The sequence below is a fragment of the Coptis chinensis genome, chromosome 1 (genome assembly GCF_015680905.1).
Source record: "Coptis chinensis isolate HL-2020 chromosome 1, ASM1568090v1, whole genome shotgun sequence".
Lineage (NCBI taxonomy): Eukaryota > Viridiplantae > Streptophyta > Magnoliopsida > Ranunculales > Ranunculaceae > Coptis > Coptis chinensis.
This window is the reverse complement of record NC_141456.1, coordinates 52,221,663-52,293,751: the sequence shown is the minus strand read 5'-3', so window position 1 is coordinate 52,293,751 and position 72,089 is coordinate 52,221,663. Positions and strand designations below refer to the sequence as shown.

General features: G+C 38.9%; 3 protein-coding genes across 3 annotated transcripts in view; 1 reads left to right on the top strand and 2 right to left on the bottom strand.

The window, feature by feature from the left end:
- The window catches only part of LOC147524498 (uncharacterized), a 2,037-nt gene extending 1,128 nt beyond the window's left edge, over window positions 1-909 (top strand). Inside the window, exons 2-4 of the mRNA XM_086575125.1 lie at window positions 1-36; window positions 166-647; window positions 814-909. The exon at window positions 1-36 is cut by the window's left edge and continues 155 nt beyond it. Coding sequence (XP_086431251.1) covers window positions 1-36; window positions 166-647; window positions 814-909 — 614 coding nt within the window. The remainder of the gene's footprint in view (window positions 37-165; window positions 648-813) is intronic.
- A 13,642-nt stretch (window positions 910-14,551) lies between these two features.
- Window positions 14,552-46,040, bottom strand: LOC147524497 (putative carboxylesterase 18). Its single transcript, XM_086575117.1, is given in 5 exon segments — window positions 14,552-14,647; window positions 24,169-24,251; window positions 24,254-24,676; window positions 45,014-45,110; window positions 45,738-46,040. Coding segments are annotated over 5 exon segments (1,002 nt in total).
- Window positions 46,041-56,122: 10,082 nt separating this feature from the next.
- On the bottom strand, window positions 56,123-59,931 carry LOC147524496 (uncharacterized). Its single transcript, XM_086575102.1, has 6 exons — window positions 59,634-59,931; window positions 58,999-59,337; window positions 58,034-58,329; window positions 57,436-57,945; window positions 56,961-57,259; window positions 56,123-56,819 (listed from the first exon to the last, which is right to left on the bottom strand). Exons 1-6 carry the CDS (start codon window positions 59,929-59,931, stop codon window positions 56,123-56,125), a joined length of 2,439 nt encoding a protein of 812 aa, XP_086431228.1.
- Window positions 59,932-72,089: the final 12,158 nt, after the last annotated feature.

Below are 72,089 nucleotides of genomic sequence, written 5' to 3'. Positions count from 1 at the left end.
GGGCTCTAAATGACTGTACTAGTACTAGAAGGGAAGGTCATGGAGATGTCTATGAAGCTTTTCTTTAATACTATAAAACATTATTGGGATAAGATTCCTTAGCTAGTTGTGATCCTAAATTTCTTGAAAGTCTTCACTTTCCTAGGTTCCTGTCTATAACTGAAGCAAAGAATATACTGCAAAATTTTACAGAGGCAGAGATCAAACAAGCTTTGTTTGAGATGGAGGATAATAGGGCCCCAGGGCCTGATGGGTTCAATGCCTTTTTCTTCAAGAAGCACTGGCAATGGGTGAAAGATGAGTTTGTCCAAGCTATTCTCTCTATCTTCTCTCTACACACAGTGCATAAAGGAGTTAACTCAACACACATGTTCGTCATTCTGAAATGTGCAACACCTCAAAGAGTGGAAGAGTTCAGACCTATATCATGCTGCAATGTAATCTGTAAGTGTGTTTCCAAAATGCTCACTAATAAAATGAAGCCTTTCATGCCAGAAATCATCTCCATGCAGCAATCAACTTTCATTCCTAGCAGATCCATTCAGGATAATCTTTTACTAGCACATGAGCTAGTGAGAGGCTACACAAGGACTCATGGGACTAAGAGGTGTTCAATCAAGATAGACATTACCAAAGCATATGATACGGTAAGTTGGAAAACTATTGAGATGGTAATGGAAAGATTCAGGTTCCTAGAAAAGTTCATTGAGTGGACAAAAATGTGTTATTCCTCACATTTCTTCTCTATTCTAGTAAATGGCACAACTTTTTCATGTACCTGATAATGCCATTGTGAGTGATCTCATTTCTGAGGGGAGATGGAATAAGATTATTAACAGTTTGCCTGATAGTGAGCTGAAGAAGAAAATAAAAAGTACTGAGTTGAACCCTCTGCTTACACAAGACTAAGTCATTTGGACTCTAACAGTATCTGGTAGATTCACTGTCCAATCAACATATTATGCTCTTAAATAGATCCGAAATAAGGTAAAGTGGTACAGGTTGATATGGGGCACCATAATTCTTTCAAAACATTCCTTTACAGGGTGGTAGCTCTTTGCAAATCGCTTACCTACCCAGGATAGGTTGGTCAAGAGGAAGGTTCTATCTCAATCGTCTTGTAGCTTCTGTAACTCTTCAAGAGAGCACTCAAAGCATTTATTTTTCGATTGGCACTTTACCAAAGGAGTTTGGGCAAAAGTGAAAAGGTGGATGGGTTTGAACAGCCAGGTTCAAGCATCAACATCAGAATGGTACAACCTTTTGAGGCTATGTCGATCCTCTTCAATGGAATCCGAAATTATAAAGGTAATAGTTTGTGCTACTGTATATGCCATATGGATAGAAAGGAGCTCGAGGAGATTCCAGCATAAACAACACACTGAGGATCAAGTTTATAACAAAGTCAAGAAGGAGATGAAGCTCTACTTGCAAACTGTGCTGACGGAAATTCCTGAGTCGGTGGTAGCGAGAGTGTTGATTGACATGATTGGTATACAAGTGTCCTTCACATACAAGGATCCTAGCTGGTGTTCTTGGCTCATGCCTAAACGAGGTGAGCTTATGGTTAACACTGATGGCTCTGTCACTGAGGAATCAAATGGTTTTGGAGGGGCTATTAGGGATGAAACAGGAGCAGTAAAGTTAGCTTTCACGGGAAGTTTAACAAAGAAGTCAGTGATGACACAAGAGCTCTCAGCCATTGAAGTGGGTATGCAGGGTGTGCTAAGTATTGAAGTTAAGAAGGTAACCATTGCATTTGACTCTATGTGTGATGTTCGGGCTATCAATGGAATGGAGAAGCCCCCTTTGTATTGCCTTAATATTGTGGCTGCCATAAACTCCTTGAAAGCTCAGTTTGAACTTGTTGAGTTCAAACATGTGTATAGGGAAACCAACCGAGTAACTGATTACTTGTCAAAACTATGTAATGCACTGCATGACTCTATTCTGTATTTTCTTCTTCTAGTTGATGTGGGCTTTGATAAGCTTGTAAACGAGGACGCACAAGGGAAAATGTTTCTAAGATTATAATTAATACAGGTTGAGGTCTGCCTAACCTCTAGCTTCTTCAAAAAAAAAGAAGTCAGGTGATTTATGAAACTTTTATGAGAAAACTAGAGAAAGAGATAAAGGTAGAGGATTAATCCTACTCATGCAAAGTCTAACTACATATCTTTTAGAAAAATGATCACTACCATCTCTAATCCGTTTTTGGTTCATAGACAAACCCGAAAACGGACTTGAGTATCGATCCCTAGCAAGATGTACTCATCTCTGAGTCCATCTTACCAGCATAAGGAGTTGAACTGATATTTCATCTCTGAAATATCCTTTCATCTCTTGGTTTCATCCTACATCAACTTTGTCAAAATCGGTCGAATTCACGGGGACTCACGCGTCGCGACTTGATGTCACCTAGGTCGCAAGACGCTGAAGCTTATCTCGAGCTCCAGGCTCCGAACTTGGTTGGACACTACCATTTTGGGGTATGATGTCAAATGATTCCTAAGTTCCTAAGTAGTGATTCTGGACTCCAAAAATATGTAGCCTGATCCTCACATGAGCATCATTAATGCTCCCCTTGGGATGGTTTTAGCTCATGTTCATGGGATTGAAATGATTATGCAAATTTGGCTATGCTATGTTAATAAAACAATAGAATAAGAGGAATGAAAGACCTGATTTTTACTTGAAGAACAAAAACTTTTATTTGAAGAACAAAGCTTACTCCATTAACACTATTACAAGAAAACTTTAAGATTTTTTTCTAAAATTGAAAACACATGCATGAATATGGAATGAATTCTCCTAATTCCAAAAGCAATACATATGAGAGCATTCTCTCATTTCCCATGTGAAATCACCTCCCACCAATTACTCATATTTATTACAATCTTATCTTCAAATCTAATCATGCCAAAATTAGCACTATTTTGGCACAAAAAGTCTAGTCAAGGTAATTAATACATGCAAGGTGTCAATTTGTGCCAATAATTTGGCACTTTTATCTTGACTTGCTCCATAATTGATGACTCGTCTCTTCTCGTGGGCTCGCAGAGTGGGTCCACGTGCTGTGTCCAGTGGCGGGTTTGCCAGTCATTTTCTGCAAAATCTGACCTGAGATAGAGCTTGTCGCACTGATCGTTCTGATGGTTTGCTTGCTAAAATTGGAGTCCAGGTTCAAGAAATATAAGCTTTGGAAGTTTGATGCTTTTTTGCACGTAATCCCGTTCTGACCTAATTCCATCCTATTTGAGTCCCCGACTTTAGTCTGGCTTTGTTGAGCTTCACACGGGCTGAATAGGAAGACTTCAGATATATACACTATTCCCATGCTTTAATGCAGGTTTTACCATTATTTTGACATGAACTGCAACAACCTGCAAAAGTACGAAAACATAATTATTTTATGATTATTAAACAGATAATTAATCAAATTGCTATGTCTCTACGGGGTTTAATATTACAGTTTTGGGTGCTTATCACACCACCCCCAAACAACACTTTGCTTGTCCTCAAGCAAAGAAGAGACATTTAACAGATAAATGGCCAAAAATGTGTAGTTCTAAGCTAATTCTCGTTTTGCAGAGTGCGGTTACATTGACCGTATGCAACAAGGCCTTAAACTACTAGGAATTCCTTAGTGGATGAGTTATAGCCTAGTGAGAGTTTTCCAAGGAAGATACTCACAAACTTCATCTATACTACAACAACTCAATAACAAAGGCTTGTTCCCTTAATTAATCTTATACATCTATACATCTCCCTAACGAGGAACGAAGATTAATTCTTTTGAAACTCAACTTAATATGCATACAATAATTAAAATATCTATATATGAACATGCATACAGTGAACTTTACATTGAAATGTACAAGCATGGCCGTTTTTGGATCCGTTTGAGAGCATCCCTATATAGGTTCTCACAGGTATATGTCGAAACACAAATTCGCTCATAATTTTTCCACTCAAATTTTGCTAACTATAGTGTGCAGTGACACACTTTTCCTCACATCTCAATGAGAAACAGAGGAGCCGAGGTCGATCAATCATGTCTACTACTTATTATCACACCATTTTACTCCTAATTGAGCTAGAGGTCTTTATTATGTATTATGGGGCTTAGGTGGTGGTGTAGAAGAAAATTGGAATGGCAAATAAAAAATGACAAGTATGAGGGAATAAGGTCTTCAACATATTTACACTAGAGAAATCCTTATTTTATTTTCCTGCTTCTACATGAGTTTCCATACTTTGCTCTTTTAAGCTTTCGGACTCCTTTTGATTAATTTTGGTTTTTGAGGAGTTCTAACTTTGATTTTTCTTTTGATTTTTGGAAACATATTTTTATTTTTCTTTCCTTTTCTTTCTAAACCAAGTAACTGATTTTTATTTTGGGACAAATCTTCATCTTTGTTTTTCCATATTTCACCCTATTTCTCATACTCATCATTTAGGTGGGTTTATTTTATTTGGGTTTAATAGATGGGTAATAATTATTGGTGAAAGTGAAAGGTCTGATGAAATATTTAGTGGGGCGACTAGCGGTAAAATTTGTAACATGTATGAATTTTTGGCTATACATATGTCTGTAATAATGCGAAACTTTCTCAAGGACATTTCGGTAATATCGACATTGCATGTAATTTATATGGTGAAATTATTAGTATTTACTTGTTTAATTTATTTGGTTAGTTATACAAATATTTTAGGCTATATTACTGTTTGAGTTATGTATCACCTGTTACATTAGTAGGCCTATTCAATTGCATTGGGCCTGTTCTTTGTATTAGGCTTGTTATACTATTTTGGGCCTATTATTTATTTTGGGGATTGTTGGGTATGTTAGTTGTTTTGGGCATGTTTAATTAATACTTGCTGGACCACTTGATTGTAACTAGGCAAAGTGCTTTATTTTGGGTTTTGGATTCAACCGTATAAATGCCTTTTGAGAGGGATAGATTGGTTTTCACTTTTCATTTGATGTGCAGGAGGTGTGCGACTCATAGCTTGGTTTATCATGCATGCATCTTAGGTAAGATGCTAGGTGTTGTGACCTAATTTATAAAGCAAACGAAATAAACTCAAAAGGGTATAAACTTTAAAAAAGTGAAGATAAGAAAGTTCTGATTACATTTATGTATGCTGAAGATGCAAGAAAATGTACGACATAATTCGTATTAACAAATGACAGAAGTGTATTAACAAGCTTAATTCGAGTCGATAATTTTATTGGAGCATTGGAATTCAATTTCCAAATTTCGAGAAGCTCCAAAATTCCTAAACACAATATTAAATTCCTATACACACACTGAAAGTTCAGTTAAAATTCGTTAATTTTTTTTCCAGAACCTAAAACTTACAATACAACAAACAACTGACAAAATGCAATTGAATTATAAATCGACCGATACTTTTGTAACCATTACTAGTCATTTCCACCATAACATTAATGTTTTCTAATAAGGAGACAACACATTTCAAGTCATTTCAAGCTTTATTTCATATCGTCACATCACAAAAAAGCTAAAAACAATCAATAATAAGCTAAAAACATATCCAAAATAAACATTTAACATTTATACAAAAATTTAGGGCTATGAAAGCAAGGTTTGTTTACTTTATCGATGATATTAAAACAATAATCAAACAATTTGAAAGTGAACAATCTGTAATGATTAAAAAGTGATCGAAATCAATCAAAACATCAATTGAAGTGATCGAAATTAAAACTGAAATCGTTTATTTGGGATCGAAATCAAAAGATCAATTTAAGTGATTGAAATTACTTGAAGAGAGATGGTATGAATTTGAGAAGAGAGTGATTTGAGAGCGAGGGTTTTCTTATTTTTGTGAAGAGAACGAATGAGTGAAAAGTGATTTTTTCTTTTTCTTTTTGTTCTCTCCTGTTTTTTATCTATGGGTTCTGATCCGACGCCTCATCGGGGACTTCAACAACACACGTGGTGCGTGCTCATAACAGACTAAAGAAGGGCGTCGGTAGTCTTGTCTTTTTTTCGAATATCTGGTGTAGTGATAGTTATAAATATGATCACTATATGTCCACATACCTTGCTACTACACCGCACACCCGTGAAGCATTTGATTAGTCATGTCCGCAGCATTATCTTACTTGATATGTTTCTTCTAACAGTGTTATTTATACATGTAGTTTACTAGTAAACAGTAGATCCAGAAGGTATTCGCTCTCTTTAATCCTGATCCGTGAACTCCGAACCTCTGTGATACTATCTTCCTGGAACTCATGCATGTTCTTGTATGTTCCTCCTCCTATCTTTTGTGTCACCAATATAGGACTATTTTTCTTTTCGTATGATTTTGGACGCTCTTCACATAGCCCGCGCACGAAACCACTATATGAGTGATAACGCAAAATGGGATTTTTCAAGTGCACTGAGGTAGACTTCAGAGTTCTAATTTCAGCCCGAGCATCGTTCAACTGACCACTGACTGTCTCGTACTTGGAGCGAAAACCTGATCGAGTTTCATTCAGACCCTTGGAGTTCAAGTTTTAGTGATTGTTAAGGTGGAAATTAACAAGCTAGCTCCAAGTTCAATACCAACTTGAGTCCAATGAGTATGCGGACATGCATATTCGCAAGGAGCGAACCCAATAGAAGAAGAAATCGATCTCTTCTGGATCTGTTTCCGAATATTTTAGAATCATAACAGTTAATATATCATGACCAGACCAATGAAAGTAAGAGTGCGCGGTCCTAGGAGGTCATTTAAAGACACTGCCAAGAGCAATAATACCGCGCACTCGAACACCACGGCCCGATAATAAGGCTTACGCTTCTCTTGAAGAATGATTGGACGTGTTTTGCGTTGTCTTATTTATCTTTAAAACTTGCTACTTGAGATTGCTTTCCTGTTTTGTACTGATTTCTTGTGGATTTATTGGTACTCCAGCCATGTCTCCCCTTTTGATTTATTTGTCATTCAGTTTGGACTTCGGTTATATCTACCCCGTCGCCCCCTAGTTTTGTTGTGGTTACAATATAAATGAAGCCACTGCAAACTATCAAAACCAAAAACACTGAAGAATTACTAAACGTCCAATCCGCTATACGAAGTCCGCAGTCTAACACACCCCGTAGAAATGTATTTTTAAGAATAATAAATCTGGAATAAGTGTCTGCATGAATAACGCGGCAACTGTGTGAATTGAGACTGATATATTAGATTTCTTTGGTAAATTTCAGGAATCCAGTTAAGTCATTAAGGGATGTTGCATTGTTCTCTGTATACTCGTCACCATGATCATTAAGTGTGGGACCAAAAATTACATCATGTCGACTATTGAGTGCTTCAATCTTTGTCCCTTTTCTTTAACTTTTTGCAAGTTAACACTACCTAATCATCCTTGAAATCGTCACAAAGAATATTAAGTGAACAATGTTTTTGTAAAAAGTTTTCATCTTCTTTCGTTATTAAGATCTGAGTGTACTTGAGAAAAGAAGGATACCAAGAGACGTTAAAAGCAGCATGTTGTTTTTAGAAATATTTCATTTCATAGCACTAAGCCAAGTAAAGCAAACATTATAAGCGAACCTTAACTTTAATTGCTCTCTCTTTCATATGGCTGGGTCCAAAAATGCCCTGTACATTACTACCGTATGTTTTCTTGCTCCCCTTTTGTCCATCGGCAGAATTTATAATTAAAACTGAAGTGAGAAGGTTCGAGTAACCATTGAAGCCTATAGAAGGTATACCGCGGACCTAAATTATGCACCGGCCAATCGCGAACCCACTCATTCGTATTGATTGCATTAACATGCATAGGAGATAAGTATCAGTTTACAAGAATTGGAGCCAAGGTTGAGCATGATGCGAATTGATATCATCGTGGAGGAGGTACTCGAAGGAATTATTATTCCTTTGAAAACTTGCAGTATATAGCGTACTCACATTTGGACTGTCCATACCTAGTCCAGGAACAACTAATATTTGCTCCCGAGTCTTTGATTCGGACCGGTGTACCAAGCCAAGTCCAAGGACAACTAATATATGTCCCCCAAGTATTGCAACAATTTTGTGTTAAGAAAATTGCGGCATACTACAACCAAATTGTTGTGATTGTCATTCTCTTGTTTGTGCACATATCGTTTCTTAACTAGTACTGGTTTAAAATTACTCACTAGGCTTTTATCATACTTTTCTTTTTGAATCAATTTGTCTTGACAATATACTTGAGCTATCTTTTACTGTAAACCTCTTCACTGCGAATTGTTTGTAATTGTATCTCTTTTTGCATCAATTGGGGCAATTACTATTTGACTATAGTTATGTTTTCAATCGGCTTGGGCAGTGTCTTATTTACGAACTAATATTCGCTCTTCAGTGTTGATTCAGACTGGCATACCATGCCTAGTCTGGGAACAACTAATATCTGCCCCCAGTTTTGATTCGGACTGGCGCACCATGCCGAGTCTGGGGACAACTATTATATGCCCCTAGTTTTGATTTGGACTAGCGCACCATGCCGAGTCCGGGGACAACTATTATATGCCCCCAAGTCTTTGATTCGGACTGGCGTACCATGCCACGTCCAGGGACCTCCGCCCTATATCTTTGATTTGGACTAGCGCACTATGCCAAGTCCGGGGACAACTATTATCTACCCCCGAGTCTTTGATTTGGACTGGCGTACCATGCCACATCCAGGGACCTCTACCCCTATATCTTTGATTTGGACTGGTGCACCATGCCAAGTCCGGGGACAACTATTATCTGCCCCCGAGTCTTTGATTTGGACTGGCGTACCATGCCACGTCCAGGGACCTCCGCCCTTATATCTTTGATTCAGATTGGCGCACGATGCCAAGTTCGGGGACAACTATTATCTGCCCCCTTTTATGTTGGAGAACAAGTAAAAAGATTTATGCTATGGAAAAGAAAATATCATTTTCATTACATATCATTTACAAGACACTATATCAATTGTATTATTTGATTTGGATCATTTTACCAGTTTCTTCTTTCATGATTCTGCTAACAATGTTCCTACATCAGTGAGTTTCACTTGATTATATCATCGCTCAAATTGGCGATTTGTACTTCCTCCGTGTTTAGCTAGACTAGGCCTGTGGATGAGGCTTATCTGCGGACATCTATATCTGTAATTGATATGCTTTCTCTTGGGGCTTAGAGCTTTCTGCCTCACCATTTCTCTTCACCATATATTTCACCGCACCGTAGCGAAATAACTTGGTTGTGCTGCAGATTGGTCTCCCTTGATTTCATAAGTCTCTACTGTAATAGGGAATCTAACCACATATTTGGTAATAATAGGTAGATGGGACATCCTTCATTGCATATATCCATTTGTGTCCCAAAATTATATTGTACTGCGACATGGAATCTACCACAACAAATGTAGTCATAACGGTAACCGGACCTGCAGATACTGGCAAATCTATCTCCTTAACTGATTCAGTTATGCTTCTATTGAAGCCAAACAAATTATTTTTACCTTCACCACTTGTCTCAATACCACAAAGTCTATATGCAATTCATCTAAAGCAATGCAAAATATTAAATCAACAGAACTACCACAATCAATTAAAATTCTTTTGGTGAGATAGTTACCTAGCTACTAGTAGCATTACTACTAGTGCGTCATCATGTGGAAGACTTACCCTTTCTCTGTCCCCCTCTGTGAAAGTGATATTATTGTATCATGTGACACTCTACAATATTGCCCTGGGTAAAAAACTCACTTCGGACACTTGCTACATCTGCATAGTCCGCCTCATCTTATCTCTTTGTTTGTTCCGCGTTGGAATTTCACCACTGAACATGACATTTATGGTTCCCAGAATGAGACTATCCTCCGGTATCCTTACCTCTTCTCTACTGTCTTTGATATAACAAAAGACACAACAAAAGATTATAAACTCTCTTAAATTCCCTTCATCTATCATTTTTTCCACCTTTACCTTTCCTTTCGTTTTCCTTTTCCACTGCACTAACTCCTTTTCCCCCTCTTTTGCTGGTCTACGGTATATAATCTTCACATCTGATGTATTTTTCCAGTTTCGGATACAACTTCGCCAGGCTTGATATTTTTTTCTCATTTCTAACGATGGACATGTGCACCTCGCTCCCTTGGCGGACTCCATTTCTGAACGCTATCACCACGGTCTTCTAATCCAGATTCTCAACCTTCATAGCCTCTACATTGAATCTAGAGACAAATTCTCGTAATGTCTCCGCCTTTCCTTGCTTCACATAGAATAGCGCGGATACATCCACAGCCTTTTTCTTTTGGTGGATATAGTGAGTGACAAATGCCTTATCCATATCACTGAATTTGTTTATACTTCCCGTCGGTAGTCAGTAAAACCAATCGGAAGCTCCTTCTTTCAAACTCGCTGGAAAAAGCATACACCATAAGCCATCGAACTTATCTTCTTGCCATAACGCCAACTGTTGGCGAAAGTGTTGAACATGATGCACTGGATCCCCTTTTCCATCAAATCGAGGCGGTGTAAATTGCCTTAGGACCTCCGTTGCTTTTATCGCCGGTGCTAGTGGATTATGACTCAGTCCTGCTACTATCTGGTTCGCCACTCCTCTGTTCTCCTTCTGTGTTGGTCGGATGGTCTCTCTCTCCTTTTCTAACATGTTTTGAACTTGCTGCAAAGTAACACTATCTTTTATTCAGCTACCTTCCCTTTGTGGATCTGGCTCTCCGTCTAACGGTTGCAAATGTTCTCCCATTGAATCTTCTTCATCTGACTCTCCTTCCTTTTCATTTTCTTTTATTCTCACCTCCACCATTCTCTTCTCTCAGCTTATCCATCTCTATATCCATTTCTCTCATTCTCTCTACCGCCGCCATATCTGCTTCTCTTCCTACCACCTCTGTTTGATTGACCACTTCTCTACTGTTTGCTTCCATGACTTCCATTTCTATATCTTCTCTTGTTTTTCTTTTCGGTGGTGCCATCTCTTCTCTTAGCACTGTGGCTTTTAACCGGCGTAGTCGTGGGTTCAGTCCACTCGGATGGCGCCAATGTTATGACCTAATTTTTTGTCCTCTCTGTTATCAGTCCTCTCTCTCTAAACCCACCTCCCTTTCTATTAGGTTTTCTCTTCTCTCTTATACTCGGTCCTCTGCTCTCTATGCCTAACCCTTGATCTTGCTTTCATCCATCTCTTTTGCTTTCTCCCACGTGTCCTCTACTACGTGGCCTATCTGTCCACCGTCTAGCTAATTATTCGATATCCTCCGCTCTATGGTTTATGTGTGACTCCTCCTCTTTGCACTTTATCCTAACAGCCCATTCATTTCATTCCTCTTGACCTATGAAGCACATTCAAACTAGACCGTCATAATAGCCCATTCATTCCTCCGGACCTATGAAGCCCATGAGGCTCAAACTAGACCGTAACACTAGGTGTCACACAAGGGTTGTAAGGCTAACACCTCATATTTATGGGATGGGTGCAGGTACAAAGGCTTGGCAACTAAAATAAAAGGGGGACGAACAGGAAAGGGGAGGGGGGATTCTGACTTTTCAACAAACCTTTTCTCCTTTTTAATGGATAATATATTTGCCATATGATAAGCTAGCTTTGGGGGAAAAGGAAGAAAACCAAATCATGTCACCGTACTTGCAAACCAGGTAAGTCAAAGAGAAAATAAATAAACAAAAATGGCATTTTCAGTGTTGGTTTGAATAAGTGGCTGAAGTGAGTATTGCTGTTGGTTAAGTTCCAGTAGTGATTGGGCTTTGGAAGATTTCTAATGGAGCTTACGTCAAGCTCACACCAAGATATGTTATCAGTACTAAACTTTGTCGAACAAAATGAGAACAAAATTATACAAGGGAAAGGTAAGTTTTTCCTGATACGCGAAAGCTGGTAAGTTTGATTGTTAGCTTTCTTTTAAGTTGAATATAATACTTTTTCAATTGGTTAAGTGTCTAATGTTGATCGTCGAAGTGTAAACAGTAGGGACGAACATGTTTCCCCAACTAAATGGACTGAAACTGGTATATAAACAACCATTTCGTACTATTGGGAATGGAGTTTAAACGGGAGGAATAGGTCCTTTCCCCATATCGAACTGGCTAAGGAGTAATTCTTTCAAAAGAATTAAGATTATTACATTTTATATTACTTGACTTTAATTTTATTTTGAATATATGATAGAGCCTAAAACTGTAGTTTTACCCCCTTAACAATAATACTTTTAGACCAATTATGCGAGTAATAAATAAGAGTTAATGTTGATTACGTGTTTTTATGTATTTCAGGCACTGGAGTCAATTATGTGCAGAAATGTGTCACTTTGGCGAGATAAAAGAGCAAGGGTTGGTTGCTAAAAAGTTCTGTGATTAAAGGCCAAGATTCAAGGAGAAAAAGCCTTTTTAATGCCCGGTCAAAGCTGAAAAGTCAAAGTCAACCTTGCGTAAACAAAGACACAAAAGTCGATTAGAACTTAGAAGACCGTATCTTTAGACTCAGACCTCGGAATTGGGCCTACCTTTTGTAAAAACGACTGGCTCAGAAAGAGATTTCCAATGGTCTAAGACTTGACACAATCAGGGAAGCAGAAGTGGATGAAAAGTCTGTTGAAGAGAAATCTAACTGAAAAGGGCTTTGTGGACTGAAGAAATTGGGTTTTGGGCTCGATTTTTCGGCCCAAAACATGGTTCCTCAGCCCATGCACGAAAATGTTGATCTGGTCTCCTCCATTGGAAAAAATAAGACTTAACTCTTAAGAAAGTAGTTTTTGGTAGGTAGCCATTAGAGCATAGAATTCTAGATCTAGTTTTACATTCCATAAATTAGTTTTCAATTATTGTTTTAGATCTAGTTTTTACTTTGCAATAGATTAGTTAGAACAAGTAGATTATTATTTTTAGAATCAAATATTAGTTTCATAATAAATTATTCATTTTCATCTTAATTTAGTTTATTAATTAAATTCTTATTTAGTTTTGGTATTGTTAAATTCGTAACTTAGTTGTTAATCATTTCTTAGTGTTAATTTAGTTTTGAATTCTTGATTAGTTCAAATTAGTAAAGTTAGAATCTTTATATTATGTCTTGTTTGAATTCAATTGGAAGTGATAGTTTAATGACTCTAGGCTAAACCTCCATTAGAGGGGTTTGAGGAAGCCTTGATGAAAGCTTGATTGTTGTTAGCGTAGAATAGTCGTAATTTTCCATTCCAATCTAGAAAACAATTAGTTCACCATGAGAATGGGTTTGATTGTTTCACATGCTAGATGTTAGCTTGTAGAGATTACCATGAACAACTAGGAATTAGGAAGAACCAATTGTTGTGCGAAAGCAGTTCAATTCGGATTACGACGATTCTTTGTTAGTAAATTTAGTCGAGTTAAGGTGGAATCAAATTCCCCTAATTATTTATCTAGATTTAAACTTTAGTATTTCATAGTTGAATTATCATATCTTGTTAGTATAATTTGCATCGTAGTATAATTTTGTAAAACTCTCATTAACTTTCGATAGATTGATAATCTTAGGAAACACGAATTCTAAAGAACTAGGAGTGGAACGAATATTCTATTCCCACTATATTGCGATAGAATCGAGAGTAAAAGATAACTTTGATAACATCACACGTAAACTTTAGTTTTAGTTTTACTTGTGTTTAGTTTAATCGCTTATTCGTAGGTAAAACTATTCATTTTACGATTTATCAAATGGCGCCGCTACCGTCTTAACCCTTTAGAATTGTTTTCGTTAGTATAATTAGTCTTTCCAAAGTCCCATTAAACCCACCCACCCTTGTTTGATTCTAATTATGGTTGGCCATTTCAGAACTGAAATTTTCCTCGCAAGATTACACGTAGCGCGACCGCGCTCTTGGTAGGCAAACTTGGAGCGCCACCCGTGCCCAAATCACTGGACATCAGTGAAGGCCAGAGCACACCCCGCGCCCTTGGTAGGCAAACTTGGAGTGCCACCCGCGCCAAAATCACTGGACCTCGATCTGGACCTGAGCACGACCCGCAGCCTCCTAAGGCTTAACTAGAGCGCGCCCCGCGCCCTCTTATGAAATGCCCGTTTTCCGCAGGTTAATTCAAACTTCCATTTCTTCAAGTTATTTAGTGTTTCTAACTTGTTATATACACTGAGCACACGTATACAAGACGCTATTCATAAGCGAAGCAAGGAGGCATTCATGTACTTCTTTCTTCCACACCTCGCATTTCTTGTTAGAGGTTTATACTAGCATATCAGGATTGTTTTGAGTGTTGTCGTGTTTAGTTAAGTTTGTTCTTCGCCTTGCATGAGATTAAGGTGAGGCAGAAGAAAAACACCTAACGTAATCAATTGGCAACATCAACAAAAACGCCTTTCTAGTATACCACTCACTACACCTTTAGCTAATATACCACACACTACAACTAAAATAATGGCTGAAGAAAGAGAGTCTTCTCTCTCTGACTTTTACAAAGCCTTAAACGATAGCCCAAAATTTTGCATCGTCCTATCAGACCCAGTGTGGGATTTCCGAATCCCCTCAAATATATTTAATTTGTTACCCGTTCATGAAAAACCTTATCAGCACATGCGTAGGATTAACCAAGTTCTTACTACATTCCACCATCCTACGGTTGGTGCTGAACAAATTAAACTGATGGTGTTTCCTTTCACCTTAGTCGATAAGGTGACGTTTTGGTTAACTGCCCAAGCGCCTAATTCTGTGGACCCATGGGCCAAACTTGTTAAACTATTTATGGAACATTTTTACCCACCAATGAAGACAGATGAAATGCTTTCCAAGATTCATTTCTTTCGACAGAATCCTCATGAATCATTTTCAGAGGCTTGGAATTGTTTCACCGATCTTCTTATAGAGTGTCCACATCATAACCCCGTGAAAGACACGTTAGTTCGTGCCTTTTTCAAGGGACTGTTACACCACCACAAAGAGGTGCTTGACATAATGAATGGGGGTAGTTTCCTAAGTAAAGGAGCCTCAGAGGCTTATAAATTTTTAGAAGATCAAACAAAGCGTAATAATAACTGGGGGGTAGTGACAATATCTCCCGTTCCGCTAGTTCTTCTTCAACAGTTAAGGCTACCAGTATGTTTGAGATGAAACCCGATCCTAAACTAAGAAATTTAATCGAATCTCTCACTAAAAAGGTAGAGGCTATTTCTGTTCAACAAAAGCCTACCCCTGTCATGAATATTAACTCTATTCCCTGTAATCTCTGTTTGAGTCCTTGGCATCCCGACTCCTATTGTCCTCTAGTCTATGAACATATCCATCCGCACAACCGGACAATGTTTATTCCATTAATAGCGAACCTAACGCACCTTGGAGACAAAACCCCAATTTTGGTTGGCGAAATAATCAACAAGTTACACCTCCAGGGTATAATAATCAGAATGTTATGCCAGCACCCAATTACAACCAAGCTCCCCAGAGATAAGGACAAGGACAAGGTAATTATAATAATTATAACAATTATAATTATAATGCTAATAGAGGTATCATTCCGGTTAATAATAACTACCTGTTAATAATCAACGTGAGATAGTTCCAGTCACACCACCTGTGACCACTACACCTACACAACCGGATCGTCTTGACGCCTTCATACAGGTTAGCCAACAAAATTTCCAATCCATGGCTCAATCTAACCAACAAGTTTTACAATCCATTAATCATTTAACCCAATAGTTAGCCTAAGAGAAAGCCCAACCGAAAGGCGTGTTTCAAAGGTCAAGCGTTACCTAATCCTAAAACACCAAACACAGCCTTTGAGGTAATCGGTAATACTAGTAATGAAAATGGAAACATAGGTGAGTTAAATGCTATCACCACTCTCCGTTCTGGAAGAGTGGTTGATAACGCCATAAGTATGTCTATGGTTACCCCACCAGTGGTCCCTACACCTGATATTCTACTAGATACCAAACTGGAAACTGAAGATCCTACCCTTGTAGAGGTACCAGTTAAACCACAACCTAAGAAACAAAAAGACAAGGTTAAACATCATGTTGATCCTTACGCTAAATATAGAGAGAAACCACCGTTTCCCCAGAGATTAGCAATGTTAACTAAGGATACGAATTTCGATGAGATTAGGGAAGTTTTCAAAAATCTAATGATAAACCTTCCTTTTCTTGAAGCGATAAAAAAGTTACCTCACCATGCTAAGTTTCTTAAAGAGTTGTGCACTACTAGGCGTAAGACAAATATTTCTAAAGACACCTTTTTAACTGAACAATTCCCAACTTTATCTGAAAATAATAGAATCGTTAAGTACAAGGACCCTGGTTGTCCTAATGTACAATGCACTTTGGGGGATAATCACACAACAACTGCTCTATTAGACCTGGGGGCGAGTGTTAACTTACTCCCTTATTATTTATATAAACAAATCGGTCTACAAGAGATGCAACCAACGAAAATGGCGTTCCAATTAGCGGATCATTCTATTAAGTATCCTAAGGGTGTGGTTGAAAACGTGCTAGTTAAAGTTCAAAATTTTTACTACCCAGCCGACTTCGTTATCCTCGACACAGAACTCGCTAACGACTCTGTTCCTATCATTTTAGGTCGTCCCTTCTTGGCTATTGCCAACACGCTCCTAAACTACCGCGATTGTTCGATGTCCTTATCCTTTGTCCATCTTTTTGTTGAGGTAAATTTTTTTAAGACTATTCAACATTACCCAGATACGACTATCGATGGAGAGGTTAGCATGATCGAGAGCTTCGCTCGAGATTATTTTGACAACACATTTCCTGATAATCAGATGCCCAAATTTCTTTCCTTTGGAAGTTCAGACTCCGACATTTTCGTCCCTACACTAGTCGATACCCATCTTATGGATGAGGACGAGATTGATGACTTTATCAAAGATACAGAGGAATACCATAGTAATGTGGATGTGACCAAGTTGGATGAGGAATTCAATGAGTTTCTTAGAGCAGGTAATGATTCACCCTATCAAGAACTACCTTGCGCACCATCCACCTCGATTCCCCCGCTTCCACCCTTTCAAAGGAACTTAGAGTTTGCACTTGGTCCTCTTGTTTCTCCTGTGCTTCATGATTTTCTAAACTCTCCTGTTAAGAAAATACTACCTAAAGAGCCACCTGACACTTTCATTTTCAGTTGTGTGATAATACCAACCCATGCCACAAATGAGTTTTATGCTAAACCCACATTCTCATTTTTTCAATTTCTTACTTCTAAAATTCATCCATATCCACCATATCTTCCACAACCATCCACTTTTTCACACTCATTTACTTGGCCACCTTTTCGTTGGAGGAAAAAGAAGGTGCATGCTTGGTTACGTTCTAGATCTATCAGACTTCGCTTTCATTTCACTAAGTTGCGTCGTCAAAAATCTTGGTGCTTGATTCTGTTTGGGGGTGCGTTCCATGTTATTTATTTATGGAAAGACCCACAACTCTTTAGGTTATTGATATATGGTAAACTACATGTTCATTATATACATATGGGTTAGATAAAGTCTTGAGTATCTGACTCTAAAAGACTCATTTTATTCTTCGGTGTACTTTCTTTCACTTCCATATATTGGTAAGTGCACCATTCAGGTAACCGGGCCCTCCTTATGGAGTGTGTGGCTGTAAGTATCGGATTGTAAGTCCACGGTTAACATAATTCACGTTTTCCACTCTTGCATGTTTTCTCGAGTTTTGAGTCATGTTTCTCTATGGTGTGAATTATGTCCTTATTGTTTTTTGTTTTTCCTTATATTAATCCGTATTCATAACAAGTAAAAAAATATTAAAACCATAAAAATAGTAATCTAGGAAGTCTCGGGAATCTGAGTTTAAAAGACCCGCGTTTAAAACAAATTTTCTAAACTTTGTTCTATAAAATTTGTTTGGGGGTGGGGTGTTAGTATTTCCATCCTTGATTGCCCAACCATCTTCATCTCATGTTCCATCTTCAAACAGTAGTGGGTGGTTTAGAGAATTTATGTGTTGATGTCGTTTTTATTGTTTTTAGTAGTCCGGATGTTAATTTTTGAATTCAGTAGTTAAATTTGAATTGGATAGTTAAATGTTGTTTGAATTTCAATTTTAATATAATGTGGTTCTTTTCAAATTATGCGTTGTTTTTATTGTTAATCCCACCTTCCCGAATTGTTAGGGGTGGTATTATTTATTCTGGCATAATTTTTATATGAACCTCAATTTTAGAAGTTGTTTTAGAGTGATTGTTGGGAATATTGCCAATATTGGCAGGCTATGAGTAGATATGGTGGTAGGATGAAATCTAAAAGAGTTTTAGAAGTTACTATTCTAATTTCAACCTAAAAAATATTAGGTTTGTTTTGGAATAAAGAATATGGGTTGTTTTCGTTTCCGATTTTGAAAATTTTTTGTTTCCAGCAATTGCCTTAATACTTTTTGGCAACTTTCCGATTCGGTATGGAAACTCAAAACCTATATAAACTTCATTCATTCCCCACACAAAACTCACATCTCTCATTTTCATCTCTCACCTTTCACTCCCAAGTTTTCCTTCTTTTCCTTCTTCACTTTAGCACTCAGCAGCTCGGAGTGCGCCTGCGCCTCAGTTGAGCGCCACCCATGCCCAAAACACTGTCAATCCATTTGCTCTTGAGCGCGACCCGCACCCAAAACAATGTAATTCCGATTGCTCCTGAGCGCGACCCGCGCCCATACAAGGCTTAGGTTGAGCGCACCCCGCGCCCTGACCTCCGTAGACACAAAAAATTTCGATTTTTCGTGGGTTATTCCAGGACCGTTGCAGCTGTGCTAGAAAGTAGTTTTGTGATGACATCCCCTCGTATCATACCAGAATAGTCTTTTGAAGACTGGTTCCAAAGTGACGCTTATGGTGCTTGGTTTCGCGAGGTGGTCATACACGTAGGTTGGGAACCGCTAATGGTAAGAGCTGATGAAGTTTATTCTCCCGCACTTACATCTTATTTTTATGATAATTGTAAGTTCTTTGATAGACCAGATGGAGAACAAGTGTTCTCTATAATCGTTGGGGATGAACCAATGGAAATTTCTAGGTTCTTGCTAACATTTGTTCTTGGATTTGCTATGTCCACTGAAATACAAGACTCATGAGCCTATTTGGTAGATAATATGTACATGTATAACTATGAGGATTTGCATGAGCATTACGGGGCAGGAATCTTTAGGATAGAGGACCAAGGGGAATATAACGTCGCCCTTGGTAGCCTGTCTACGAACGTGGGCACTGTTATGTTTTGGATCATGCTAAACATTAGAGGAGAATGACGTTATTCTTCTGTGAATGACGAAACTTGTGATATTTTCCTTACTTTAGCTGGGGGACGTACACTCTATGATATTCTCCAGACCCTCATGTCTAGTTTAGCTCGAGCCCATAGCATGAGGCATGCATAAGTACCTTCTTATACATGTTTTAGTTTGCCGTATTATGCTATGTTTCTTCCTTGTTTTTTGTGCCTGCTTCACGAATTGGGTTGGGGTCAATATTTTGAGACCTACCAATTGTATTATTCGATCTTTCCGTGCAATGACTTGGCCAGGGTGGAGGATACAACCTCATCAGGTTGCTCCTTACACCCCATCCAACCAAGTGGCGCTTGATAGGTTAGCTATAGTAGATGATAAATGGCGTGAAGCCTGGCAAATCATCATGGCGTGGCAGGATGCGAAGGAACCTCATTTCTTTATAGAAGAGGAGGATAACTTTTAAAAGCGGGAGATAAGGTAAGTTTTAGTTTCAGTTAGTGTCTGCTTATGTCCCAAGCAATTTAATTCTTGTTAACCTCGTAACGGGTGGAACTCCTATAGAGTTGCGTCAGTTTTTATTTTCTATATTATTATGTTTTAACCTTGTTTTGTAGATGTTCCAGAATTTCACGCGTTTCCATGGTATTTTTCTACCTATTTTATTTAAATACTTTGAGGACAAAGCATGCTTCTTGTTTGGGGGTGGCATAGAAACACATGTAATTCAGACATCTGTTAGGATATAGATATGTATAATATGCACATGTTTTCTACTTACAATTTAAAAAATTCAAAAAATATAAATAAAAAGTTTATGCTATACACTTAGGAATATTGGTATTGTTTTCCTTCTCTATGCTCTTAATAATCTAGAAGTCTCACGTAGCTTTTGCATTAGAATAGTTTTTAGAAACTTAGGTTAATATGTAGGTAATAATCTTTGCATCTATCTATAACTATATTACATGAGTATCTATGATTGTTTGGAAGTAAGTTTATGAAATCTAGGTTAGAATACTTATTCTACAAATCCTGTGAGAATATAGCCTAAAGTCTTATATGAGTGAAATATTTGAGAAATGACATAAGGGAGAAGTGAAATCCGGATAGAGAAATCACACGTCCACTTGCTTGATCACTATACCATATCATAAGCGAGAATTTAGGCCCTCTTTGGATCGATATAGCCAGAAATTCAAACCTATGAATTATTTTCCGCTAGTCGCCCCTCTGAGGCTTTCTTTAGCATTTCATAAACCACAAATCCTTTACCCTGTTACAAAAAAACAAAACAAAAAAAAAAAAAAAAAAAAAAAAAAAATCAGCCTACCCATTCTTTGAATGAGTCCGAGAATAGAGATGAAGAATAGAAAAGAGAAAGACCTTTGAAATCAAGAATTTGTTAGTCGCTTCAGATAAGAAAAAAAAGTTTCCATCCAAATAAAAAATAAATAAATAAATAAATAAAAGAAAATAAAGAGTTAGAACTCAAAAAAAATAGAATCAAAGGAGTCAAAAGCCAAAGAAAAAGAAAAAGAAAATATGGCTAAGGATGGAAACAAAGTGTAGAAGTAAAAGTAAAGAACAAGATTTTCTCTAGTTACATAATATGAAGACTCTATTATCTCAGACTTGTCCGTTTTGAATATCTATTTCCTTCCTTCTTAAACCATCTCCTAATCCCCGCAACACCTAATAAAGACCTCTAGATCAATTAGGAATAGGTTAGTGTGATAGTAAGTGGCAGATATGTTTGATTGACTCCAGCTTCCTTGGTGTCATTAAGATTATAAGGTAAAGTGTGCCCACTGCGCACTGGAGTAGCGAAACTTGAGAGGAAAAATTTGAGTGGTTTTTGTCTTGACATTTATGTGAGGACCTACTTAAGGACGCTATTTCGAGTTTTCAGAAACGGACCTGGTAGTGTATTTCATAGTATTACTCATTGTATATATGTTTATTCGTAGATGATTGATTATTATGCATATATTAGCTTAGGTTTAAACTTGATTATTCTGTATTCATTGCTAAGTGAGATGTATAGATAATTATGGTATAAATAAGGAAACAATAGTTTTATTTCTTAGTCGTTGTAGTATAGATGAAGTTTACTTTCACTAGAAAACTCTCATGAGGCTATAACTCATCCACTAGGGAATTCCTAGTGGTTTAAGGCCTTGTTGCATACGGTCAATGCAATCGTACTCGGCGAAACAAGAGTAGTTAGAACTCCATTTTTGGTCACTTATTCTAATTTCTCATATTTGCTTGAGGATAAGCAAAATGCTATTTGGGGGTGGTTTGATAAGAGCCCAAAACTGTAGTTTTAACCCCTTAACAATAATACTTTTAGACCAATTATGCGAGTAATAAATAAGAGTTAATGCTGATTACGTGTTTTTATGTATTTCAGACATTAGAGTCAATTATTTGCAGAAATGTGTCACTTTGGGGAGATAAAGGAGCAAGGGTTAGTTGCTAAGAAGTTCTGTGATTAAAGGCCAAGATTCAAGGAGAAAAACCCTTTTTAAAGCCCGGTCAAAGCTAAAAAGTCAAAGTCAACGCAGGCAGAAACAGTGCACAAAAGTCAGCAAAACTTCCGAATACCGTATCTTTGTACTCAGACCTCATAATTGGGCCTACCTTATGTCAAAACGACCGTTTCTGAAAGAGCTTTCTAATGATCTAAGCTTTGACCCAATCAGAGGAGCATAAGTGGATGAAAGGTCTGTTGAGGCAAAATCCAGCTGAAAAGGGCTCTGTGGACTGAAGAAATTGGGTTTTGGGCTCGATTTTTCAGCCCAAAACATGGCTCCTCGGCCCATGTACGAAAATGTGGATCTAGTCTCCTCCATTGGAAAAAAACAAGACTAAACTCTTAAGAAAGTAGTTTTTGGTAGGATTAGAGCATATAATTCTAGATATAGTTTTACATTCCATAAATTAGTTTTCAATTATTGTTTTAGATCTAGTTTTTACTTTGCAATAGATTAGTTAGAACAAGTAGATTATTATTTTTAGAATCAAATATTAGTTTCATAATAAAATATTCATTTTCATCTCAATTTAGTTTATTAATTAAATTCTTATTTAGTTTTAGTATTGTTAAATTCGTAACTTAGTTGTTAATCATTTCTTAGTGTTAATTTAGTTTTGAGTTCTTGATTAGTTCAAATTAGTAAAGTTAGAATATTTATATTATGTCTTGTTTGAATTCAATTGGAAATGATAGTTTAATGACTCTAGGCTAAACCTCCATTAGAGGGGTTTGAGGAAGCCTTGATTGTTGTTAGCGTAGAATAGTCATAAGTTTCCATTCCAATCTAGAAAACAATTAGTTCACCATGAGAATGGGTTTGATTGTTTCACATGCTAGATGTTAGTTGGTAGAGATTACCATGAATAACTAGGGATTAGGAAGAACCAATTGTTATGCCAAACCAATTCAATTCGGATTATGACGATTCTTCGTTACTAAATTAGTCGAGTTAAGGTGGAATCAAATTCCCCTAATTCTTTATCTAGAATCAAACTTTAGCATTTCGTAGTTGAATTATCATATCTTGTTAGTATAATTTGCATCGTAGAATAATTTCGTAAAAGTCTCATTAACTTTGGATAGATTGATAATCTTAGGAAACGCGAATTCTAAAGAATTAGGAGTGGAACGAATCTTTTATTCCCACTATATTGCGATAGAATCGAGAGAAAAAGATAACTTTGATAACATCACACGTAAACTTTAGTTTTACTTGCGTTTTGTTTAATCGCTTATTCGTAGGTAAAAATATTCATTTTATGATTTATGAATATACTATACAACTGCTTAAAAAATTTATTTGTGATGTCATGGAGTGACGTGCAAGTGTGAAATACCGGTCCAGGGTAAGAGATCGATCGGTTAGCGGGTGTTACAGAATTTGTTTTTGACAGGGTTGTATATATTTGGTTCACATTGTAAATAGATATGTTTTGGTTTTCAAACTATGTAAAGTTATATATAACTTGGAAAGGTTGATATATGAATATTAGGTTATGTTGATATTCAGGTTATAATAGGTTTTAGGTATATGAAATGTTGAAAATACAAAGGAAATTCTGTCGGATTTTTTTTTGTAGAAAAAATAAATATGATGGTTTATTGTTAATTTTAAATTATTATATTGAACGTAGTCTTATCAACGTCTCGAAATCTTTGTTTGATTTTGGGCATTATAATATCGATCCAAATAATTTTTGCCTAAGATTCGGATGGTGATCAAGTAAGTAGACGCGTGATTTTCTCTATTCGAAAAAACTACTTCTCTGTGTCATTACTCATAATTCACACATATCGAGGCTTTTTGCTTAGATTCTAACAGGATTGATAATTTAAGTAGACTAACCGTGGGTTCTAAGAACTTACTGCTATGTACAATCGATGATACTCAGTGCATGAATGCTCATGAAAAGATGTAAAAACTATTGCGTACGTATTATCTTAAGTTTCTTAAGAACAAATCTTAATTCGAATGCTAATGTAAGATTTCTAGACAATTTTCATCATAGAAAAAGAAACAAGACTTTGTCACAAAGTACATTCACTAAAAAGAAAATAGAAAGGGATATTTAGGTCTTGGTCCTAATAACAGTTGGTTTATTAGAGTTTGGTCCAGAAAAGTTTGAATATTAGGGTTTATTCCTACTTCTTGTTCTTGACTACAAGTCAACTCAGTTGATTGTGGTCAATCTGCTTGTATTTTTGAAATGACAATAATATCCCTCGCGTGCAACATCATATGTGAATATATAAGATAGACTTTGATACAAGAAATAAGGTCATCTTCTAGGACTTGGTCCTTACTCTTATTTGACAAATTAGAGTTTAGTCCTATTTGTCAACCATTAGAATTTCCTTCTAACTGCTTCGTGATCCCGATTCGCTCCTTCAAGAAGAAACACCTTCCAATTCCAATATGCTCTTTCAACCGAAACTAATGGAGCTCCTTTAGTCGAATCTCTAACTAAGTTCTCTCTTCTCCACCAAAGAAGGGTTGAATCACTATCAATCCGATTACTTTGAGCTCATTAAACTCACCTGCTCCAGCTTTTGCGAACCTGCGTGCGACAAAATGCGCCAAGTTCCCACCAGCATTGTCTCCAGCTATGAAACACCTTGATAAATCAACATTTTCTGGGAAACCTTCAAAAAATTTATGATCCATAAACTTGAGTGTATCGAAGCCGTCATCATATGCATCTAGAAATCGATATTCAGCCGTGAGACGGTAGTTCACAGAGACAAAAATTGCAAGAGTTTTCCTAGCAAACCGAGGACAGACAGCGTTGTAAGCCTTTGAATCAGGAGATAGGAAAGAAAAGCCACCACCATGAAAGAAGAAAACCACTGGAAGCTTTGTGTCAGCAGGAACTTCAATAAGGACATAGAGACGAAATCACAAGTTTTGATTTGGATCTATCTTTATATCAGAGACCTTAATGTCGTTACTTATTTGAGCAAAAGCTTTGGTTGTGGTATCGAAGAATCCGAGGAGACGGCGGTTAATGATACTACCAAAGCGACATGAGAAGTCGGTAACGCTACTAAGGAGAGCAAGTCCAATCTTTATCTTCCATGGCAGAACAGTGGATGTGGAATTCAACTTCTCAGTAATCTCTTTCTAAATAAAGACCAACTTGTTTTCTTTTTTGGGTTTTGTGAAGAAGGAAATTCTAATGGTTGACAAGTAGGACTAAACTCTAATTTGTCAAAAAATAGTAGGGACCAAGTCCTAGAAGAGGACCTTATTTCTTGTATCAAAGTCTAACTTATATATTCACGTGATGTTGCACGCGAGGGGTATTATTGTTATTTTAAAAATATAAGCAGATTGACCACAATCAACTGAGTTGACATGCAGTCAAGAACCAGAAGTAGGACTAAGCCCTAATATTCAACCTTTTCTGGACCAAACCCTAATAAACAAACTATTATTAGGACCAAGACCTAAAAAACCCAAATAGAAACTATATACAACCTACAAGTGGCATAATTTTTGCTACAGGTTTAAAGCACCCCCAAACAGAATAATGCTTAGTCCTCGAAGTATCAAGAGATAAAGAAAGAAATTATCTAAGAACTGTGAGCAAAATTAGGGCTGAATAGCTGCAACAGAAAGTTTTTCTAACATAATATATTATACAAAAATAAAAAAAAATGATAGTACACCAAACACAACTATATATAGAATGACCTACTTAAATTTACCAACCACTAGAAACTGCCATTCTCTCATCATCTCGAGTGAAATGCATTTCCTCATCATCACGTCAATAGATAATGGTTTGCCAAATGGTGCTCCATTGTGGTGCTCCTGATTCGTTCAAATGTGCCAACATATCTTCGTTGTCAGGGAAGCAGCAAACGTTCTACAGGTACGGTGAAGACCGTCCACGCCATGCCCTAAACCTCAATGTTTAATGACCTTAACCCAGTCGTTAAACATGGCCGTAAACTGTGGGAACTGTGTTCTCATAATTCAGCATGTGGTTACCAGTAAAAGTAAATAATTATGTTCAAAATTGCGAGCTCTTTTCAAATGTGAGATAACACAGTGTGTGATATCAAAGAGTGCATGACTTTGAGCAAGGGCATTGAAGATTACACATGCAGTGTCATTGGCAGTAGAAAAATGCCAATTTCCCATGATGTTTAGAAGTACAAACAACATCGCATTTCCTACGTTCATGGTCATGATTGCTAAGGGAATGGTGGTCTCTGGCCATCTGCCAGGTGCAACTCCTTCGTCTGTTCGTGCTAAACCATCACCATATGTCCAGCAAAAATGAGGCCACGAAAATGAACGATATGAATTTTGGGTGATGTATGACTATGTTGTCGCTGGCTCGTGATAAGGAAGATCCAAAGTTAGTGCAATCGTTGGCTCAGAGAAAATATGTTGTGTGTCCCCAACTATGATAGTGAACTCATATAGGAAGAAACCTTGTGCATGGTTGAATATTTGTGTGTCTTTCATATTGGCATAAAAGTATGCAGCCAAACTTAGAGAATAAGTTTGGTCCGGTTGAAGAACTAGGGAAGACCACCCAATATCGGTGATGTAGCCACGGAAGTGAAGGCCATAAGTAGGGGAGTCCATCATAGCCTGGAATGATTGCTCAGGAATGATTTTTGGAGTTGCCACTACTACAGAAAGACACATATACCACGGTATGTATGAATTTATATACCACAGTTTTTGTAATAACAGTGGCTAATATTTGTATACCACGGTAGAAATTGATCCGATTTTTTGGATCTTAGTTTGTACAACTAATTTACAAAAACTGTGGCAACTTGTTAGTTTATACCACGACACATTCATTTTCCACTAATCAATTATGGAGTATCCCACGGTTTTCTAGCGAACAGTGGTTTATATTTCGGCAAATTATAATTCCGTGGGGATAGAAGTTATATCAATTATCAAATCTAAAAAAAAAAAAAGTTCCACACGCTCTAAACCATCGGTGCTCAAGCTATAATTTTCTTCATGCAAATTTACTTCTGTAGCTTTCGTTAACTCTAGGGCATAATTATCAAACCCGAACTTCACAAGATCGTGCTGCCTTTTTTTTTTTTTTTAATTTTTTTTTGTCATTTGGTAAGAATTTCTCGATTAGACTTTGAAATTGAAAGTGTGTTTCCTTTATTAGTTAGAATTTATAATTTCCACTTTAAAATTTCCAGTATTTAAGCTCTGTTTGTCGTCAATTTAATCAGTTTCTTCAAACATTTCCAGTAATGGATATTTGACAATGGTGTTTTATTTGATTTTGGGAAGTTCGGTTTTTTATTTCAGAGAAGTGTGACATGTTTAATGGGAAATGGATATTTGACAATGCTTCATATCCACTCTATAATGAATCGGATTGCCCATATATTTCTGTTCAGTTAGCATGCTGGAAGCATGGGACGATAGATTTAGAGTACTAGAATTTGAGATGGCAACCTCATGATTACAATCTCAAGAGGTATTAGTTACATTTGTTTAAACGTCTTATGGTAAATACCAGAAAATTGTTTTCTCGCTTTTTGCTTGTGTTCTTTGGCCGCATGTAATATTACCTACCTGGATACCTAATAGGTGCTATAAAATGAGATTCAAGTTTAATATTTCTTGTGTAATTTAGGTGTAATGCAACTGAGATGTTAGGAGAAATTGAGAGGCAAGAGTCTGATGTTTGTGGGGGATTTACTTAACAGAGGTCAGTGGATATCAATGGTTTGTTTGTTACAGCTAGTAGTTTCTGCTAACTAGATATCCATGTCGCCTAATTACCCACTAACCATTTTCAGGGAAAAGGTAAGCTGATAAGAGCCCAAAACTGTAGTTTTAACCCCTTAATAATACTACTTTTAGACCAATTATGCGAATAATAAATAAGAGTTAATGCTAATTTTGTGCTTTTATGTATTTCAGGCATGGAACTCAATTATGTACAGAAATGTGCCACTTTGGCGATATAAAGGAGCAAAGGGTTGGTTGCTAAGAAGTTCTGTGATAAAGGCCAAGATTCAAGGAGACAAAGCCTTTATAAAGCCCGGTCAAAAGCTAAAATGTCAACACGGGCAGAAACAGTACACAAGTTAGCAGAACTTTCAAAGACCATATCTTTGGACTCAGGCCTTGGATTTGGTCCTACCTTATGTCAAAACGACCGGCTCGGAAAGAGCTTTCCAATGGTCTAAGACTTGACCTAATTAGAGGAGCAAAAGTGGACAAAAAGTCTACTGAAGTCAAAGCCAGCTGAAACGGGCTCTGTGGACTGAAGAAATTGGGTTTTGGACTCGATTTTCCGGCGCTAAACATGGCTCCTCAGCCCATGCACGAAATTGTGGATCTGGTCTCCTCCTTTACATAAAAAAAGACTTTGCTCTTAAGAAGGATAGTTAGAAAGCTTAGAATAGAAAGTAGCCATTAAAATAGCTTGTAGATCTAGTTTTTGAATTCAATTAGTTAAATTAATTAGTTTCATTCCTTGTTTTAGATTAATTCTTTGAATCATTGTTCTTCATTGATTGGATAAATAAAATAGTTTATTCTTGTTCATTTCGAATTTGTCATTTAAATTTGTAGATCTAATTTCAATTCTTGTTGTTATTCAATTCTTAGTTATTAATTAGATTTGAAGTATTGTTTAATCAAAATTAGTAAAGTTTAAATCTTTATATTATGTCTAGTGTTAATTCAATGGGAAATGATAGCTTGATGAATCAAGGCTAAACCTCCATTAGAGGGATTGAAGAAGCCTTGATGAAACTTGATCTTTGTTAATTTAGAAATCATCGTGAGAGTTTATTCCACTCTAGAAGGTCGTTGATTCGCCATGAGAATGGGTGGACGACCTCACATGCTAGTTATTAATTGGTAGAGATGCCATGTATAATTAGGGATTAGAAGTACCATTTTGATATGCAAAGCATTGCAATTTGGATCACGACGAGTCTTTATTAGTTGATTAAGTAGAGTTAAGGTGGATTCAATTCCCTTTAATTCTTTATCTAGATTCAAACCCTTAGCATCCTGTCATTTCATTATTCGTATCTTGTTATTTGAATTCACATCGTAGTATAAATTCCCTTGTAAATCTCTCATTGACTTTGGATAGACCATCAATTGTAGAAAACTTGAATGCTAAAGGACTAGGAGTGGAACGAATCTTCTATTCCAACTTAACGTCAATAGATTCGAGAGTAGAAAACAAATATCTTTGATAAGTCTAGTAACAATTTAGTTTATAGTTTTACTTTCGTTTAGAGTTTCATCGCTTTATTTGTGAGTAAGATTATCTTTTTATGATTATCATAAGCCAAACTTTCCTTTTTAAGTTTTTGTGGTAAGTTTCATGTAGATGGAGCACGATAGTAACAATCAGTAGTATTACTTGGCATTAAAAAACTTTTACGGATTAAATTCAAGAGGGTTAGATACTTTGCAATTTAGGTTCTCTATGTGTTATTTCTTTGTGATGATTCAATGTAGTTGGTTGGTTGGTTGTTCTCTAAATAGCCGCTTGTCTTGCTCTTAATGTGTCCAATAGAATAAATGTATGGGTTCGCTGGTGTGGTCTTGAAGCAGGAAACAACGACCAAGTAGCACCCCTTTGGATTCAGTTTATTGTCCATCGATAGAGTGTTTTACAACAACTCACACTAATGTGGAACAAAATAATGGTTTTCTTATCCATTTTTGTTATGTCCCCTATTTGATGTTGCATTTTAAGTTGTCTTTCTTTTTCTTTTTTTTTGCTTTCTTTTGGTTTTCCTTTAGCTTATGGTTTGCATTTTTAAGCATTGAAGTTAGCACTTTTTCTATTTCAGGGTAATAGAAAGCATTTGTTCATTTATACCCAGGCAAAAGGGAGTGAGCAATGCAAGCACAATTCTTGAGTAGGTTTAACACATGGAGAGAGCCTCATAAATTCTATTAGTGAGAATTTGAGAACATTGTGTTGTAGTGCCTGCCTAGGGAAGCAGCACTGGAATGCTTTCCAGTTGTGTTTTGACAAGGTTAGAGTCACATTTAGCTTCAATGACCTCTACCGAATAGTTAGTGCCCTATGTCTATTTTATAATGAATCTTGTTTTGCTGCATTTGGATATCAGAGTCAAGAGTTATGCTCTACAGAAAGTGGGCTGTTCAAACTGAATTTTGTACTTAATATCTTTTTACTTCAATTGATGATGAATTATGTTGTACACGAAGATGCCACATTGATTATGAAATACATTTTCATTTTCTTTGTGTTTCCTCTCTGTTGACATTATAACCTTTATAGGGCACGTAAGGAAGAGTATTGGAATACGAAGGGTTTGATGCTTGTAAACTATTTGTGCTAAATTTGAAAGGGTCAAACACTTTGAATGGTCCTCTTTCTTTTCTACCTTGTTAGTTTGGGAAAATATTTTCTAGTTGTACAAGTTTGAAAATTGGATTGCACTCTCTATAGGTAGCTTGTCTTGTTCCTAACTTCCTAATTTGCTTAACTGAATTAATGTGTTGTTGCTGACAATTGTTGTTGTATAAATGTCTTCATTTGATTGCATTGCATTGTTCAATAGAGATTGTAAGTGATAGAGAGATGGAACAAGAGTTTCGGTTTCTTATTAAAAAGTGCTAAAATTGAATCTATTATTTGTTTGTGTTTCTCATTATATTCTTTGGTTTCAGGTTAAAAGGCCAATTAAGGGATCCTCAATCAGGTTTGTTTCATTTTATATTTCTATAATCTTTTGTATACTTAGTTAATTTATGTTTGAGAACATAATTTTTCAGTAGCACTCAAATCTAAAACACCTATGGAAGATGATGAAGGTAATTAGTCAAGAGTGTTAATTGTGTTGAAGGTAATTAGTAAAGAGATTTAATTGTGAACCACATACACGTGAAAGAAAATGTTCATATACACTTGAATTGTGCGCTCTAGGATTCGGAAAAGGATTAATTTCTTGAAATTTGCATTTTGGCATCTTCCTGCCCAAGGTGATGTAAATAACTCCAATCTATCAAATGATTTGTTTGAGGCAGTAGAGAGGCTCTTTAGTGCACTTTTTATTGCATACATGGCATTTTTTGTGGATGGGTTGGCCTAGCTTGTTTATGTACCGAAGCTCTAGTTCTTTGTATATAGTCATCTAAGCACCATCCTTGGAGCATGTGACTGTTTCATGTAGGTTTGGAGTTTATTCTCGTGCCAACATTGATACCATATAGGTAGTTAACCCTTATTTTAGTGGTAAAGGGTTTTTGTTTTTGTTTAATGTTTTTCATTGTTTCTATTTCATATTCATTTATTTTTCACTTAACAAGATGCTTCTTCACGAGTATGCAACAATGACGATCTTGACATATTTTACGTCACAAACAACTAATCATACTTCAAGAATCTTAAGGAATCAATTATTTAACAAGATGTCATAAGTGGTTAGTTATACAATTTCTAAACTATTTTACATGTACTTTTCTTCATTGTTTAGTCACAACTATTTTTTTCGTAGGGTGATCATACTTTGCTTATTCTTGGCTGAATGTTCTTGGGACAAGAATGCCAATGCATAATAGAATGTTCTTGGTGAAGTTACAGAGATTTACATTTTATTTTTCTTTTGTGCTCATTGTTCTTTCATTGTAACACAATTTGGAATATTGAACAAGATAGAATAAGTTAGTTTGCAGGTTCTTTATATATAATATATTTTTATTTATTATAATTTGGATTTTCGATTGGGAGTGGATTACTTTCGGATGATGTTTAAAATTAGTCATGTGGACCATGGTGTTTTGAATTTGTGATGAAGTGGAATGTGATATGCATAATTATTTTATGAAGTTATTATGTGATTGGAATATTTAAATACAAGAAATTGGGCCTAACACCCAATTTTGGAGAAAATGAAGTCTAGAGGACACGGTTTTTGGTGAGTAACTCACAAGGACAAATTCTAGCAATTAGTAACTCACGAACCCACGGTTTCAAATTTTGTAACCCTCAAGGACAAAATAAGCTGGCCCGACCATTTTACTTTTTTTAAATGCCAGTTATACCCTTTCGTGAAAATAACTCTCAAGGACAAATGACCCGGATTTAAAATAAATATTTTTCAATTTTACCCTTTCTGTCATTTTACTATGAACAATGAGTGTTCATACCTTTTGCTGGTGTATGAACAATGATTGTTCATATCCAAATAGGTGAATGTACCTTATACAATATATTGATGTATGAACATTGAATGTTCATACCAAAAGGACTATGAACATTCAATGTTCATACCCAATCAATGTTCATTCCCAAAGACTATGAACATTGAATGTTCATACCCAAAGGACCAAGGACTATGAACATCGAATGTTCATACTCAAAGGATTATGAACATTGAATGTTCATACCCAAGGACTATGAACATTGAATGTTCATATCCAAGGACTATGAACATCGAATGTTCATACCTAAAAGACTATGAACATTGAATGTTCATACCCAATCAATATTCATACCCAAGGACTGTGAACATTGAATGTTCATATCCAAAGACTATGAACATCGAATATTCATACCCAAAGGACTATGAACATTGAATGTTCATACCCAATCAATATTCATACCCAAGGACTGTGAACATTGAATGTTCATACCCAAAGGACTATGAACATTGAATGTTCATACCCAAAGACTATGAACGTTCAATGTTCATACTAAATATACCAGGTCGTTTCGTCTGGGCCGGGCCGTTAATTATTTCACATCAGGGGTATACTTGACATTTCATCTACCCGATCCGTTTTTTATTTCACGTCAAGAGTACTTGAACTTTCATCTACCCAGTCCTTGAGAGTTACAGAAATGAAAAGGTGTCCTTGAGAGTTACTTTTTCGGCATTTTTGTCCTTGAGAGTCACTCCCTGATTTAAATAATCAGGGATTTCTATTATTATTTTAAAATAAAAAAACTTATATACCACGGTTCTCGAAGAACTGTGGCAAATATGGTGACTTTATACCAAGGTTTCTCAAGAAATCAGTACTTCGTAATATTCAGATACCATGGTTTTTAAAAACTTATTACCACGATTCTAGGATAAACCGTGGTTAATAGGTACAAGTTTATACCACGGTTTAGAAACGGTGGCAAAAGGCATTTTACCACTCTAAAAAACAGTGGTATATGACCATTTTCTGTAGTAGTATGTCATGCTTGATGGAGTAGAGAAAGTCGTGACTTATAGCAGGGAATCTTAATAGCCTATGAATCAGCATGGTGAGAAGTCCAAAAATAAGTAGGGATGTTGCGTGAAGCAACGAGAAGGTCCCACCGCAAGGGAATCAAATATGTTTTCCACGCCTGATGATAAAGTGGAAGAAAGTCTGTCGCGATGGATGGAAGAGAATGGAAGAAGATAAGGCCTTCCTACAAACAAATTTATAACAGTAGTTTAAAATTTGTCTTGAAACGATGGTTTATTGATAACAACAAGAATTATTACAATCTAATGGGCATACTATCTTTAACCACTGCGTAACAAGAGAAAACATAAAAAAGCAAAAGAGGTTGATTAAGAGATAAATAAACACCTAATTTTTACAGGGGAACAACATCTAGGGCTTTTTTTAATGGCGAGGATGGCTAATTGGAAGCATATCATTTACAAGACGGTTGAGTTGATCAATTTGCTGGATGAGCTGCTGCTGAATTTCACCTTGGTGTGTGGAAAAATTGCTTTAGTTCTTCATTATGATAGCGTGATTTTCCAAAAACTATGAGTGGTTTTGCAAGAATTCTTCTTGTGCCACTTCATGCATTGCCTGACCTTCCTGTAATTCCAATACACGTGTAAATAAGATTTCTTAACTGGCGTGCAATGCTCGCAGGCCTTGGTAAAGAAATTGAATGCCTTCCATAGGATTAAAGATGTTATACATGGCATTTTCGTCAAAGAAATGTTCAGAGGATGGGTTGTGGTCTTCTTGTTCCTCTGTCAGGTTCATTGGAGTATCTAGAGTCCAAAAACCAGTGATGCACTCTGCATGAATCGGAGTAAGGCGAGCTACTTGAAGAGGTATTTCTGGATAAACAGCTTGATAACCCCAATGCAACATAATTCGCGTGACTAGGGTAGGCAAAGGGGCTAACTGTTTTTTGGTCCTGGTGATCGAGTTATAGAGAAATTGGATTATGAAAAAGTCATCCCTTTGAGTCTGCATCACCCAGAGTATGTGGAGAAGAGGTATGGTCACTTCAAATGTTTTTGATGTTCCAGCCACATTGTGTCCTAACCAGTGGAGAACGGTTCATTGATTATGTTGCAAAAAGTGTTGAAGAACAACATGGTTTCTATTTCCGGCGAGTTTGCCATGAGATACAGTGGCCTGCATTAGTTGCTTGATGGTATAAAATTATGACTCCTGAATATGCACCTCAGGGTTCGTCATTGGAATTTGAAAAATTTCGGAGATGATTTATGGAGTCAATTCAAAACGTTGTCCAGGGGCATGGAAATAGAATTTACCATGGTCAAGTTGGCTAAATTGGTAGAACATCATAACCAATTCTTTGGAATAGGTAGCTGCCGAATGATATAGAAGAGGCATCTATCTTTGACATACAATTTCACTATGAAAATATGGGGAAAACAAGCCTTCATGAAAACTCGGGCACGATTTGTCTTTGTTGAGCCATTTCAAATTATAAGTGAGGGAAAATTAGTGAAAAATGAGTGAAATGAAGATGGCTGAAAGAAAGAGATTTATAGCCAATATATGAACATTTACGGATCAGGAAGGCAAGTGCAGTTAGATCCGGAATAAATATATGGGGAAAAACACATATAGAACTAACATATGCTCTTGACATATCACATTTATGTGGCAGGACGTAGCGAGTATGGATATCCAAGGTGGGTCTTTTAACATCAGATTCTCAAGACGATTAAGAGGTGTTCACAAATATTAGATAATACGGAGGAAGGTTTCACATGGCAGTTAGACCAACACTTATTTTCTATCTTGAGTTGTCAAATAGGGCATTTAAAGTTACGTCCCTAAGACTGTTATTGAGGCATGCAAAGAGATAGAACGTATAGAAGAAGGGGCCACATGGTAGTTAGACCTACACGTAAATTTTGAATTGATGTAGCAAATCTCAATAATAGAAGCTAGTTAGAGCTTACAGAGTTGCGTATGCGACATTGCTTAAGCGTACCTACGTAGCGTGCATGATTTGATTTGAACACAATGATTCGAGCTTGATTTATTTTTGTGAGTTTTTTATTTTTTTTATTTTTGATGGGTTTTCTATTTTTTTCTTTCTGTTTATGATTGAAAAGAAAATACAATTAATACACACAAATATAACATAGTGAATTTCTCCATTTATTTAACACAGTACGCTAATGTACAAAAACATTAAGCAAAGTAAAGATGTACGTTATATAGATCTAGATATTCTGGATGACTAGATGCATAACCAATAGTATAACAACGATAAACACTGTCAGTATGAAGACCTTGAATGCATCATCACGTTGTTGCTTTTCAAAATTTTCAATAAGATCCATTATGCAAGAAAAGAGTAGAGTGTAGAAGAAGTAATTTGTGGAGAGGTAGAGAATAAGATGAGTGAAGTAGTGTGAGGGGGGTTGATATTTATAGGGAAAAACTTGACCGTTAGGGGGAAAACGTGCAGGATAGAGCTGTTGGGCCTAGTGGTGGATCAGACTGTTGGCATAGCCGTTGGGCATAATTATGGATCAGTCTGTTGGACTTGATCATTAGGCCCAATCCTTAATGCCTGTCATGTCGTGGATTTCTCAAAATGCTTAAAACGCAGATTCCCGATTCATTTCAACTCCAAATTTGACAAATGAGCTACCAAAATGATCAGCATGAAAAATGACATCCAATGGCATATGACATGCTCAATTTCAAATTTTTTTATTTTATTTTATTTTTTTATTTATTTTTAAAAAAATTTAAATTATTATTATTCATATATATATAAATGTATAAGGGAAAATTAATGTGTTAGCAACACTAGGCGGCCAGAAGACTCTCCACATAAAATCTAGGCAACTGTCATGTCAACTCTGGAGCTAACCCAATCTAGCTAGACTGTGGCTTAACCTTTATGTTTTGGGGGCCTAGGGTGCAGGATGGTACCATCCTTGACTGTGCAAGGGGTGCAACAGTCTAATAATATTACCCTTATTACATATGGTATAGCCTCAAACCGCCCCGAAACGAAATCAAATAGCGTGCAGCTAGGGGTTGGCCTGGTTAAATCCATGACCAATGTCTCGAGTAGGCAACATCCAATGTTGAACACAAATCTCATTGTGCACAGTGCTAGTGCAAAGGGAAAATGGAAAAGACATGAGTATATACATGTTGAGTCTTTTAACGTCAAATCCTCAAGACAATTTTAAGTCTTTTAACGTTAGATCCTCAAGACGAGTCCCATCCTGTGGGAGCAACGATGCGGCGGCGAAGTTTGTCCTGCTCAACTGGTGTTAGACATGTGTATACCTTATACCGACAAGTATCGGCTAGTGATTGAAGACCTGGACAGAAAGGTGTTTGACAACACATACATCACCCTATCCTTCGTGCACGTTGTTTACGAGCAAAAGTACTATGACCATTTTCGTGATGAGTGAGATTTATACCAAATGATTAACTGAATTTCTCTAGGAAGAGATTAGAAAAAGGAAGAGAAGGAAGGAGGAGAAATTTTAGGTACCCATCGTGTACCTGAATGAACCTTTGCTCGATTATTAGAAGACATTTATACTCAGTTCTGAAATAGAGTTGTTGTGGACTATAGTTCCGGCGCTTGCAATCACACACTCAAAATAATATGAGAGAAGAAAAGAGAAGACGGCCCGACTACCAAAATGGTGTACTCCCACTGTTTTTACACACATGCAAGGAAGTACACTAGTGAAACTATTAGTCTCTATAGACTGGATCATGTAGAAGTGTCTTTTCGACATTTGGAGAGCGTAACTTGTGGTAATGTTTTAGGTGTTGCCCATTTACTTGAAATTTGTTGTTATCGTTTAGATTTTTCAAAGTGATTGCCCCATAAGGGGTGATAACAGACACAATGAAAGGACCAGACCATCGTGTTTTCAATTTGTCTGGAAAAATTGTGTAATCTTGAGTTATAAAGAAAATTTTTTTGATCAATTTTGAAATCCTTCCTCAAAATATGCTTGACGTGCATTCTTTTCATATTGGCTTTATAGGATTTCGAGAGATCATATGCATCCCTCCGAATTTCCTTAACCTTATTTATTTGTAATTTTTGCTTCTCACCTACTACATTGATATTATAATTGAGGCTTCTAATGGCCCATAGAGCACGATGCTCAATTTCAACCGGCATATGACAAGGTTTTCCAAAAACGAGACGGTAAGGAGGCATCCCTATAGGTGTCTTAAAGGCCGTTCTATATGCCCACAAGGCATCAGATAATTGGAGAGACCATTCCTTCCTAGATGGATTAACTGCTTTCTCTATAACGTACTTGATCTCTCTATTTTAGACTTCCACTTGGCCACTGGTCTGAGGATGATACGGAGTTGTCACCTTGTGGGTTACTCCATATTTCTTTAATAGCAACTCAAAAATTTTATTACAAAAATATTTTCCCCCATCACTAATGATAGCTCTGGGGACACCAAAACGAGAGAAAATATTTTATTTGACAAAAATGACGGCGGTCTTATGATCATTAGCCCGACATGCTATTGCCTCAATCCATTTTGACACGTAGCCAATAGCTACCAGAATGTAGAGAAAGCCATAAGAATTTGGGAAGGGGCCTATGAAGTTGATGCCCCATACATAAAAAATTTCCACAATTAGAATTGGATTTAAGGGCATCATATTGCGTTGAGTAATGCGACCGAGCTGCTGGCAGCGGGTGCATGCTTTGCAGTGCTCATGTGCATCTCTAAACAATGTTAGCCAGTAAAAACCACATTGCAGAACCTTGGCTGTAGTTTTCTTGCCACTAAAATGACCACCACAGGATTGTTCATAGCAAAAGGATAACTCGTCATTGTGTTCCCTGTCGGGAATGCAACGGCTTATGAGTTGGTTTGAACAATACTTGAATAGGTATGGCTCATCCCAGAAATAATATTTCACAATGGAGGTGAACTTTTTACGGTCATAACGAGACCAAGAGGAAGGGACTTTCTCAATGACAAGGTAATTCACTGTATCAATGTACCAAGGTGAAGAAAAAACTGAGTACAAGTGTTCATCGGGGAAAGAATCACAAATAGGGTCAGATTCACTATCAGTATCACTTATGAGCCTTGATAAATGGTCGGCAACAACATTCTTGCAACCTTTTTTATCTCTGATCTTGAGAGTAAATTCTTGCAAGAGAAAGATCCATTGGATCAATCTTTATTTTTCATCTTTTTTCGGTAGTAGGTACCGAAGTACTGCATGGTCAGTGTAGACTATTGTTGAAGAACCAACTAGGTATGGACAAAACTTATCCAAGGCATAGACAACAGCGAGGAACTCCTTCTCAGTGGTGGTATAGTTATGTTGAGCTTTATTAAGAGTTTTACTAGCGTAGTAAATGACAATGAGTTTGTTGTCTCTGTGTTGACCTAGGATAACTCCAATAGCATAGTTGCTAACATCACACATAAGTTCAAATGGTTTAGACCAATAAGGTTGTTGAATTATAGGAGTTGTAGTCAGAGCGGTTTTCAAAGACTCAAAAGCTTGTTTGCAATTGAAATTGAAGTCGAAGATAACCAGGAGATTTGTTAAAGGTCAAGCAACCTTGGAGAAATCTTGAATGAATCTCCAATAGAACCCGGCGTGGCCTAAAAAGGCACGTATGTCTTGAACCGTTCGTGGTATAGGAAGAGATGTAATCTTTTAATCTTTGTTTTATCAACCTCTATTCCATCCTTGGAAACAATATGTCCTAGAATGATTACTTTGGTTACCATAAAATGGCATTTTTCCCAGTTAAGGACTAGAGTTTTCTCTTCACAACGCGCAAAAACCTGGGAAAGATTTGGTAAGTATATATCGAATGAGTTACCATAGATAGAGAAATTGTCCATAAAAACTTCCATAAAACGTTCAACCATATTATTGAAAATGTGAAGCATACATCGTTGGAATGTACCAGGGGCATTACAAAGGTCGAAAGACATTCATTTGTATGCAAAGGTGCCAAAGGGACAAGTAAGGGCATTACAAAGGCCGAAAGACATTCATTTATATGCAAAGGTGCAAAGGTGCCAAAGACATTCATTTATATGTAATGTCTTTCGGCATTACAAGGGCCGAAAGACATTCATTCATTTTTTTTCTTGATTAGAAGGATCAATTACAATTTGAAAATAGCCTGAATATCCATCAAGAAAATAGTAATATACATGACCCGCTAAACGTTCAAGCATCTGGTCAACGAAGGGAAAAGGGAAGTGATCCTTACGTGTCACCGTATTAAGTTTGCGATAATCAATGCAAATTCTCCATTTCACTGGGATACGAATGGAGATGCATTCATCTCTATCATTTTGCATAACTATAATGCCAGATTTCTTGGGGACAATGTGGATTGGACTTACCCAAACACTATTAGAGATAGGGTATATAATACCTGCATCGAGTAACCTTAAAACTTCCTCCCACACCACATCCTTCATTATGGGGTTTAGACGGTGTTGTGATTCACGCGACATCTTTGTTCCTTCTTCAAGATGTATGTGATGGGTGCACACACTAGGGTCAATACCCTTGATGTCATCTAAAGACCATCCAAGCGCAGAACGGTGTTATTAAATGAGATGAATTAAACGTGATTCTTGATTGGTAGTCAATTTGGATGAAATGATAATTGGCTGACTACCATCTGGATCAAGATGTTTGTATTTTAAATCCAAAGGAAGGGGCTTTAAATCCAGAGTGGGAAGAGTGGGAATCAAGGATTCATGATGAAAGTCGTTTTCAACCGAGAAGATGGACTTATGTTCTTCAAAATTACCAGACAATGCTATACTAGGGTCAAATAGTGGCACTGACTATAATAAAGTGGTGACGTTCTTAGTGTATGAATCAATATCAAATTCGGAAACATCAAAAGAAAGAAATTGGTGTACTTCATTGTCAGGAGAAAAGTTTGTTAAATACTCTTGCACGAGAGTGTTAACCATGTTAATCTCACCATCAATGTTAGCATCTAGAATTTGTTTCATTAGCTTGAAAACATTGACCTCGATAGAAATTTTTTGAAGGACATGGTCATGGAACCATCTCAACAGTTTATGAGGGCATTTGCAGTCGTAAGAAAAGGTCACCCTATGATAATAGGAATGGAGTCACAGGCAACCTCTGTATCCGGAATGACAAAATCAACTGGATAGAAAAAGTATTGGACCTTTATAAGGACATTTTCCACAATGCCTTTGGGATACTTGATAGAGCGATTTGCTAACTGCAGAGTTTTGTTGGTAAGTTTGAGCTCATGCAGACCTAGCTCTTTGAACAAGTAATATGGAAGCAAGTTGACACTTGCTCCTAAGTTTAGTAATGCAGTAGCAGTATATTTGTCGCCCAATGTCCATGGAACGGTGGGTCTACCAGGGTCTTTGTATTTAATAATACCATTAGATTCAGTTATGGAAGGGAACTGTTTAGTGATGAATGCTTGTTGAGGAACATTTGTTCTCCTTTTTGTGGTGCACATATCTTTCAGAAACTTTGCATGTTCTGGCAATTGTTTGAGGGCATCGAGAAATGGTAAGTTGATGGTCAAATTCTTAAAATTTTCTCGAATCTCATGAAAATTTTCATTAGATTTGTTCTTTGCCAAACATGCAGGAAACGGTGCCTTTGGTCAAAATTTGGTGTACAGATCGGCTTGCTCGTTTCTCAATATTGGAGATGGTGTCTTGTTCGGAATTAGCACTTCAAATGTAGGTTCAACATCAGAAGTAGGGACTTTGGGAGTATCAGCTATGTTTAGGCGATCATCTGGCATATGTATTTGATTGTCTATGGTTTTTCCAGATCAAAGAGTAGTGATCGCATTCACCCCCCCCCTGGTTTGGATTACATGTACTTAGTGCATTGTTGAGTTCAAAGGCAGTGTTTGCTGGCTTATGGTTTAGAACTGCTTGTCCAGGAAACACGCCTTTCTGACTCTTTTCCTGTGCTAAAAGTTGGAGCGATTGTTGGATAGACGTCAGTATTTGAGATTGTTGGTTCATGTAAGCCAGGAAAGTCTCATTCGTCTTATCAGTAGAAAGTTGTACAGGTGGGGCAACTGGAACTAGTTCACGGTTATTGTTGATGGGTTGAGGATGATAGCCGTAACTTGGATTAGATGGAAGAAGGCTGCGGTTGTTTAGGTAGGTAGGATTTGAATTGCTTTGAAACTAATTTTGGCCTTGTTCATACTGCTAATTATTTCCTTGATGGTATGGAGTATAGTTGGTGGATGGTCTAACATGTGGATTGGCAAAACCTGGTGGAGCCATCTATTGGGTATTTGGACGCCAAGGAAATTCGGATTATGTCTCCAAGGTGCATTAGATAGGGATGTTGAATGCACAAGCCTCTTCCGATGGTTGGGACGAGGACTCAATTAACAAGGGACAATAAGCATCAGGATGGTCATGGCTTAGACAAAGAAGACATGGTAAGGTGTTAACGTTTATGACTTGTTTTGGTTTTGATTGTTCACTTGAACTGCGAGGGCATCTACTTTTTTAGTCAGGGATTCTATTAGGTTTTTTAATTTAGGATCGTGTTTTACCTTAAAGACAGATGTAGCTTTTGTAATAGTGTCCTTAGATGATCTAGAAGAATCAGTGTTACCCCAATGGGTACCTCTCGTTGCTTGTTTTTCAAGAAAGGTGTATGCCTCAGTAGTTCCTTTGTCCATGAAGCAACCGCCGTTCATTATATCAAGTGTTTTTTTTTATGATCAGAAAGTCCGTTAAAGAAATAACGAACAATGACAGCAGTGTTGAGCTGATGATGGGGACATTCTAAAAGAAGATCGGTAAAATCACTCCATGCTTCCGTAAATTATTCATGAGGATGTTGACGAAAGAATTGGATCTTCTGAAACATTTCAGTAGTTTCCTTTTGAGTGTAAAATTTGACCATGAAAGATTGCACAAGTTTGTTCCATGTTTCGATTGATTGTGGTTGTTGACCTGCTAGCTAAACTGAAGTTTTATTCGCTAAGGTGAAAGGAAACAACCTTAGCAAGACTTGTTCGTTAGAGATGGATGGATGTTGAAATGTGGTGGCGACTTGCTGAATCCTACGAAGGTGATTATACAGTTTCTCATGGTCTAAACCATGATAAACATGTAACAATCCAAAAATGTTGGGTGGGATTCAAATATCACCCACAATATCCTCGAGTTTGATGCAAGAAGAAGGTCATTCCTGTAAGGCAGTATAGAAGTCCGAAAGGGGCTTCTCAGCTGGTGGAGCTTCGTCGGCCATAACGAATGGGTTTAATGGTGACAAGGGATTTTTATGACTTTTATTATCAGATGAAGAACTTTGTTGAGGTGAGAACTTACGTAATTGCCTATTGTATTTTCTCCTACGATAAGTATGTTCAAATTCCATATTATGGCCAGACCTCAATCTCATGCAAGTACAAGTTTGAAATCTGAGGCATAAAAGAAACTTATTTTTACATGAATTTTATTATGGCATAGGCTTGAGTTGCTGCTAATGTAGTAGTGAAGCTAGGAATATGTGTGCATAAACCAACAGCCAGGTCACATGAAAGATATGAGGGAGGTTTTCCGTGCAAGCACGGTCCTAATTAAGGAACCTCAATCTTTCAAGTTTTCTAGACACTGTTGGAAAATGTTTATGATTTATGATTTATGATTTTTTAAAATTTAAATTATTTATTTATTTTTTTTACAAATTATGCATAGGATAAGGGCACAATATATATATATATATATATATATATATATATATTATTTTGGGAATTTATTTACAATTTATGCAAACAATAAAAACATAAGACATGCAAAGATTGTTCTAATTAATATTTTTTATGTTTTTATTATTATTTGTTTTTTTTTTGTTTTTTTTTTGTTTTTTTTTTTAAATTTTTATTTAGGCACGAAATATATAGGCGTGGAAACACAGAGCATGCAATATATCATCCAATGATAAAAACAGGATCAACCAAATATGCTATAGATACTGATATATGTAAAAATAATAGTTTACCTACGAAATGAACGATGAAACTCAAAACGTAAGTAAACGAAAACTATCTTACGTGTCTATATTTATCAAAGTTTCTACTCTCAATTCTATCAAAATAGAGTGGAGTAACAAATTCGTTCCACTCCTAGTTCTCTAGCATGGAATGTTTCCTAGTCTAATTAATCGGTCTTAAGTCTAATGAGAGCTTTACGAAAGGTGTTGTACTACGATACAATATGAAATTGATTATGTTGAATTTAAACTACGAATGCTATGGAAATATGATTGTTTTTGCATCTAGATAAAAGATTAGAGGGGAATTGAATCTACCTCGAATCCAACTTAATAACCTAGCATAGATTCTTGTATCTCGATTCTTACATTCTTACGGCAAGAATTTCGAGTTCTAATCCCTAGTGTTCATGGCATTTCTACCAAATACTAACTAGCATGTGAGGTCGTCCACCCATTCTCATGGCGAATCACGACCTTCTAGAGTGGAATAGATTCTACAATGCTTCTACACTATACCACTAAGTTTTCATCAAAGCTTCATCAACCCCTCTAATGGAGGTTTTAGCCTTGAGTCATCAACCCATCATTTCCCATTGAATTATAACTACACATCATATTAAAATTCTAACTTAACTAATTTAACTAACAATGCTTCAATCTACTTAAACTACGAAATGATAATCAACAAGAATTAAAACTAGATCTATAAATTGACATAACAAAAATCGAAATTGACAAAAATAACTATTTTATTTATCTAATCAATCAAGAACAATGATTCAAAGACTTAATCTAAAACAAGAATTGGAAATGGAACTTAAACTTAATTACTCTACTGAAAACTAGATCTAGAGTTCTATATAGTTTTAGGTCTAACTAGCTACCATTAACAAAGAGCTAAGCTTTTGTTTTTATACTTTCAGATCCAAAAATCGTGCATGGGCTTGGAGCCATGTTTTGGGCCAGAGAATCAGGCCCAAAACCCAATTTCTTTAGTCCAAAATGGGCTATTCAGCTGCAGTTGGCTTCGACAGATGTTTCGTCTACTTTTGCTCCTCTGATTGGGCCAAAGCTTGGACCATTAGAAAGCTCTTTCCGAGCCGGTCGTTTTGACATAAGGTAGGCCCAATTCCAAGGTCTGAGTCCAAAGATATGGTCTTCGGAAGTTCTGCTGACTTTGTGTGCTGTTTCTGCCCGCGTTGAGTTTGACTTTTCAGCTTTGACCGGGCATTAGAAAGGCATTGTCTTCTTGAATCTTGGCCTTTAATCACAGAACTCCTTAACAACCAACCATTGCTCCTTTATCTAGCTAAAGTGGCACATTTCTGCACATAATGGACTTTAAAGCCTGAAATGCATAAAACACGTAATCAGTATTAACTCTTACTTATTATTCACATAATTGGTCTAAAAGTATGATTATTAAGGGGTTAAAACTACAGTTTTGGGCTCTTATCAGATACTACACACTAATCATGCGATTAACAGATTCCTATCATGCATCACTACCTAAATTAATCATGTGATATAATCGATCCACTAAACATGCAACGTATGATATACCTAATATTATGCTATACTAGACTACACGTACATGTATCATATAAAAATTGGATTTCGTCATTACTCATTGAGATTGCGAATGTCATATAGAGAGCAGCTTTATCCCGGAAGGTTTAGAAACAACTTACCCAACTCAAATTTTAACCCTCGTTGGAATGTTCTCCTCTTTCTTGACAAAATCCACTTTTTATACAACATTCCACTCATATGTATGGATAAACGTAAACATGAAAATCATAATCACTTAAACGTATATATACATTAACCTGCATACACACACCATTTACACATATATCTATCCTAACATGCAAATAATAATCCATTAGATATTATGCACTACATACTAGATAAACACAGGTGAATCATGCAAAATTATATTAAAAATTAGAACCTGTGAGCGTCCCGCAACTCCGCCTTAGAATCAAACCCGTCGTTTCACCCACATGAACGTGTCGAACTCCTGAAAGTACTGGAAGAATACAATACAGCTGCAAAGAACTCAGAACAGTACTGGAATGTTACAAAACAGGAGGTTCTATCATTGAAATTTGATTGCAATCCGGCACAAATAGCTAGCGCACGCGAATGAAAGAGAGGTGCACGCGAGTTATATGACTCGCGAGGGTGACTCTTTGGCTAGCGCATGTGATCCAAACAACTGATAAGCTTCTGAAATTTTCACAGTTGTCTTAAATATTGGTGTAGATTCTGTTCCAGGTCTGAGCTTTTTTTTCCCCAAATAAGCTGGGGTTAGGACGACCCCCACCTATATTAATTTAACTTTTCCTTACATACATAGTTCCACTCTTATCCTTGTTCACAATGTTCTGTACAACAAAATCTAGAGGATGTGCAAAGTGGACAGTAGAAAATTCAACATTTCCAACATTTCTATGTAAACTAGCAAAATAATCAACTACCCTATTCACTTCTCGAAAAACATGTGAAAAAGATATGAAACTGAAGCCTTCTTTCTTTCTGTCAATAGCAGCCACTACATCTCGACAATACCATAGAGGTTTCTCAATTTTGTTGATCGCATTGATGGCTCTTAATTAATCAGATTCTACTTCTACCTCTAAGTAGCCTTCTATCAGACATCGACCAAGACAGACCTCTATAGCTTTCAGTTCTTGGAATATAACTGACGCCATACCTCCACTTCCACTAAATGCAGCCATAACCCTGCCTTCATTATTTCTTATCACTCCTCCATGACCTGGCCCATAATTATCTAAAGCACCATCTATGTTTTCTTTCATTCTCATACCTATCGGAGGAATCCATGAGCAGTTTGTGGTCATCTGTTGCTTGAAATCACTGGTAATACCGATTCTGAGAAACAACCCTCTTCCACTTTCACTATCTCCGAGTTCAGGTCTTAGAACTTGTAAATAGTTTCTCAAATCCCATACCATCTTTTAAACACTACCTCAAGAGGTTTTCCAGTGTGTCAGAAGCATCGTGCATTACGTTCTTTCCATATGTTATCCACCGAAGCACATATGAACACCTTATAAATCTCCCCCACCTCTACATTTTTACACTATCAAATTATCGAAAACCATTCTTTATTCGCATTGTGTAGTGGCCCATTATATGACAGAGGACTGGGTCAAAGATGAAGGGGGGGGGGGCAATGTAACCGAGTAGGCTGGGGAGCAGTGGAATGGGGCCACAGAACCCTAAAGGCAGACGTGACCGAGGTACGACTAACAGGAGGCCGTTAGATGAAGAGACAGATGGATGGCCCAGATAGAGGGTGAGGAGGTATAAAAAGAAAAGAAGGAAGACAGGTGAGGGATGCCACTCCAGAGAGAGAAGTAGAGAAAAAGTGAGGAAGGAAAGAAAAGAGAGGAGAGTTGAGAGTTACTGTGAGGTTGTATTTGAGAGCCATTTGTGCTTTATTCCATTGGAGGTTTTTGGTTCTTACATTTGGCATCGTCTATGGGGACTGAGAAGCAAGAAAGAGATGGCACCTAAGAAATAGGTAGGGATCGGGAGACCGAAGAAGGTGGTTGCACATGAACCGATGCCCGAGGTAGTGGTTGGAAGGCTAAGAGAGGAGAATGGCTAATTAAGAAGGTAAATGGAAAGGGAAGAAGAAAAGATGGATAAAGAGGCAAGCGAGGATGCGGAAGATGAAGAGAATAATGAGCCGAATCTCGTGGAAAATCCGATAACCGGTTTGACGGTTGAGCAAGTGCAAGAAATGATAAATAACGATAGGGAAGCTAATCGACAACAGACGAAGAGTCGCGGGGGAGCAGCTAGTCATGTAGTGGCTGGGCTGAGTCGCAACCCATTGGCGGATGGCATTTGGGCTTTGGAAGTCCCAAAGCATTTCAACCAGCCTAGATTCGAAAGGTACGATGGAAAAGGCAATCCAACAGACCACATCCTCCATTTCCAGCAGCAAATGCCACTCTGGCAAGAGTTTAAATATGACTGATTGCGATGTATGATGTTCCCAGCTAGCCTAAAAGGGGGGGCGTCGGATTGGTATTATCGACTACCAGCTGGGAGTATAAGAAGCTTTCAAGAATTGGAATAGGCGTTTATAGATCACTTCATTCATTAGAAAAAGCGGGTGGTGGATATCGCAGCATTATTCAACGTTCGACAAAGATCCACAGAGTCAGTGAGGGAATACCTATGTCGGTTCAAAGCTGAGACATTGAAGGTTGAAAACTTGGATGAAAGGACTGCGGTGATTTCATTTGAAAGGGGGCTGCGGCCAGGGACATGAGTGCACCAGTCGGTGGCGAAGAATGAGATTGCAACATTGCATGAACTGTATCCGCGGGAAGAGAAGTATATCCAATATGAGGATAGTATGCAGAAGGAGTCCAAGAGATCCGGGAAGGCAGTGCTATCCTTGGAGAAAGACAGGGAACCAAGGAAGGCGGATGCGACCGAGAAAGGGGTGGATACCGCGGATACACACCATGGGCTGAAAGAAGCCGAGAAGGGATTAGAAGGGAGAACAGAAAGAGAAAACCATACCGCGAGGTAGAGGTTACACCGATGAATAGATCCTTGAGTGAAATATTACCGCTAATAAAGAACATGTAGGGATATGAAGGGTTGCGGAACACACCCGGAGAATTACCTGGTAAACCTTTCTACGCTTATCATCAGATACACAATCATGAGACCGATGACTACTACACACTAAAGTGGATGGTTCAACGTTTGGTGGAAAAAGGAAGGATGAGAGAGTTTATAAGGGGAGGACAGAACGACGAGGTTATACCGCGACAAGATCGTATCTTAGGAACCATTAACGTAATCTTCAGTGGAAAAGTATTAAGACATAACGCTCATAGAGACAGAGTGCGAAGAACTGCGAGCATCTAGCAGGTTAATGAAGGGACTGATAGATCGCGAGCAAGAGTAGGGAAAGCGGAGGACAGAGATAGGATCGTCTTTAGCAGCACGAATTTGCGGGCATTGGATTCTCTCCATGAAGACGCATTGGTCATCACGGTGGCAATGGGCAATTATATGGTGAAAAGGGTATTGGTGGATTGCGGTAGTGCCGTGGACTTGTTGTTTAAAGGGGTGCTGGAAGAAATGGGGATTAATCATAGACAGTTGAGGCCGCCGCGGACTAACTTGTATGGATTCAATGGGAGCATGACTGAGCCAATATGAGAGCTCTTACTACCAGTAACCACAGGTCCCATGACTGTGTTTGCGTGGTTCATGGTGGTGGACTCGTCTTCCCAGTACAATGCAATTCTAGGGAGGCGGTGGATTCATGAGATGAAGGCCGTCCCGTCAACTTACTATCAAGTGATACGGTTTCCCACTCCCACTGGTATGTATGAAGTTCGGGGAGACCAAGAGACGACCAAGAATAGTCATAAGGGTATAGTTAAACGGTTGATCCGAGGGCCGGACGAGGAAAACTCAAATCCGAGGAAGAGGCAGGCATAGCAATTACAGTGCGCCTCGGTGGAGGAGAAGGGGGACGCGGCAACAGATCCAAAGACGCTGGACGAGATTGAAGTGGTAAATATTGGAGGGAAGAAGGAGAGGTTTACCACGATAGGGTCCAGCTTGACAGATGAATGGAAGAGAGAATTGATTCAGTTCTTGTCAAAAAACCAAGACGTGTTTGCATGGACCATTGAGGAGGTTACGGGGTTGGACCCAGAGTTCGCCTGTCATCGGTTACACATGAGAAAGGAGGCAAAGTCGGTAAGGCAAAAGATGCGGAGCATTAGATCGAAGTATGCAGCAGGCATTCGCGAGGAAGTCGCGCGGTTGAAAGGAGCCAGAATATGAATTGGTTATCCAATGTGGTGGCGGTACCAAAAATGAATGTCAAGGTATGGATGTGCGTGGATTTCACAGATATGAATGCCGAGTGCCCGAAAGACAGTTACCCCATGCTGCGGGTGGATGAGTTGGTGGATAGGACAGCAGGATTCAAAATATTTTCGTTCAGGGATGCGTCGATGGGGTACAATCAGTCGCAATGTACGGGCCAAATCAGGAGAAAACAACATTTGTGGTAGAAGGCGGCACATATTGCTACACGAGGATGCCTTTTGGGTTGAAAAATGTAGGAGACACATTTCAGTGGTTGGCGGAAAAAATGTTCAAAAGCAAGATCAGGAGGGGGATGGAAATATACATAGACGACATGGTGGAAAAGAGCATGTCGGAGAAGGAGCATTTAGATGGATTGAGGGAAACGTTCGGGATCTTGCGGAAATACAATCTGAGGCTGAATCCAGAGAAATGCACGTTTGGGGTGACCACCGGGAAGTTCTTGGGCTACATCGTTACTCATAGGGGAATAGAAGCTAATCCAGAACAGATAAGAGCATTGGTAGAGATGTCATCGCCATAAAATGTCACAGAGGTGCAGGGTCTCGCTAGAAGAGTCGCAGCATGGAATAGATTCATTTCCAAGTCATCGGACAAGTGTAGACCATTGTATCGGTTATTGAGAAGTACTCTAGACTTCGTGTGGACGCCAGAATGCGAGGAGGCGTTTCAAGAGCTGAAGAGGTATTTGGGCAAAGCTCCATTGCTGTCGCAGCCGGAGCATGGGGAGAAATTGTACTTGTATCTAGGGGCTACTGAGTATGTGGTTAGTTCCGTTCTTGTCAGGTTAGAGGACAGAGTGGAGAGGCCGATGTATTTCCAAAGCAAGACACTGTTGGACGCCGGGACGCAGTATAGCAGAATGGAGAAATATGCCCTGGCCTTGATCTTTTCCACCATGAAGTTGAAACCGTACTTTGAGTCACACTCGATAGTGGTAGTGACCAACCTGCCGCTTAAACATGCGTTAAGGGCAGAGAAGTCAGGCCGAATGTTGAAATGGGCAGTGATACTTAGCTCCTATGAGATACAGTATCAGATAAGAACAGCGGAGAAAGCGCAGGCTGTCGCAGAGTTCTTGGCAGAATTCCCAGCAGAGGACCCGACGTGGGGAGAGGAGATGGTCATGGACTCAGACAAGGATGGGGTGCCCGATCAACTAGATCTTTGGGATAAGCGGAATAGGTGGAGAGTGTTTGCGGATGGGTCAGCTACGGACGCATGCAGCGGCATAGGAGTGGTGTTGGTTACTCCAGATAATAACAGGATAGAGTTGACCATGAAACTGGGTTTCACGGCATCCAGTAACAAAGTAGAGTACGAAGTCATTATAGCAGGACTAAGAATGGCGGAAGACTTGGGAGTGAAAGACTTGATCATATATTCAAATTCTAATCTGGTGGTATATCAGGCAAATGGGGGTTTCGCGACCCGATGTCCAAGAATGGCCAAATACTTGCAGGTGGTGCATCAAAGAGCTAGCAAGTTTACAAAGCTTCAGTTTGTACACCTAGGGCGCGGGGGAATAGGCATGTAGACGCTTTGTCACATGTGGCCGCCGCCATGCCGGGGTCTGAGGAAAGAACTATAAAAGTGGGAAGGCTGGAGAAGCCAAGCACAGAGGAAATAATGGAGGTGTGCCATGTTGCAGAAGAAGAAGGGGGGGGGGGGGTGGATGGATCCTATCAAGCACTTTCTAGAAGGAGGGCAGGTGACAGATAGGAACGAGAAAAGGAGGTTGGAGCAGGCGTCTCAGAGATATATGTTAATGGAAGGGGAACTATATAGGAAGAACTTCAATGGACCACTGCTGAAATGTATGGGGCCACAATTATCATTAGAGGTACTAGCAGAATTGCACGAAGGGAACTGTGGGAGCCACTCTGCAGGGAGGACTATGGCTCATCGGTTACTGACGCAAGGCTATTTCTGCCTTCATATGAAACAGGATGTAGCCGAATTTGCCAAGAGATGTGACAAGTGTCAGAGATTTACACAACGGATATTTGCACCTGCAGAGCCCCTACATAACGTCTCTAGCCCTTGGCCCTTTGCCATGTGGGTGTTGGATATCGTTGGGCCATTACCCATGGCTAGTGGAAAAAGAAGGTATATGTTAGCAACCACGGACTACTTCACAAAATGGATAGAAGTCATCCCATTGCAGCAGATAAAGGAGGCTCAGGTGATTAAGTTTCTATGGAAGAACATCATATGTCGGTTTGGGCTGCCGTATGCCATCATTGCAGACAATGGGACATAGTTCACAGGATCTAAGGTGGTGGCGTTCCTCGAAGCCTACAAAGTGAAACAAGGGTTTTTGGCTCCCTACAACCTAGAAGGCAACGGGCAGGCTGAATCTTCCAACAAAACGATACTAAACAATCTGAAAAGAAAATTGGAAGATAGGAAGGGCGCATGGGCCGACGAGTTGAATCATGTTCTTTGGGCTTATAGAACCACCCCGCGGACCACCACCAAAGAGACCCCGTTCGCCTTAGCGTACGACATTGAGGCCGTGATTCCCGCGGAACTGGTGGCCACTACCAGGAGAACCAAGGCAGTGGAAGAAGGATCAAATTGGCGCATTTTGGTTGGAGATTTGAATTTGGAAGAAGAGAGAAGAGATTTAGCCCGCATCCATCTGGAAGAGTATCATCGGAGGTTACAAAGGCAATACAACAAGCGGGTCAGACCGCGGAAATTTAAGATGGGGGAATTGGTGCTCCGCCATTTGACGCCAAGCACTAAGGAGGAAAAGGACGCGAAATTGGGTCCAAACTGGGAGGGGCCATACACCGTGATGGAAGAAGGGGGGTCAGGAACCTATAAGCTTCGAACAATGGAAGGAAAGCTAATAGCGAGGCCTTGGAATGTAAGAATGTTAAAAAAGTTTTATAAGTGAATGTACTGAAGTTTAGAGCAATGTAAAGAGGGTCCCGAGCAGAGGACTAAAGTTGATTGTAAATATATAAAACCACAACACTTTTGTGAAAAGAAATATGTTTATTATGCAAAATTTTTGAATGGGAATGCGAACACAAAAGACACCTGGGGCAATGGGAGAGTCCCATCAGGTTTCTATGCTTGTCGGGAGGTGGAGCAGTATATGGGTTGAGCCCTTCGCTGACACTAGCTTTGGAAACGGCCCTGAGCAAGACGAGTTGCTCTAACAGGTCCTAAAAGGATCGAGCCCGCGGAGCAGGCCAGACCATAGATGTAAAGGACACATGGGGCAGTGAAAGTGACCCCATCTGGCTCCTAGAGAGAGAGAAGAAGCAGAGGGGATGAGCCCTTCGCTGACATTAGCTTTGGAAAGGGCCCTGAGCAAGATGAGTTGTTCTAGCAAGTCCCGGAAGGATCGAACCCGCGGAGCAGTATGAGCCCTTCGCAGACCATAGACGTAAAGGCACATGGGGCAATGAGGGTGGCCCCATCGGTTTCCTGTAGAGGGAGAAGCAGCAGAGGAGATGAGCCCTTCGCTGGCACCAGAGTTGGTGGGGACCGGGAAAAAAATGTTTTGTCCTCATAGGCAGGGGCGTAGTTGTATCTGCGGAGCAGGATGAGCCCTCCGCGGATCGGTCATCAGATTCTATGTTTGTTAGGAGGAAGAGCAGCGGAGGGGATGAGCCCTTCGCTGACACTAGCTGTGGAAAGGGCCCGGAGCAAGATGAGTTGTTCCAGCGGGTCATGGAAGGATCGAGCCGCGGAGCGGGATGAGCCCTCCGCGGATCATGGAGGTAGAAGGCACATGGGGCAATAAGGGTGACCCCATCTGGCTCCTATAGAGAGAGAAGCAGCGGAGGGGATGAGCCCTTCGCTGGAACCAGCTTTAGAGGGGGCCGGGATTAAAAAGTGGTTGATCCCGCAGGACAGGGCGTGGTTGTATCAAGTGAGGGGGCCCAATTTAGATAAAGAAAGCGTAAGGGAGCGAGATGGCAAGAAGAAGTGAATGAGGAGGTAAGGAATAGACTAGGGACGAGAGATATACTTAGCAAATCTAATAAACGAAAAAAGGTCACAGGGGAGAAGACAGGAGGCATATAAAACTCAATCATATAGCAAAATACGTAAACAGGGGGCAACTCAAATCGCAAGTTAATAACAGTATTGTAATATACAGGAAAGACTAGGGCATTCCCTAGGTGGATGGATCAATGTTAGTTTCTTCAATAGCATCTTCAACGGCGACAATGTGATACTCTTCAATGACGACAGTTGGAAGGGGGTCTACGTCCATTGCAAGGTTCTCTAGGATGCCAGAGGGGTCGACTGCTTCAGTATGGTCGATGGCAGCCTCAGGGGGTCTAGTCACTGGGATAGTAGGATTGTCGGGGAGAATGCAGCCTTCTTGAGTGAGCCGGTCGAGTTCCTCCTAGACCTTCCGGGTCACCCTCTTCTCAGCCAGAGCTTTGAAATGGTCACGAAAAGTCGTTATATCCAGTTGGTGCTGCTCCATTATCTTGGCGGTTTCATCTTGGTGGGCCTGGTTAAGGGAGTCCACAGCCTTCTGATGCTGTTGGGTACGGGCGTTCAAATCGAGCAGGTAGTGTTGGAGAAGTTCTTCTCTTTGGCAGTGCAGACATTCATTGACAAAGTCCATGTACCGCTGATGGGAGGATTCAACCGCAATCAGTTCATCTTGAGCCTAGACTTTAGCCAAATTGGCGGCGGCCAGTTCTGACTGAAGACCGGCATAGGACGCTCACAAGCCAGAGGGGCCGTTAAGCTTTTGCTTCACGGCGGTCACCTTATTCCTGGCGTGAAGAAGGCCACAGATCATAAAGGAGATGTCTAGACTCACCTGGGTCAAAAAGGGAGAGGGATAAAAAAAAAAAAAAAAGGAAGTTGTACCTGTTCCCAGTTGGTGTACAACGAAGTGCGATGTGAATCAAATGAACCCCCGTCCGCATATGCAATGTCCTTAGGTAGATGGGCATTGTAGAACAAGGAGAAGGCCACGACAGCATTGTCCAGGGCGGAGTCCGCCGTATTTATTTTTCGGTTTCACACATTGAAGATGGGACAGAAGTCTTCAACTGGTGCAAGACTGGAGGCCAGGGAGCAGGTTGAGCGGGCTCCTTGCCATGTCGGCAAGTGCAGGGAAAGGAGGCAGCTGGATGAGAGGGTGAAGAAGGAGGGGCTGGGCCTTTAGGCATGGGGGCCTGGTGGGTTGTAGAGACGGGCTCGTTAGAGGTGGATGTCTGCGGCCTCTTGGCTGGCGGTTGATCAGCGGGCGCATGCATGTCGGCGGGGGGAACTTCTATCACATCATCATCAGAGTCGCTATCAAATAATTTTTGCTTCTGGACGTCCATCTCTACAGTAGGTGAGGGGTGAGAGGGGAACTGGTCGTCCCAATAGGAGATAGAGCGGTAGGAAGGGATGTCGATGGGAGTGAAGGAAGGGTGGAGATCTTGAGGTTCAGGGGAGGTGAAAGAATGTGAGGAAGCTCGAGAAAGGGGGCGGTGTAAGCTATAGGTACGAGACCTCTTCTTGGAAGGGGGAGATGCACGGGGCTTTCGTTCCTTGGGAGGGGGAGGACGAAAAAAGGGACCTGTTAAGCCACGGAAGGTGTTGAGAGCGGGAATGGGCAGTACGGGAGTAGCGGTGGTGGGATGAATACCTAAAAAGTCAGTTTGAGCAGAGCCAAGGTCACGAGCTGGGCAAAGATAGGACAGGAGATGTTGTCATAAATCCTGGATTGGAATATGGTCGCCTACCTATAAATAAGAACAGAGGTGAGTTAGTAGATTAGAGGGAAAACATTTCGAAAAATGGGGAAAGAACTACGATACTCACCGCAAAGTCGGAAGGCGAGGTGGTTAAAAGTCAGGGTAAAGGGAATGTCCGCGGACAGAAAGTTTCTTGATACATAGAGCGGATAGAGGTGCCAAATTTATCGGAGGTGGTAAGCTTAAGGAGAAAAGATTGTTTTTTAGGATGAACGCAGAAGGACTGGTATCCTATGCTGACATCCTTGGTGCTGGTTTTGAGATAGTATTGAGAGTAGATGTCGCGACTGGTAATCTTGGGTTCACGGGTCTTGTTGTAGGAATTCGCGGCGTACATTATCCGCCAGAAATTTCCTATACCTTGACAAGGGGGAATGTTGAAGTGATTGCAAACTTCAACATCCAAGAGAGTAAGGGGAAACCGCAGACCGGCAACCATTTGACTTACGGTGATGACAAGAGAGCCCGATCGGTGGGGAACCAAATAGGGGTAGTGGGTGGCAGAGGGCACGTGTTCTAATACAACATCGGCTGGAACACCGTAGGCTGCTCTAATGGTGTCTAAATTAGGTCTACAAAATCTAGGGGGAGGCGGTAGTAAAGTAGTGGGTCGACCGGAGGTGGAGGGTACGGCAGGGGAAGCAGGAGGAGGGGGAGAAGAGATGCCCGCTGAACGGGAAGAGGACGAATCAACATATTCGCGGCCCGACATCGAAAAGGAGCTGAACAGACTCTAGGAATCTAATTATTTTAAAATGAGAAAGGGAAAGACAGTTCAACTAAAAAGATAAAGGACCAAGAAAATGTACCGATTAATAGTGAAAAGGAGTTGGTGAGGTCGTGAGAGATAGCTGGAGAGGAAGAAGGGTACTGGGGACTGGGTCAAAGATGAAGGTGGGGGGGGGGGGCAATGTAACTGGGTAGGTTATGGAGCAGTGAAATGGGGCCGCAGAACCCTAGGGGTAGACGTGGCCGAGGTATGACTAACAGGAGGCCATCAGATGAAGGGACAGATGGATGGCCCAGATAGAGATGAGGAGTTATAAAAAGAAGAGAAGGAAGACAAGTGAGGGAGGCCGCTCCAGAGAGAGAAGTAGAGAAAAAGTGAGGAAGGAAAGAAAAGATAGGAGAGTTGAGAGTTACTGTGAGGTTGTATTTGAGAGCCATTTGTGCTTTATTCCATTAGAGGTTTTTGGTTCTTACACATTGCTGTCATCAGTTTAAATTCCTATTAACTATTTCACTTTTCCAAAGAAATTCCTTGAATACAGATACTCAAAGAAAAAATGGGCTTAGAATTCTCTGCTTTCATTACATAGGCAGCACACGAAACTATTGAGAATCTTCTTATGTACTAACTTGTCCTGTGTAGGTATGCTATTAGAGAATAGTTGCCATGTGGAAAAGGAGTGGCGTGGCAAAACCTATCTTCCCCATACCATACTGCACCATGATGTCTTCTCTCTTTCTCTGGTCAAAGCTTCGTATACACTCTTGGAAGTAAATTTACCACTTTGATGAGGAGTCCAGACTATGAAGTCTTTGTCTAGGTGCAAATTGATTTGCACTTCATTGATCTCCTTCTTCAATCCTACCACCTGCAAATTTTGAACTTCTAAATTCCATGTGCCAACGGAAATAAGGAGATTTACTGTAGCATTCAGTTGGAAATCCCTTGCTGCTCTCGCCTCTACATCTTCGATCAAAGGAGATCTTGAACACCAAATATTATGCCATAAGAGAGTGTCTTCACCATTAGCAATTTCATATCTGATAAATCTTTTAGCTTCCTTCCTAGTATCCAAAATGTTTCTCCATATCCATGAGCAGTTTTTTGGGATACTCATGGACCAGAAAAACTTTTCTTTAATGTGTTGCTGCCATGTCCAGTCGACCCAAACAGTTTCTTCTCTTGTGACCAACTTAAAAACCAATCCACAGTAGGCCTTAATGTTCCACTTTTGTAGGTTCATGACTCCCAAACCCCCTTCCTCCTTAGAAAGACAAACAATATTCCAGCTAGCTTGGTGATGCCCTTTCTTCTCTGTAGAACCAGTCCACAAAAATTTTGCACATATCTGTTGCACTTGTTCAAGAACCGTGGAAGGTAGAATGTAAGTTCTGGACCAATATGTATGGAAAGCAATAAGAACAGAGTTTATAACTTGTAGTCTTCCTGCATAAGACAATAGCTTTGACTTCTAATTCGAAATCTTGCTAGTAACCTTCTCTATTAAAGGCTGACATTCTCTAATCCCCAACCTTGTAGAGATGAGTGGTAGCCCAAGATATCTCACTGGAGGTTTAATCAATTCTATTCCCATAATCTCCGTTAAAGCTTTTGCATCATGCTGACTAAGGCCTCCAGCTAGTAAAGACGTCTTGTGATTATTGATCTTTAACCCAGTTGCATCTCCAAAGACTTTTAAGTCGTCTTTAATAGCTTGCACTGATGCCCTATCACCTTTGCAGAACATAAGAACATCATCTACAAATGCTAGATGTGACAATCTCACCTTCCTACATTTGGAATGGAATAAGATGTCTTTGTTGTTGATACGCTGCATGAGAATACAATTCAAGATTTCCATAATCATCACAAATAGATACGCTGCAATAGGTGTAAAGTCTATGTTGTGAACCATCACAAATAGATACATTTGGAATGGAATAAGATGTCTTTGTTGTTGATATGTTGCAATAGGTGTAAAGTCTTCAACCTTTGTGGGTTGTGAACCTTAGGAATAAGACATATGAACGTGGCATTAACAACTCTCGAAAATTTAAAAAATTTAAAAGCATTGAGTATGGCCTGGGTAAAATCATTCCCAACAATAGCCCAGCAGCTCCTGAAAAAGAAAGGAGTGAATCCATCTGGTCCCGAAGTTGCTTTCTCATACATGCCAAATAAAGCTTCTTTAACTTCTTTCAGAGAGATATCACTTCCCAACTTTGCTTGCATGATCGGTGACAACACTGATTTGACTTTTAAGTTGTTGAAGAAGTCTAATCCACTTATCTCTTCTGCTTCAGACCCAAGAATCTCAACATAATATTCCACAAAGGCTTTAATAACCTCAGCCTGACCAGTCACAGTACCACCATTAGAGTTCTGCAAACACCAAATGCCACTCTTGGCCTTCTTTTCCTCCAGAGCTTTGAAGAAAAATGTCATACACTTATCTCCTTCCCTTGACAAGGACTCATCATATTTAGTCTTAATCTCTGCAGCCTCTATTCTTGCTATCTAGCGCAATTTTTTCATTTTGCCTTAAGAATAAATCCCATGGTTTGTTTTGCATTTGACTTTGCAAATCATATAGGAATTCCCTTGCCTGCTCCACTCTTGTATGAATATCAGAGAAATTATTTCTAGCCCATGGCTTGATTCTGTCCTTCAAGAGTTTAAGATTTTGTATCAGTATGTACATAGGATTTGTATATAACTGAGTTGCCCATACTTCCAACAGCATGTTCTGGAATTCCTTGTGCTCCACCCAATGATTCTTGAATCTAAATGGCAATGCTTTACTATCATAATCATACCAGAATAGCAACACTGGTGAGTGATCTAAAATTCCATGAGGCAAAAATTCCACCCTTGAATTAGGGGTAGATATCATTCCAGAGACTGTTAACCAAACATCTATCAATTTTGGTCATAATCCTTCCTCTTCCAACCACTTTGTTGTTCCAAGTATAGAGAAACCCATTAAAGCTCAGATCCGATAACCCTACTCCTTAGATACACTCAACAAACTCCACAGCTTCTCTAGGATGCATTGGACTTCCCCCCACTCTTTCTTCAGCTTTAGAAATGTTATTGAAATCTCCAACAATAGTCTAAGGCACAGTGATTGTATTATGTATAGCAATAATATCCCTCCATAGTCGAAGCCTGAGATTCTTTGAATTTCTTGCATACACCACAATAAGTAAGAATGCTTCATTGGTTGGCTTGAATCTCACCTGACAATGTATGAACTAATCAGATTCTTGCAATTTCAAAATGTCTATCTTGGAAGGATCCCAGCACACCCATATTCTACCTACTGGATCCTCGTTATAATTATTTGTGTGAGCCCAGAGTGGACAACAAATATTTCTAATAAGATCATACTTCTCTTGTCGCACTTTTGTTTCCAATAAACAAAAAACACTCAGCTTATTTACTTTGACACTATTAATCTCCTTCGCCTTCTCTATGTCATTAGTACCTCTGACATTCCAAAAGCACATGGATGTCATCATTTATGATTTTTGTTCTTAGAGCTTTTAGGTCTACCCCTTCCCTTCTTACCTTTGCTCTGAGCTTTGGGTGTAGATTCATGGATCGAATTCTCACCGCACACTCTACCTGACCTTGTCACCACCCCACTGGCTTTCGCAACAATTAGGGTGCTTTGTGTTATCTCACTGATAGGTTTTACTATTTGATCATGAAAGTATTCCTTTGCATCATTAGGAACCTCATTATCTAGAATCTCATCAATATCATTAATGTCAGCCAACAAGTGAAACCTGCTTGCTTCCATATTAAATGCCTGCACCAATTCCTTTTCCATCATATGCATTAAGTCTGAGCTCAACTGCTTTTCATGTATAACAAGAGCTTGCTCTACTGCAAGCTCAGTATTCACTGAGATTCATGCCATTCCACAATACTAGTACTATTACTAGCCTGACACCCATTACTCTGTGCATCTTGTTGGGCTTCTACATTTATGTCAAATTGCCCTTCAAGTACCATATTTTTTGTTGGCTCTGTACTTCCATTCCTTTTATTTTGATTGTTCCTACCTTGCACTCGAGACAGACTAGTACCAATATGTTCAGTTGCCTCAGAGTTTATCTGCCTCCATTCTGCCTCTTGATTTCTCCTCTTATTTCTCCTCTTCTGACTCTTAGACATCCTGACATTGTTGCCTTATGTACCTTGTGTTTCTGGTACTGCTGGTTCTTTTCCTTTATCCAGCCTTTGTGAAGTTTGTTGTACCCCCTGTTGAGTTTCCAAATTATCACCTCTATTCACTCTTCTACATTCTGCAACTAGATGCCCTACTATTTTGCAGTGATTACAAAACTTGGGTAAAGTTCCAAGTTGAACTTTCTGCCAAAATTCAACACCTAACTCAGGCACTTTAACAAATATCTGATATGATATAGGTTTTGATAGATCAATATCCACCAAAACACTCGCATAGTACCCATTCATACGTTCCATTGAATTCATGTCGACTGTTATTGGGCAACCAAAACCTCAACTCAAGCTCATCAGAATATCCACTTCCCAATATTCAAATGCAAGTCCAGGAAACTTGACCCACACATAGCCAAAAGTTTGTCTATGAGTCTCAATATTAAAGTTAGGAGTCTATCGAAAAAATCTCATCAATTGTTCTTGAAGATGCCAAGGACCTCCAAAGAAAATTTTGTTGAAATCTATTTCTTTATCAAACCTGAACACAACATAACCTTTCCCCAAAGGTGATAGTTTTAATGGTCCTGTAAGCGCCCATTCACTGTTGACTGCCTTTCTAATGGTGCCAATGTTAAGAGTGGTAACATCCATCCGAGCTATCAAGGCAAACTTACAAGCTTCTATTCCCTTTTCCATAGATTCGCGAGAAATTTTCATAACTGGTTTATTATCCTTTCTAGTCATCATGGGTAAAGTAGAAACATCAACTGTTTGTTTCATCCCTCCTTTTGCTATGTTCGCATAAGAATCCTTATTTGAACTTGGTGAATCAATATTTCTACTTTCCCCCTATCTCGAAGCCTCCACACCACATCTTTGGTGTCTTCTAAAACCAAACCCCAGAGGAACCGCAGACATGGAAACAAATAGAACCCAGCTGAACTATGGATCAAATGACGTAAAAAGAGGCAGAGAAACCAAGGTTAATACTACTAATGAACTCTCACTATAACCAGTGGAGGATTTTATCAAAAGTGAAATTCAAACCTTGTAGAAGACGAATAGTTACACACTTATCATTAGCTCATTCCTTACCTAACGAGGACAAGTTATAGCTAAAAAGAACCTCAACTTTGCTAAAAGAAGAGAGAAGATTTCAAGTATAACCTATCTCTGCGAAGAGTATGAGTGAGCAAGCAACATGCTTTGATTAAGATTATAACCGTTCACTCGAGAGTCTAGTTGCAACCTCTTCTCCACAAGTTGCTTGAACAGAAAGATACTATAAGTGGTAAAAACTCTGGATAAGAAAACTTGACGAAGGGCTTCTTTTACTATTCTTGGTAATAAAAGATAGCACAGGATCAAAGAACAACTTAAGTTATATCACACCTAGTCGCGCTAAAATGAGTATCCATTTTCATTTAAGTTCCATAAACCAATGTTTTTCTTTAATAATGCATAAACCAGGTCTGAGTTTGAGGTACCTCTAATCACAAAAAAATTACAGGAGATAGATCAGGAGCGAAACGTGAAGAAAAAAATGAAAACCAAAGAAAAGAAGAAAAATGAAACAAATGAAAGGGTAGGAGAGGGGGTTCCCCTTGGAGCTATTCTGTCTTGTAACGTAGCTTCCTTGAGTCTTTAGGATGGTAGCAGCACCATTTGATGTTAACACTTTTGCTAAATTGTTTTTATGCTTTCACAACCTTAAAAATTCTACTTGTCAATCTTTTCCTTACTCACGTGTCTTGTAGTATGTTTAGAGTAAGGGTATTCGTTCCAACCTTATGTCACAACTGAAATATGTTTCAAGGGAACTAGTGAGAAGGATTTTTATTTTAAACTTTTAATTTGTACTTCCTATGATTTAGTATTAGCTCTAGTTAATCTATTAGTATATTAGTATTAGTTTTACTTTTATATTTTGGGCCCTTGAAGGCAAAGTTGTATAATTATTAAGGCCCGGACTGTGGTCTTTTTAAGTAGGATTTTGTAACCTAAAACAAGGAAGACTCAAACGGTTAGGCCTGATTCTCAGATCACGCGCCAACCAACGTCGCATTCACATCAAGAAGTGTGTAAGCATGGTGATGTTAACACTTTTGCTAGATTAATTTTGTTTTGTTTTCACAACACCCTCAAAGTGCTAATTGTCAACATTACCTTACTCACGGATTCCGTGTATATAATTCGAGTAAGGTATTCGTCCAACCTTAAAACTAGGTTGATGTCACAATTGAAATATGTTTCAAGGGAACTAGTGAGAAGGATTTTTATTTTGAACTTTTAATTTTTACTTCCTATGATAACTTAACATGTAAGTTATCTATTCCTAGACAATGAAATCCATCGTTGTTGCTTTGCAAGAAATTAAAGATGTTCAAGGAATCTCTCAAAGGCTGGCCTAGATTTAGTTCCACAGTTATTTTTGCACACAAGTAAGGATATTTTATTAATATACTAATAATAATGTTATAGGAGATATAAGAGCTTAAGACTTAGGGTGATGCATGACCATTGTTAATTAAAACCAGTAGTAGATTCTATGAGGATTTTCTAAGAATCTGATGAAGTCTGGCTTGGTGCAGCTCTAACAGGATGTTCCTCATTGCATAGATGAGCCCTTCTTTGATGCCGCATCAACTCCAAAATTAGCTTCACGATAGATATAAGAGAGTTTCCAAGAATCCATCTTCTGAGTTGCTCGTAGCCATCTTGCTTTACCAGTCCACGGAATGTTCCCCTTGTTGAATGCTAGGATGGCAGGTTGTGAATCTGATTCAATCCATAGTCTTCTCTAACCTTTTGATGCTACTGTCTCTACCACCATAACAATTGCTTCACATTCAGCTTCAAAACTGGTGGTAACTCCTAGACCAGAAGCCATGACCCCCAGAACTTGACAATTGTGATCTCGAAATATAATTCCCACACCCCCATTTCCTGGGTTCCCCTTGGATGAGCCATCAGTATTGGCCTTGACTGTGTCAGGTTGGGGGAGGTTCCAGCATACTTCTTTTGGGCAGCATGGTGGCATGGGCAGCATGGCAGCATACTCTCTTATATTAAGAGAGTGAAGAAGTTCCAAATCTTCCACTGAATTAAACATGTGCCCAGTAGCAACCAACCCTACAGCTTGAACTCCTTTGATCACTTCATACTTGGTAAGAATAATATTCATTTTCTTCTCATCAAATAGAATGTGGTTCCTAGTTTTCCATATATGTGCCATTAGGTGCACAACTCCTGCATTCCATAGTTCTAATCTGATGGGGCTAAGAAGCTTTGTGGCCGATATCACTTCCTGCAAGTTCAACAAAGTCCTTACCTTGAAGACATCAGCGAGCCAACCCCATAATTCCTTTACTGCTACACATTCCTAGATTAAATGGTTAACATATTCTTCCTCTGTTTTACAAAGCCGACATCGAGAAGCCATGAGAATTCCCTTCTTCTTGACCTTGACATCAGTAGGCACTGCATTTTGTAGAAGTTTCCATACAAGCACTACTGTTCTCAGGTGTAGAGTCTTGTTCCAGACCCATTTGTTCCAATGGACCTTTTGTTCTTTTTTCCTAATAGCATCAAAAGCCTTTTTCACTGAGAACTTCCCATCCTTTGTTGGTTTCCAGATCCTAATATCGGTTGTTTCGCTAGTTGGAGGTTGGAGTGTATTCAGATATATTCCCACTCTTTCAAAAACTTGGTGCACTTGAGCTGGAATATTCCAATCATTCTCAGTTATGATGCCAGCAACAGTGGCCTTAAAGTATCTCCAGTTGATGCCTTGTACTCTGTCTGCTATTGCAATTCCTGCCCAATCATTTTGCCAAAGCCTGATGTTCTTACCTTGACCCACTTCCCAACCCATGTGAGGTGACATCTCTTTTAGAGCCCATCGAATGCCTGGCCATACTGATGACTTTTTGAAGTATGTAAGCCATCGACCTGATATCATAGAGAATTTTGCCTTCATAAAGTTACTCCATTCAGAATTTTGGGAGATGAAACTCCAAGTGAGCTTCATGAGGAGGGCTAGATTGAGCTCTCTGAGTTTCTGAAGCCCGAGTCCTCCTTCCTTATATGGCTTACAAACCTTTTCCCACTTGAGCGTGATGCCTTTCCTTACTGTAGGATCCCCTGACCAGATAAAGTTTCTAATAGCTGCTTCACAGTCTTTGATACATTTAGTTGGCCACCTGTACACTAACATGTTATACACCGGAAGGCTATTTAGAATAGCTTAAGCAATGACTACCCGACCTTGGAAAGATAACATTCGACCAGCCCATCCACTAGCCCTTTTTCGCACTTTGTCAACCATACTCTGAATATTTTCCCTTGTGACTTTGCCTTGCAATATAGGAGCACCCAGGTATTTTTCTGGAAGGAGGCCTTCGCTAAACTCAAAGAGATTGGAGACTTTTTCTTTCTTTGCGTCATTCATAGCCCCTAGAAACAATTTACTCTTAGAAGGGTTGAAATACTGGCCTGCTGATTTTTCATAGGAGTTAAAAACTTTCTTTAGCAACTTGAGGCCTCGAATGTCTCCATTTGCAAATACAAACATATCATCAGCAAATAAGATGTGGGTGGGACTAGGACATTTTCCTGCTGCCGTCATGTGTTTGACCTTGCCTTGAAGGAATAACCAGTTTATGCCCCTGCTTAGAACATCTTCTGCGATGTCAAAAAGGATGGGAGAGAGGGGGTCTCCTTGCCTGAGCCCCCTTCCCACTTCAAAGAAGCCACAGGGCCCTCCATTAATCATGATAGAGATATTGGCACTTTGTAGAATGGTAGACAGCCACGAGCACAATGTCTTGCAGAACCCAAACCTACTAAGGACCTTAATCAAAAACTCCCAGCTTAGTGTATCAAAAGCTTGGGTAATATCTAACTTGATGCCAACATTCCCACCTCCAGTTTTCTTGTCCAAATCATTTATCATTTCAGAAGCCAAAGCAATCCCCACGGTGCCCGTTTTGCCTTGCATAAAAGCCAACTGCTCTCCACTAATGATTTTGCTGACAAGCTGCTTAATTCTCAATGATAGAAGCTTAGTAATAATTTTAAACAAAAAATTACTTAAACATATGGACCTAAACTGGTTCACCTCGATTGCATTTACAACTTTAGGAACTAGGACAAGGAAACTAGAATTCATGCCTTTCGGGAGAACATTATCTCTAAAAAAAGAAATAATTGCATTACTTACATCCAAGCCAATGATGTTCCATAAGGTGTGGTAAAAGATACATTGAAAACCATCGGGGCTAGGGGAACTGTTTGCATCCATGGAGAAAACATGCTTCTTTGACTTCTTCCCTTGTTAGAATGGCTATTATGGAGTCATTCTCTTCATCAGTAATCAACTTAGGAATCAAATCCAGAAGATCCGAATACATTGTGACACTCTGAAACTTGTATTTGTCTTGGTAGGCAGAGACTATATATTCTTTGATTTGCTCTTGTTGCTTGATCATGACACCTTCTTTGTTCTTTATCTCTATTATCTGTGCTTTTGCGAGTCTCATTTTGATGGTGGCATGGAAATAAGCCGAGTTTCTCTCTCCATTCAAGGCTTCTGAGGTTCTAGACTTTTCTTTGACCATAGCAAATCTGATTCTTTCAGCTTCCTCTAACTCAGCAGCTTTGTCAATTTCCCTTTGATGCAAGTTATTCTCAGAAGGATTTCTTTCTTGATCCTTAAGGATCTGCTCCATATCCTCTTCTAGTTGCTTCATGTGCTGCTTGTGACTTCCATAAACCTCAAAGCTCCATTGCTTCAGTTTTACTTTTAATCTTTTTAGTTTCTTCACTACTTTTCTAATCGGAACATCATAGAATGGCTCATTCCAGCTTGCTTCAACTACTTCTTTGAGGCTTTCATGTAGTATCCAAGCTTTTCAAAACTGGAAAGGGATATTTTTCGGCTTAGGGACGCATGAGTTCCAGCCCACAATCGGGCTGTAGTCTGACAACTTGCATTTAAGAAGCTTACTTCTCCATCCAGTGCTTACTTCTATCCATTTCTGATTTACAAGCATTCGATCTATCTTCTGTAGCATTCTTTTATTCCCCCACCTTTTGTTGCACCATGAGTATTTAAGTCCGCAAGTTGTAGAGTCAATCAGAGCATTCGAGTGGATACAACTGTTAAATTCATTCATGGCGGTGATACATGGAGATCGACCACCTCTTCTTTCTATTACAGAGCTTACTATGTTGAAGTCCCCTACCATAGCCCAAGCATCCACAGTATTTCCCAAACTCCCAAGCTCTTGCCAAAGCCCTCTTCGAGTGCCATATGAGCTACTGGCATGAACAAAAGAAATCAGAAAATTTCCTACCTTTACTGTAATCTGCTGGTGAGATACATCAACAAGATCAACTGTTAATTCATCTTTCTAGAAGAGCCATAAGTTTCCTACTCTCGGAGGGGTGTCATTGTATAGGAAATTAGAACTAAAACCAAGCCTACTGAACAATGGGGGTAGGACAGTAGGTGGTTTAATAAGCGGTTCAGCAATACATAGGAAACAAGGATTATGTTCTAAGACAAGTTCCTCAATAAAGTGCCAAGGTCCTTGTCTCTTCATTCCCCTCACATTCCAAAATATTGTATTCATTTATATATGAGAAGAGTTTGCCTTAGCCCTTGTATTAGGTGTAGGCAATGCCTAAACCTGCCACTGAGGCTTTTAGCCTTTCTTAATTTTAACTTGCCACTCTTCCTTTTCCCTTTGGTCAGCCCAGTTCCCATTCAGTAGCTTATCAGCTTCTTCTAGGGCACGAAAGCGGCTCGAGGAGGGAGTAATACTCGAGTCCAGTTCTGTTGTTTCTACTTCATCTCTTCTACTTGTGGGCTCATACCCTTCAACAATGCTTTCGTCCGAGTTTCTGGCGACCAAGGCCAAAGTTGAATCGATAGCATCTTGAGCATCAAAGAACTCCCCTTGCAAGGTGCACTCCTCTATGTTCTGAAGTTGATGCATCTTTAGATCCTGACTTAGCTCCTTAGAGTTCCCGGCTTGAACCACTTCGATTTCCACTTCTGGTTTGTTGTCAATAACAGGACCTTGAATTGGCATAGTGGCCATTCCAGTTTTCTACCCCAGAGATGTCTCCAAATCAACAACTTCCAGAATAGTTGGATTTGAGGTTCTCTCTATTAGTTCCTGTGTCGGGATGAACTCTCCATTTGAGTCCTTGGTGCCGCTCATACCCGCATCTTTCTTGTTCTTATTTTTTGACCTATTTCTCCTCTTATTTCCTCTGGATACTTCCTAGTTTGGTTCAGGTTAGGCCACTTCCTTTGCTGCTTCTTCTATTCTGATGTTCTTGCATACCATCTTACATTCTGCTACCAAATTTCCCACCGTCTTACAATGGCCACAATACTTTGGCATCTTCACCACCTCAATATCTTGCATAAAAGATATGCCCTCTTCTTCCTCCACCCATATCTGATTTGGGATTGGCTTTGACAAATCCACATCCACGAGCACACTCGCATAGTTGTCGAAGTCTCTTTCCGGAGTGTGCTTGTCAACTCCTATTGGGTAGCCATAAGTTTTCCCCATTGACATAAGGATATGATCTCATAATCCCAGTACCGTTGCCCAAGCTTAGGGAATTTGATCGAAACTAAGCTTTTGTCCTTATGTAGACTGCCGGATCAAAATCAAGTGTCCATTTAGAGAGTCTCAAAGTTTGATCTCCAAACCTCCAAGGGCCACTTCCCCAAATCTTCCTCCAGTCTATTTCACATGTTAGTCGAATCATGAAGAAACCTTTACCTAGTGGTATAATCTTCCAATCCCCTTGAGGCATCCACATTGTTGCTGCTATGGAGAGTACCTCATCAAGCTTAATTTTGTTAAAGTCCAGTCTTCCCACAAGGCAGTACTTACAGTAAAGACGACCTCTTTCTATTGCTTTCTTTGGTATCTTGATAGACGGCATGTTCCCTTTGATTGTTGGTACTAGAAGATCCTCAACATCGATATGGTGGGGCTGTTCTCCACGCACCTTGTCTGCAAAGGAGATGTTTTGCCGTTGTGGTTGTGCTACCGCTGTCGTAAAGCAGTGTAGGATTTTACCCACAAAGGAATGGTCTTTGAAGTTTGAGAGAAGCTCCAATCTTTAGAACTACCACTGTAGATCAGTGGAGGATTTTACCTAAGGATTGGAGAAAAGATTCACTCTTTCGATTTCTAGCTAAATAGAAAAAAATTATTGTCGAGCTCAACCTTACAGTGATAGGTTTTTGCCCGAAAAGGAAAGGAACCTCAATGGTTTTAGGATAAGAAAGTTTTTCAGACAGATTTTTAACTAAACGCGACAAATATTTGGAGTACTAGATCACGACGACACTTAAGATATGTCCCAACCAGTCGCCCAAACTTTGTTCCCACTTTCATCAAAAGCCTTGTGAGGACACTTGTTCCCACTTTGTTCCACAGATCTTCAAAATCAGGTGGTAGCTACTCGGGCCAATCTAGAAGATATTCAAATGCAAATGCAAAAGAGACCTCTTGATTCTCACCTTTCTAATCTAGAAAGGATCTGTAGAACTGAGCTTTGTGACTTTATACCTATGGAGGAGTATGACCTCTTGAAGAGGACAAACACTGACTTGCTATCTTTTGGTGACAAAGGAAATGCCTTCTTTCACAATTCTGTAAAGGAAAAGAAGACTAGGAACAATATATGCTCTATTATGGATTCTAAAGGAGCCTAGCGGAATGGTCAATCTAATGTTGCCCAGGCATTCATAGCCTTCTATAAAAATTTGTTGGGTACTTCTACTTCATCCTCATGTAACCCTCGGATTCTGGAGCATCTTAATCTTCAAGTGTTGCCCCCTGAGAGTGCTGCTAGATTGATCAAGGATATAGATAACTTGGAAATCAAGGAAGCCCTCTACTCTATGGATGATAACAAAACACCTGGGCCTGATGGATTTAATTCTTTCTTCTTCAAGAAAGCTTGGGATATTGTTGGTGAAGATTTCTCTCTCGCTGTCCAGCATATGTTCAATCAAAGGTTCATACCAAGAGGTACAAACTCCACTTTTCTATGCTTAATTCCAAAAAATCTTGCACCTTCTAAGGTCGATGAATTCAGGCCCATTGTTTGTTGTAATATCATTTACAAATATGTTGCAAAGATTCTAACGAACAAGATGAAGGAATTTATGCCCTTCTTAATCTCTTCGGCTTAGTCTACCTTTGTACCAAACAGAAACATCCAAGATAACATTATCCTTGCGCATAAGCTTATTCGAGGTTAGACCAGAAAACATGGCACCAGGAACTGCGCAATTAAGATTGACATAAATAAGGCTTTTGATTTAGTCAATTGGGAAGCTATGGGTATGATTTTGAAGTGATTTGGTTTCCCTATTCTCTTTATAGAGTGGCTATGTATGTGCTTTACCACTCCTTCTTACTCCATTATCATCAATGGATCTTCTGAAAGATTCTTTGAAAGTGAACAAGGTCTGAGGCAAGGCAACCCTATTTCACCATATCTCTTTGTCCTTGTGATGGAGGTGCTGTCTGGCCTTCTAAAGCAAGCCCTTCTTTCTAGACTTATTCATCCACACTCTAAATGCCGGAAACTGAGTATCTCTCACTTGTTTTTTGCAGATGATGCCCTGCTTTTTTGCAAAGGAGATATGGCTTATATTCTTGCAATAAAGGAAATTTTTCTGCAATTTTCTCTCCTCACAGGATTGCATATCAATTCAGCTAAATCTTCCCTATTAGCTGGTTGTATGTCTCATGAAGCTGGTCTGGACTTAGCTAATGCTTTGGGTATTCCCCTTATATCTCCGCCTCTTATTTATCTTGGTTTACCTCTTACTTCTTCAAGGCTAGGTATTCGAGATTGTCTTCCTATGGTTGAGAGATTGACTTCGTGAATCTCAAATTGGAAGAATATAGCCTTGTCAAGGGCCGGTAGACTAGAACTTATCCAGTCAGTTCTCTCATCCTTTCAAGTCTATTGGTCCAAAACCTTTATCTTGCCAAAGAAAGTCCTGGACAATGTATCTAAGATTTGCAATCGTTTTTTATGGTCTGGGCCCAATATGACACGAAAGATGCATCATGCCAGCCATGAAGTACTGAGGTATGCTAAAGAGCAAGGAAGACTTGGTATGATTGATGTAAGAACTTGGAACAAAGCTGCTTACGGCGGCTTGATTTTTAGAATGGCTGAGAAGTATGGCTTACTGTGGTCAAACTGGACATGGAGCCAACAGATAAAGAAGTCTTTCTTTTGGACTATGAAAACACCAGCAAAGCTGCTCTTGGGTATGGAGGGGGATTCTGAAGCATCGAAAGATTGCTCGAAAATTTGTTCGATATGTTATTGCTGATGAGACTAATACCCTCTTCTGGCACGACCCATGGTGTTCAAGTCAGCCGCTTTAGGAATCAACAGTAGCGAGAAACTCATTCTCACTGCCAGTTGAAGCAAACGTTAGTTGTATTTTGAATCAAGGTAACTGGTCATCTCTGGTAACGTCTATTTTGGACAATTCCTTGAAAAATCTCATCTTGGGTACTGAAGTGAATTGTTATCTTGACAAAGATGAAGTTATTTGTCCACCGAGCAGCTCGGGTGAATTCTCAGTAAAATCAGCTTATACGGCTTTGCGAAAAGAGGGAGCAAAGGTAAAATGGTACATAGTTGTCTGGGGAAAACTCTCTATTCCAAAATTCTCTTTTACCTTGTGGCAATTGCTTTCAAATTGCCTTCCTACCCAAGATAGATTGATACAGAATAAGACCTTGTAATTCTCTGAATGCAGTCTTTGTGGTATATCTTCTGAGCACTCAAAGCATTTATTCTTCGATTGTCAGTTCTCTAAACAGGTCTGGGCCACTGTGAAAAACAGTCTTGGACTAGGGGAGTTTGTTAAAGATTCTACTTCAAAATGGTATAACATTTTTAGGTTATGTAAACAAAGCTCCACTTGTGTGAAAGAAATAGACAAAATAAAAAGAACATCTCTATGACGTCCCAATAGCTAAGCTCAAAGATTATGGCTCAATGAAACTATATCTTCAGAAGAATCTATTAGAAGTCAAAGACTTTTACTCCCTTCGAGCACTTGTTACCAGGTTGGGGGTGCAACTTAATTTCAAACCTCAGGAAGTACTTTGGTGCAAGTGGTAGCCAGCTAAACAGGAAGCTTTCATGCTTAACATGGATGGATCGGTCCAGCAAAATGGAAATGGCTATGGAGGGACTATTCGTGATAACTTGGGGCTTGTTGCTCGAGCCTATGCAGGCTACTCTTCAAAGAATTATGTTATATATCAGGAGATCCAAGCCATAGCAGTTGGGCTTAAGAAGGCCCAAGATTTAGGTATTGAAAAACTGGAAGTCAACTCTGACTCTCTGGGGGCCATAAACATCTTAAATGGTATTGAGCGATGTCCATGGGATTGTTCTAATATGGTAGCCTATATTAGATGTCTTACAATCTCATTTGTAAAATGCTCTTTTAGGCATATCTTTAGAGAAGGAAATCGGGCAGCCGGCTACCTTTCAAAGTTGTATAGATCGCCAGAAAAGGGTGTTGTTTTCTTTTCTTTTCCTTTAGATGCAAAGCTACATCATATAATAGAGGAAGATAGAATAGGTTCTATGTATCCCTGTGTTTCATCTAATACAGGATGAGGTCAGCCATAACCTCTAGCTTATTAAAAAAAAATAAAAAAACATGTAAGTCAAGGTGATTTATGAAACTTTTATGAGAAAACTAGGGAAAGAGATAAAGGTAGAGGATTAATCATACTCATGCAAAGTCTAACTACATATCTTTTAAAAAAATAATCACTACCATCTCTAATCCATTTTGGGTTCATAGACAACCGAAAACAGACTTGAGTAACTCATCCCTGAGTCTATCTTACCAGCATAAGGAGTTGAACTGATATTTCATCTCTGAAATATCCTTTCATCTCCTGGTTTCATCAACCTGTCAAATATCGGGGTCTGAATTCACCAGGGACTCTGACCTTGCCTCTTTTTGTGTGTGATATGGGATATGGATGATGTAGATGGATGATGGTCGTTGAACAAAATAGAAGCGTATCAAAACCTAATTATCCCTCAATAAGTAAAAGATTAGTAGGGTATCGTTCGACTTTTAAGTGTATGTTATGTGAAGGACAGGACTGGAAAAGGGGTCTAAGGGATTAAAAACTATGATTATAGAGATTTTAGATTCTAATGCTAAACTAAACTAAATTAACTAAACTATTAGGAATTTATAAGAGAGGGAATTCAAGAGATTAGAATCCACTAATACTTTTAACCTATGACCTTCTGCTTCATGGTTGTTCTTACAAGTAGACTACAATTAGGCAATCGAGCGAGTGTCGATGCCCTATTGGAGGAAACATCATTAACAATCACTACAAGAAAATCGATTTTTCCCCACG

Bases quoted from the DNA above. Each gene is read 5' to 3' on its own strand.
- LOC147524496 (XM_086575102.1), bottom strand. From the start codon at position 59,931: ATGAATTCAATGGAACGTATGAATGGGTACTATGCGAGTGTTTTGGTG. The intron at 58,330-58,998 runs GTAAGAAGGGAA...TTTGGTTAACAG, and splicing joins ACCCAAAGCTCAGAGCAAAG to TCTCTGGAATGATATCTACC. The intron at 57,946-58,033 runs GCAAGGGAATTC...AAATTGCGCTAG, and splicing joins TTCATACAAGAGTGGAGCAG to ATAGCAAGAATAGAGGCTGC.